The following is a 72,089-nucleotide window of genomic DNA, read 5'->3' as shown; positions in this document are numbered from 1 at the left end:
CCAAAGAAGCACTAGGTTGATTAGAAAAGGAACGAGTGTTTTCCAGAATTATGCAAACAGTTCATTAAGCAAAGCAGCTGGACGCCCAGAAAATTTCTGCGCTCCAGTTCTTGTAACAAAGGATTTCTTGTGTTCAAGAGGTGTCTGGAGAGGCAGAAAAGCTCAAATTGCCTCATTCTTAACTACCTACAAGCTGGAGAATTCCCCGTTAAGCTCTGTGAAGGTCTTAGTTAGCAAGGTTACGCAGCTGACACATAGCTTTGATTTATGGTGTCAGGAGTTAACCTGGCATTACTCAGATAATTTGCATCACTTGAATTAGTTAGTTTGCTAAGACCAATACTCAAAATTCCCTTTGTTTTAAAGGCAGTTGGTGACCTTTACTTTTCTACAGACTGGCATCAAATACAACACTTTTGTACTGCACTTCTGAGTATGAGCCTATCATTTGCCTTACTTCAAACCTGATGCCCTAGAACTAGCCTAACAGTTTTGAAACTGAGGTGACTGATGACAGGAAATGACAGAGAGATGTGGCAATGACTGAAAGCATTTGACTTCTTATTGTGATAGACACTCAGCTGTAGCCTTGGCAATGGTGCTGATTTGTAACATCTAAGAAAAACTTTAAATTTTCTAGTGGAAAGGCCTACAATTTGCTGCATGCTGGACCCAGTACTTCAATCTCACTAGACTCATCAATTCAGTTATTATTAGTTATGATGAAATAATGCACTAAAATGACTGTTCCCATCTAATTACCCTTTCCAAAACACTCTCCTGAAAAACAGGTTCTTACTCTAGCAGCCAGATCCAAACAGCAGCTCCTCCCACTTGATAAAAAACAGAACAGAGCAACTGCCCTGTAAACATACAGGAGTGGTATAACATTGTAAGCTTGTCTGCAGTATTTGCAGCAGCTCATTTGCAATGTATTCCCTTAGCTGGACTTCAATCTAGACCTTCTGATTGTAATTCCACTATCCTCTTGAATATAGCCACTGGAAAAAGCAAAGAAATTATCATAGATTACCCAGAAAATCCTCATAAAGGAAGCAGGGCAAAGTTCCCCAACAAAAGTACAATTGTTAATATATTTATCACCGAGGTCAGTTTAACCTTTTTACTAACCTATTTGCATTTCTGAGAATAAATTCATGTTTCTCTGCCTAGTGGCTGCTGTTGCTTATAGTGGTCATATGGCAGCCCAATGGGGAAAAGTATCCTCTGAAATTCATGTTCCTGTGGTAGGGGCTTCCCCTCTGGAGAAGCCGAGGGGTGCTGCAGCCACAGCACTGAGGAAGGGAAGTCTGACAGCACTCAGCTACTTCTGCTCCCGTACCCTTACCACTTCTGCATTAGGGGTGCCCCAAAAGCCACAAGCCAGGAGACCACCTCTTGTGCCCAGCTCCTCTGCTCCTGGCTTCCTACCTCCTTCCAGCTGAGGTTCGGAGGAGAAGTCCTGCGGCAGCTGACCACCTCTTGGCTTCCCCTCCCTCCTCAGGGAAGTCAGGCTGCCCCTGTGCCCCAGCCTGCTCCCCACTGTGGGTGTGGATGGAGGAAGTCCCTTTGAAAGGAGTTCCCAGGAACTCCCTTCCTGTTGTAAAGAGCTGGAGTCATAGCTATATTATTAAATTCAATGCCGTTACGTTAGCAGCTTAAAAATGCAATGAAATCATCTAGGCCATTGTCTTTTCCCCAAACCAATGAAAAAGGAAAGGAGTGGCATAAATAATGCCAAGAAATTAGCATGCTAATATTCTTTCTTATTAATAACCTAAAATTAATATAGGTAGATGGAATATTAAAAAAAAGCCATATTGGAATTCAGCAGCATCCTTTAAAACAGGATATCATCACCCAGTCTTGCTATAGGCTCTCCTGCTGGCAAGCAGAACAGCAGGAACATTCCTTGGTGGAGAGTTGGTTTATGGACTTGAGACAGGTAATCCTAAAGCAGAAAGCTTGTTAGGGATCAAAAGGCCAGTTTAGAGGCTTTGATTATATCATTTTGGATTTTGTGATTTTTAGATGCTCATTTATAATATAAGGAAACCAAAGAGAATTTTTTTAAAAGGATAAGCAACCAGTAACAGGACTTAGTTTCCCACATGGCACTTCTGCAATACCATTTTCTTTCATAATTATTCCCTTTTCCTTTTGTTCAAATACAAGCCATTGCAGATGAAACTGTATGTCTGTCTTCTGCAGTTAAACCTTTGTTTGTGCACTAATGAATCTAACTAGGTGTCATAGCAGACTCTAATGAGCATCACTTGCTTTCATTTAACTCTACAGCTTGCCATTATACATTTTAGAAGATCTGTTGGTTTATTCACAGCAATCACTAGATATTCTTTTTCATTAGATAGATACTAGTTTTCCCTGTTGTGTCTTTCATTATTAAGGGAACTATGAAATGTTAATACTGGCCTCAAAACCCAGAGCAAAAATGCCCCCAATCGTATTTGAAATGCAATTGCTCGTATTGTAAATGATCTTAAAGATCTGAGCACAAACAGGTTGAAATTTTCTTAATTTATTTATGAAAGAATGAGAGAAAGAAATAAAAATCAAGAAGGCAGCTCTGTATAACTTACTTGTCCAATTTACCTTATTAATCAAATTTCTTGTAGTTAATTTAAGTAGCTGGACTGCAATTTTAAAAGCATCCATAAACAACTATTAAGAACTGCCATATTCCCACCCAGGTTCTTAGCTCAGATTTTAAACCCAGAAATGCTTAACGCTGCAGATCTTACCCCTGAATCAGTTTTGAGAGGGTTTTGCCTCACCAAGCTGTCTTTGTAAATTCCTGACTGATAACTGGAATATTGCAAAGCAGCCCACATGAACCATAATTTGAAGAATTTATTGCTACCATTGATAGTCAGCCCAGATATTATAAGGTTCAAAATACACTTCACAGGGATAAGTCCTGAAAAGAGACAAACTCCTTTTTGTGCTAATGATATCAGTCAGAAGTTTTTCTTAATTTTGTATGATGTTTTGATATCTTCTAGGTTTAGAATTTTTAAAGAATGGATGAAATATTAAATTTAAATTAATTTAGGATTTTTAATTAAAAATTTTTCCATGCTAATAATTTCTTCACCTTTCTTCCCTAAAATTGTAAATTTGACAAATTTTTAAATTGCTTCTATTAGACTTGATATAATGTTATTTTTTTAAATTTTATATTCAACTGTGTGCTATCTACTCAACTCTAGGTTTAGTAGAAATGTTTAGCTCCTGTTCTGATCAAATACATAACTAATATTTAGATAAGTACTCCTTCAGACAAAAAACCTCCAACTTTCCAGAGTTTAGGGATCAACTATTTTTACAAACCAAGTGCCAGTTTTTGTACTGTTTTCTCTCATACCTGTGCCTGATTTAGGGTGACCAACCTCTAAATTAAGATAAATGTAGCCATTATTTGTATTTAAATGTCATTATATTGTCACACACACTGAAGATGATGCATTTAATTTACTTGACATTACACTCATGTCATCCTTGTACATAATCTGCCACAGATACTGTATCCTAGAACATGTCCTAGAGCATTAATCCACCGCAACTAATTAATGTTACTTTCTAGATTCCCCGCAATAAATGTTTGGCTAAACACTGTGTGTACGAGTACAGTGCTGTAGTTCTACTACATAGCCATGCTCCAAGTACAAAAAAGACTCTGAAAAGCACAAAAACCATTTTTTTTTCTATAACAGTAGAGAATCTAAAGAGTAATAATGGAGATTATCTTCAATTCTGTTTTAAATTATTTATTTTATTTTTTCAGCTTTTTTGCTGTTTTAGGTAAATTCTAAGACTTACATGCCTTATTAGGTCATTATCTATAAATATTTGGTCAAATCCTTAACAAATAAATCAAAATACAACATGGTCAATTTATCTTATACACATCCTCCAAGTGCTATGACAGTAAGACCAGTCTCTGCTTCTGGCAAATTTCATCCTCATTTCTATGTTAACATCTAATGACATAGCAGCATCAGCAAGATGTTTGGATTATATGCATTTAATGTGTGTATAAGAGCATGTATCAAGAATTCTAATGCAAAACCATCATTCTTATCTTAAGAATTTACCTTGGTGGGCAAAGGTTTTATATAAACCAGGATAAAAATCTTTCCTTTAAATGCAGTTGTGTTTCCTTAACTGGATTATTTTCATCAAAAAAGCTAAATTTCTAAGCAAATAATAAAAATGCATAGATAATTTGTCTTAAAAAATCCTGGGCTGATCATGCCATTATTCTTTATCAAACTTTTTTCCTTATGCAGTAAACATTCTGAAAAGGACCACGTCAAGAACACCTGTGTAGCTTTAAAAAAAAAATCTAAAACTTTAGGATTCAATATCAATTCTGTATTAATAATTAAAACATTTTTCCTCCCCAGTTAAACAGTATATTTGGATTTTAATTAAAATATTTGATACTTATGCGTATGCGTTAACATTCAGTCAAGTACATTTATTATATTATAGTATGAGAATTGAAAAACAGAAGCCATTATAACTCGGGCCCCTGGCCACTGTATTTGCTATATGGATAGGGCATAAGGAACAAATACTCTGACTTAAAGAATTTGCAGAGTTAAACACAACTCTTAAAGAATTAATAAATTCTTCCTGTCCCTGACTAATTAAGAGAGACAATCTCTCATTCCACTTCCAGCCATGTGTTCTTATTGGTATAGGCAACCATAATTATTCCTGAAGCTTTTTCCCCTCCTGTGCCTGCCTGGGTGAATATGAACATAAAAAATACTGAGTATCAGTGCCCTATAGATAATTACTTGGAATTAACAACCAATTTCTATCTGCTGATGGGAGCTACACCAAGATTAATGGCTCAAGAAGAGGTGTAATTCTTGAAGAACCCTATATATCTGATAAACTGTTGACATTCTAGATAGTCACAGCTGTAAAGTACGTTATCAGTTTCTCACAGTGGAAATGCACAACGGGGAAGGAAATGCTTGTTGGAGACATCAGTTCCTGATACTTTGGATACAAGAAATGGAAGACATATCTATAAAACATTCACAGAAATACTTTTAAAAATTTACTCCTTCATCTGTGCATGCATGTGCAACAACAGATTGGTGGAACTTCGGATGAGGCATTGCCTGGACAATTCACTCTCCTTTCAGGGTTTAAAAATAGCTGGTTTCTCAGGTGTGCTAAAGAATTGAAGAGATCATTGGTGAAAGCCTCTCTCCCATTTGAGTTGCACATAAAATGTTCTTTTCTGTTTTGACATCAATATCTGATCTAAGATTACCTTTCATTCAGACCAGTGTTCAGTTCTTAAGAGTTCTTAAGATTTCTTATCTTGTATAAGTAAAAATCACTTTGGTGGAAAAAGCCTCATACCATAAGAGCACCTGTTAACATGAGGTTTGATCGGCCTTTTGCCAAAAGGCATCATGAATATCTCTGGAAAGCTTCCCTTTACAGCCTCCCTTCAAGTCTTCTCTTCCTCTTTTTAAGCCTGATTGCCATTCTATTCAAAATTTGTTAGCTCGTAAACCTCATATGTAATCAAAAAACTAATTTCAGTTCAGAGTAAACAAAAAAGACTAAATGTGTTACAGACTAGGGAGAAATCAGGAAGGAAGATACACTTGTCTGATGAAGCCTTGGTTATTTACATACTCTTTCACAGGTAGTCTGTGATACTCTGAATCAAGCTATGAGACATCCAAGCCTGAAGAAACTAAGAAGTCTCTTTCAGTGTTTTGATTTTTTTTTTCAACCTGAAGGAAGCTTCAGAATTAGAAGGCAACTTGGCAATTTCTATACTTCCATCTTGTCTACCACTGTACAGTAAGAACTTATTTCTTCCATACAATAGTTCTGAGAATCAGAAGAATCTATTTCTTTCACTGAGTTTTCTATTACCTCCTGTCATGGTTTAATCACAGCCAGCAGCTCAGCCCCACGCAGATGCTCACTTGCTCCCCCGCAGTGGGATGCGGGAGAGAATTGGAAGAGTAAAAGTGAAAACTCATGCACTGAGATAAAGACAGTTTAATAGGTAAAGCAAAAGCTGCACATGCAAGCCAAGTAAAACAAGGAATTCATTCACCACTCCCCATCAGCAGGCAGGTGTTCAACCATCTCCAGGAGAGCAGGGCTCCATCACATGTAACAGTTACTTGGGAAGACAAATGTCATCCCTCCAAATGTCCCTACCTTCTTTCTTTCCTCAGCTTTTATTACTGACCATGACATCATATGATATGGGATATTCCTTTGGTCAGTTGGTAACAGATGTCCTAGCTGTGTCCCCTCCCAATTTTGTGTGCACCCCCAGCCTGCTTGCTGGTGGGGTGGTGTGAGAAGCAGAAAAGGCCTCTACTCTGTAAGCACTGCTCAGCAGTCGCTAAACCATCCCTGTGTTACCAACACTGCTTTCAGCAAGAATCCAAAACATAGCCCCATACTAGGTACTTGAAGAAAATTAACTCTATCCCAGCCAAAACCAGTACACCTGCATATAACTTTCCCTGTATTTTCTTCCGCCCCACCCAATAGTATTTATGCTAACGATTTTTTTCTGATAGCTTGGTTAGAAGTTCAGAAATTTTTTCAATTATTAAAAAAAAAAAATCCCCAGAACATTCCTTTCATATTGTCTATGTGCATATTTTGTTAGCAAAGCCATACGGCAAGAAAGTATTACGGAATTTTGTGAATTGTTCTCAGGGTAGTTTACCTTTTCAGGAAGTAGAGGGACTATCACATCTTTCCTGTGATCAATTACAAAGCAAAACTAAAAGAACTATAAAGAAAGCTGAAGAACAAATACCAAAAGCAATCCACATGGTATCACCTTGCTGAGAGCACAAGTGGTTTTGAAAAACTTCAGCAGCATAATTTCAAATATTGAACAAAGTTGTAAATGTTAAATCATCTTAATTATTCCAGAAATTTATCAATTTCTAATTTACATTAGCATGCAAATAAATCAAGACTTTTTTTCCCCCCAGCAATCCTTTTCACATGTTAATTGCTAGTTTGCCCTTGAGCTACTTTGCTTTAGGAGGGATTAGAGTCCTGAATTTTATTTTAAATCCAGAATACCAATATTAAAGTATCTTATCCATCTAATTGCAGTGGGTGCTTGAATTTACAGGCAGGAGAAATATACCATGTTCTATATAATAAATGTATCATCTTGTAAGAAAATATTTTTGAAGGGTTTTTTTTAAACAACAAAGAATTCTGAAAATATTTTAAATAAATTTATGTATTCCCTATTTCCCACCACACTCTTCTCATCCATGCCCTCTTATGCTATTTCACAGAATCACAGAATCATCAAGGTTGGAAAAGACCTTGAATATCACCTAGTCCAACCATTAACCTAATACTGACCATTCTCAACTACACCATATCCCTAAGCGCTAAGTCGATCTGACTCTTAAACACCTCCAGGGATGGGGACTCCACCACTGCCCTGAGCAGCCCATTCCAACGCCTAACAACCCCTTCTGGAAAGAAATGCTTCCTAGTATCCAGTCTAAACCTTCCCTGGCACAACTTGAGGCCATTATCTTACCCCTGTACTCGGCACTGGTGAGGCCGCACCTCGATTCCTGTGTTCAGTTTTGGGCCCCTCACTACAAAAAGGACATTGAATTACTCGAGCGTGTCCAGAGAAGGGCAACGAAGCTGGTGAAGGGTCTGGAGCACATGTCGTACGAGGAGCGGCTGAGGGAACTGGGGTTGTTTAGTCTGGAGAAGAGGAGGCTGAGGGGAGACCTCATCGCCCTCTACAACTACCTGAAAAGAGGTTGCAGAGAGATGGGGATGAGTCTCTTTAACCAAGTAACAAGTGATAGGACAAGAGGTAATGGCCTCAAGTTGTGCCAGGGAAGGTTTAGACTAGATATTAGGAAGTATTTCTTTACAGAACAGGCTGTTAGGTGTTGGAACGGGCTGCCCAGGGCAGTGGTGGAGTCCCCATCCCTGGAGGTGTTCAGGAGGTGGGTTGACATAGCGCTTCGGGATATGGTGTAGTTGAGAACTGTCAGTGCTGGGTTAACGGTTGGACTAGATGATCTTCAAGGTCCTTTCCAACCTAGATGATTCTGTGAAATTACCTCTTGTCCTATCGCTTGTTACTGTCAGTCAAGCTGACAGGCCTGTAATTTCCCAAATCATCTTTCCAATCCTTCTTATATATGGGCATCACATTGGCCAATTTCCAATCTGTCGGGACCTCCCCGGTCAGCCAGGACTGCTGGTAAATGATGGAAAGCGGCGTGGCGAGCACCCCAGCCAGCTCCTTCAGCACCCTCGGGTGTATCCCATCTCGTCCCATAGACCTGTGTATGTCTGTGTGATGCAGTAGGTCACTGACTGTCTCCTCCTGGATTGCTGAGGGATCGTTCTCCCAGTGTCTGTCTTCTGGCTGAGGAGGCTGGATTCCCTCAGTACAACTAGTCTTGTTATTAAAGACTGAGGCAAAGAAGGCATTAAGCACCTCTGCCTTTTCCTCATCACTTGTTACCATGTTTTTCTCCTACATAAAGAGGGAAAGAGATTAGTAGATCTACACAAAATAGCAGAAAAGTGCTCTTAGTGAGTTAAGACAGTTGTGCTATAACCACTCTTACTTTAAAATGAAGCTGGGATTTTGAACGTGATAGCTTGGCTACTCCTCCCTAAATATGTTGGATAGGTCTAACAGAACTGCAAAACTGCTGCCATTAAAAGAAAGCACCCCTACAGACAGCACTGTGCAAGCGCCAACAAACCAGTCTTTGTCGTCACACATCTGCTTTACTGTCACCCACCTTAACAGGCAGAATCCATCACAGCTCAGGAGCTAGAAATCCAGCAGCATTTAAAGGTAAAATAACCAGTCTGGTAAGGGGAGGAGTGGGAGAGGAGAGATAAATCACCAGGCTTACACCTGTGATCTAAGCTCTCTTCTGCAGAGAGTGTTGTACCTGAGAGGGTTAACAACTAATTGGGCTCTCTGCTTATTTAGTGAGGGGGTTCTAGTGAAACAAGATTTGCTAATTTAGCTAAATTACACTTTTAAAATATTAGGTCTTCTCAATGGAATAAATTAGAGACTAAAAGGTCACTTATTAGACCTTCAAAAAGGAAAAGCCACACACGTGAAAAATGGCCCTTTAGTTCTGACATCTGTTATACTTCACATGTGAAGAAGATTGGTCTAACATAAGAGAACCTGAAAACCTCCTTCAGAACTGTGAGGAAGCTATGACATTAAAAAAGATACACTAACTCAGTGAATAAGACTGTGAAAATATTCAAATATTCACTTAGTTCAATTATCTTTACTATATGTTTCATGATAATGTATAATAAAGGAATAGTAGTTATAGCATGACTTCCAATTGAATTTTTAAAAAAATTTATAAAAAATATAGATATTAGTATATCAAATATTTTCAAAGAGAAATGGGCCCATTAGGAAGCCAAATCTCATTTCATCATTTCCATTTCAGTTCAGACTAGGGTAAACTATAGTTAACATGAAATGTTACTCACTGACCAATGTAAAATGAGTTGTTGGTCTCAGGCCAGGTCCTAACAGACAGATATGTACCACACAAAACCATCTGTAGTAATTGCTCCCCTGAGCCTTGATCTTGCAGATGTCTGCACAGTTTTATGCACATAAGCAGCATCACTGACTCAAAGACTTTCTGGTTTTGGCCTTGTATTCAAAGGAACATCTCAAATTCATGCAGATCAGTACATGTGTAAGCATTTGCAGTGTCAGAATACAGACTGACAGCTGTGGCAGAATTGTCAGAAATTGAAGGAAGTTGAACTATCCATTTGCCTATTTATGTGGGACATCTAATTCTTAATGGAGAAGCACTGATGAGTCTGTGTCTGGCTGCGTGTCAGCAGCCTGTCAGTGCAGTGTCCCAGTTCTGTGGATGAAATCTGGATGTCATGGATGTCAATTCTTATTTTTATAAAAAAGAGAATTCTTATTTTTATAAAAAAGAAAAATGTAAAAACTATAAATAATTTTATTAGAAAGGCTACATTTTAAAAAGTGAATTGTTCAATGTAAGTTTCAATTGTTCATCTCACCATACTTTGTTGTTTTCCTTTCCAAGACATGTGACAGAAGTATTTACCATTTCATTAAGTCATGGAGACTGTAATAATGATGCCTCTTATCAAAGTCAGGCTGACCAATAAACAAAAACTCTACCCATATGTATGAATAATGATTAATGTCCATTATAGCAATAAACAGATTGCATTGCTCTGTGCAAGCCGCAGGAGCAAAAGGACCATTTTGTCACCATATCTGTGTGTACATGAACAGATAAAATGATCCTCAGGAGACTACAGCATATTTTACTACAACCGCTCTGTTTCTGTAGTTAAAGAAGTCAGCTAGATCATACCTATTAAAACTTATGGGCAAACCAGAGATGATTGTCCCTTGCTAGTGCTAAAGCAACGCTGTTACTGCCAGATTTTATTTTTTGTTCTTTCCTTCTGCATACGGACATCTCTTAGACAAATTACAATAATGTACTCAAAAAATGAAAGAATTATTTTAAAAAAGAACCTCACCTCTTACACAGCCCTCAATAAGGTGTAAAGCCGTAAATTTTTCATGGATACATTTCTTACAAGTCATACACATTTACATTAAAAGTTTGTTATATTGCTTGTTAGATTCTCATCTCCTACTACAGAGACAAACCCATCTTTTTGAAGACTATCCAGCAGAGAATAAAAACTTTATTTTCTTAAAATTTTAGCTTTAAGAAAGAAGAATTTGCATCTAAAAATCTATAGCAATGATTTTCTCAGAGTAATTTCTACTCTGTGATGAAATACCTTTCTATTTGTTTTGAGTTTGTCACTTGATAATTTCATTTCCTAGTTATATTGAATAATCATTACTTCCCTATTTATCATTACCATGTTACTCCTAATTTATATACCTCTATTACCCAGCTGTCTTCTCTTTCTGAGGCTGAGTCCTATCCTGCTTAGTTGTTTCTCATATATCTTTCAACACCCTCATTGCTCTTCTCTTCACCCTTTCTAGTTAATATATTAATGTGTTAAATGTGGTTTTTAGTTGGTGGCACATTAGTGATTTTAATTATTGATTAATTTTATCTACGATTTTTTCCTTTGAATTTTCTTTACTTCTTAGATAGAGAAGCAATATTACATTTAATGTTTATATATTCAGAGTAGGATGAGTAAAAAACTCAAGAATTTGTAACATCAGGAGCAAAAAAGCAAAACTCGCAGAGGTGAACTCAGATGAACTGTGTAGCATGAGTCATGCTACAATGAAAAAAGATCAGATGATGCATGTGTTTCTTTCCTAAATGCAAAAATAAGTCTCATGTCTTAATCATATGATAATTTATGATTCAGTTTTGAGTGGAAGCCTGTGGTTTTCTTCTTCCATGCTTTGTACATTTTCATAGCATTTTGCTGATTGTATCAGAAAATACTGTTACCCCTTGTGAGGCAGACGCATTACACAAACCATCAACTGAAGAACCACATCATTTGGTTTAGCTTCCCTTTTGATTGAATTTAGAGAAATAATTTGTTATTTTGAGGACTCAGCTGTCTGACTGATCTTCATCATTACTGACTCTTAAATGTGCTGTGCCTTGGAACCTGGCCAGCAGGGTCCAGCGTCGCAGTAACAAAGCACGAAATAGCACAATACAGTAATGCATTAACAGAAGTACAGAACATAGCATTTGCATGGCACATTCGCAGACACAATGTTTCAAGTTTTCTGATATATCAAGTATCTAACATGTCTGGTAAAACAAGTGTTTTTTGCCCCTGTGATGGCAATATATTTAAAGAAAAATCATAAACCCATGAATATTACAAGTAATAAAAATAGCAATAAGAATAATGATATCACTAATTATGAACATCTTTATTGGAAGAAGTAATTTAAGAAAAGCAAGGCATGGGGAAGGACAATGTTAACAAGAGAAAAAATAGAACATTTGAAATTACTGAAAAAAAGTCACCAGAAACTGGTGAATCTCTGTCTATTGGAGATTGGCCATTGGCTTGCACATGGCCAGGAATTCATCCAGTGAAACTTAGAAAAACTTGAGAAATGCATAAATCATCCATTCCATTGCATGAGAGCTTTGGAATTTCAGAGTTTATCCTCCTTCAAGCTGTTCCAGTTTTATGCCCTCAGGGACAGACGGGTTACAGTGATCTAAGATGGTGTTTGCAATATCAAAGTCATTTATTCTAGTAAGAAACCTTTAGAAGTACATTAGTACAAAATTTCATAGCCTTTAGTTTGAGTTACAGCTTCATCTAAATAAAATATCAAATAAAATCCACAGAAACAGGATAAAACCGAACCTGAAACTAACCATTTTCTGTTTACTGAATATAAAAAAAGGCACACATGTTTAGCAGGAGGTTCACACAAAGTGCAACCACTGTTCATGTGCTTTCAATATATTACTTTCTTATAATGCCCCTTTAGCAATGCAAACACACACTTGTAAATGTCTTTTTTTGACAATGGCTCTTTCATGTAAGCAGCCTCTCATTATTTGCAAAGTTACTATCAGCAAACTTGAACTGTATTTTACCAACACCTTTATTGCTTGCCATAATTAGGCTTGGCAGTGTGATATCTTGTTGTCTCATCCCCTACCAACCAAAATTAAAAAGATCTCTGGTGGCAATTGCCTCGTGGAGCTTGTTTAATCTCTCTGTTCTCTGTCTCTCATCTCCTAAAGTATTTTCTTCAGCAGAAGACTGATTTGCCAGCTAGTAGCATAATCACAGTACAAATGAATATTTGATGCCAAGCATTAATTTGGGACATCATTAGTAGAAACTGCAAATAGTAGTGAAACCAAGCAACTGGATGTCCTGGGAAATAACAAGTAATATTAGACAGAAACAGAACTTAAATAGTTAAGATACAATTTCTTCCACATATGGGAAAAATTGTCAAGGGTTACACTTGGAAACTATATTTTCATCAAAAGCTTTGGACATGTTCTTACCATCTGTAACTACAATATACATATTACTAGGAGAAACCAAATAGAAAAAAAACGACAGTATTTTCTCTTTTTCATGTTTATCTGTTTTGTACCCTTTGCAATACAGTGTGCAATACAGTGTGAAAGAGTTGGCAGATGTGCTTGCCAAGACGCTTTCCATGATTTACCTGAAATCATGGCTGACTGGGGAGGTCCCATTGGACTGGAGGGTGGCAAATGTGACACCCATCTACAAGAAAGGCAGAAAGGACAATCCAGGAAACTATAGATCTGTCAGTCTAACCTCGGTGCCAGGGAAGGTCACAGAGCAGGTCATCTTGAGTGCCATTAAAAGTCATATAATGGACAACCAGGGGATCAGGCCTAGTCAGCATGGGTTTATGAAAGGCAGGTCCTGCCTGACACACCCGATCTCCTTCTAATGACAAGATGACCCGACTATTGGGACAAGGGAAAAGCTGTGGATATTATCTACCTGGATTTTCGAAAAGCATTTAACACAGTTCCCCATAAGATTCTCATAGAAAAACTGGCTGCCCATGGCCTGGATGAGCGAACGGTCTGCTGGGTCAAGCACTGGCTGGATGGAGGGTCCCAGAGAGTGGTGGTCAATGGAGCTAAATCCAGCTGGAGGCCAGTCACAAGTGGTGTTCCTCAGGGCTTGGTGTTGGGACCATTTCTGTTCAACATCTTTATTGATGATCTTGATAAGGACATAGAGTGCATTATCACTAAATTCGCAGATGACACCAAGTTAAGCGGGAGATAGGGAGGCACTGCAGAGAGACTTGGATAGGTTGGATCAGTGGGCCAACGTTAACAGGATGAGCTTCAACAAGGCCAAGTGCCAGGTCCTGCACTTGGGCCACAATGACCCCATGCATTACTACAGTCTTGGGGAGGTGTGGCTGGAGAGCTGTCTGGAAGAGAAGGATCTGGGGCTTCTAACTGACAAGCAACTGAACACGAGCCGGCAGTGTGCCCAGGTGGCCAAGAAAGCCAACGGCATCCTGGCTTGTATTAGAAATAGTGTGACCAGCAGAAGTAGGGAGGTGATAGTCCCCCTGTACTCTGCACTGGTGAGGCCACACCTGGAGTATTGTGTCCAGTTTTGGGCACCTCAATACGAGAGAGATATTGAGGTGCTGGAGTGAGTGCAGAGGAGGGCAATGAAGCTGGTGAAGGGCCTGGAGAACAAATCCTATGAGGAGAGATTGAAGGAGCTGGGACTGTTTAGTTTAGAGAAGAGAAGGCTGAGGGGAGACCTCATCACTCTCTACAGCTACCTGAAAGGACATTGTAGAGAGGTTGGTGCTGGTCTCTTCTCACAGGTGATTAGTGACAGAACAAGAGGGAACAGCTTTAAACTCCAACAGGGCAGGTTTAGACTGGACATTAGGAAAAAAATTTTCACAGAAAGAGTGGTCAGACAGTGGAATAGGCTGCCCAAGGAGGTGGTGGAGTCACCATCCCTGGATGTGTTTAAGGGTTGTTTAGATGAGATGCTGGGGGATATGGTGTAGGGGAGAACTTTGTAGAGTAGGGCTGATGGTTGGACTCAATGATCCCAAGGGTCTTTTCCAACCTGAATGATTCTGTGATTCTATAAACTACCTCTGTACAGTTTTGCTGATGGCTAACCATATTTTCTGTATAAACATTTGACTAACAGCATCAGTTCATTAGGAACTAAATAATTTACTATTTTATTTAGGATAGAGCCTAAAAATCCTCATTGAGGCTTGGTCCCCTCTGTTCTAATCATTGTATCTTAACTCATACAGAGCTCAAAAAATGTATGTACACGATCTTTCCCAGGTTCTGAATGAGACCATTTATAAGTAATGGAAACTGATGTGTTACATAGCATTTTATCTCTATTTTACCTTTCATTATAATAAGGCCTTTGTAACAAATTGTAAACAACATTTCCATAATCCCATGCATTTATGCTCAGGCTCAGCTTTGTTATATCTGATCTACTGAACTGTTCAAGAATTGCTGAGCAAGGGCTTTAATATCAGATCATGATTTGTGTGTTTTCTGCATTCATGGTACATGGCCATAAGTAAAAGGTAACCTATGTGCCTGATGCTTTTATACTCTCAGTCTGGAGATAAACTGATGCAGATTAAGTCACTTTATAGGGCTTTAAATTATAAACAAATATAGAGTAAGATATGGCACTAATCTAGCAGGAAAGCAAAATGAGGAGGCAAAAAAATTTAGCAGGAGGACCTTCCCCTAAAAGACTGAATGTTGATTGCTGCTGTATCTCTTTTATTCCTCTTTTATTGCACTTAGGTAAAGTAAGAGCACTGAGTAATACATGGGTTAGTATGAGTTGGAATCATAGAGTTAAGCAACAGGGAGATACACAGTGTAACACAGGGGAGCAGTGTGTGAGCGAGTGCTAACTGTGCACCCCGACCTGGAATACAGAATAGCTTCCTTTCTGTAGCACTATAGTTGGGTTGCAATTAACTAGTCCAAAGACAGGAGTAAAGCCATCCTACTGATGATCCCGATGCATTCCAGCAGAATTTACTAGATGTGAGAGACAAGAAACCAGGTCTGTGAGAAACTAAGAACAGCCTGAGAAAGCGAAAGTTGAGGCTGATCAAAGAAATGCCTCAAACACTCGCAAGACAAAACTATGAGTCACAGGGTGGATAGTGTGGAGGTCGAAGCTGATAAGGCTGCCCGAATAACACAAGATGCAGCTGGAGGGGGGAGCCCTGTGGAGACAGGACGGCTCTGCTCTGGGGCACCCGGACAAATTTCAAGGGCCATCTGTCCAGTGAATGACCTTTGCTTCATTATCCATGAAATGCATATTAAAGTTAACACCCCTCAATATGCTAATGAAGGCTAACATGATCATGCTAATTACATCATCCCATGAAACACCTTACCCCTCCCCATACATGGGATACGTAGGTATGTGGGTCGACCTAGGGGACGGACCCAAGGAAAGTGGGTATAAATCAAGAGGAGGAAAGAAAGAGGGGGGGGCGGGGGCTGGGGAGTGCAGTGAGGCAAAGAAGACAGATGCCTCCTGGAACCCTCGCTGGTGGGATTGACGCAGAAACCCAGACCAGTGATCTGTATTTCCCTATTCCCTCTATCTCCCTCTTTTCCTTTTCCCATTAAGAAATGTAAGGCATATTGTATTGTTTGCCACAACTTGCTATATACTTAGCCAATTATCATGTGTTCAATTAGTACATTGTGGGTAGTTAATAAATGTTTGGACTTGGAGACTTGTCTCACCGTTGTCCCACCGTTGGGGATTTGCGAATCTGAGTCACTTGTCTCCCTCATCTGAGCGGGACGTGACACTAGATCAGGCACAGTACGATACGAACCTGGCTATGTGATCCACTGAGGATCACTTATAGATGTGCTGGGACTCCCTCGGAGCCCCCTTTCTAAGGGAATACATGAGTTCAGCAGCAAAGCAGGCCAGAGCTGGTTTTACACCCGGTCAATAAACCTACTGGAACCAAACACATTGGGAAGAGCACTGCAGAACTCCCTGACAATGCCTCACCAGAACTGATGAACCCTGATAAACTGGGTCTTAGGCGTACCTGGAGTGCAAGCATTAAACCCAACAGCCCATCTAAGTTTTTGCATACTCTGGGACATTATATACTTTTATTTCTTCAGCTAATGAAAGCTGACTGCTAGCCATACCTGTCTGGAGGTAAAAACATTATCCCTAAGCATGCAGAGTTATGCTATGTGCTCTCTGCATCACTGATTAGTTATGCTCTTTGTAGTCCTAATCAATAACGTAATTTGATCTGTGATGAAACTTATCTGTGTTAAATTGATCTTTTTATATTGGAATTGAATATCAACAACAGAAAAGGTATTTGTTAATGAAGAGGCAGAAAGCAAGAGGAAAGAGCTATTTGTTTCAAGAGCTATCCACTCTTGTCCAGGAATTAAGAGAGTTTTTGAAGAATGTATGTTAAAAATATTGCCCATCCTGATATATTTGGGCATATTAAGCTTAGGCAAAGCTACTAAATAAAGGAAAGAGCAGTAGTGGTGAGATTACAAAACCTGATGATACACCTTACAGTGCTTCATGAATCAGAGGCACTGTGTCTTGGGACTGTGATCACTGCCTAAGCACCTGGTTACGCACAGTGCAATTCCCATTTGTTAAGGATAACTTTGAGGACATTTCCCCACGGTACAGAGCAACCTGTATGACAAATGCACTTTGTAGAATTGTCTGAGGAAGTAAAACTTATCAATTACAGGAATCAAAACTACAGTGGTTAAACACGAGCAAGACACTGTTTCTGTTTTGTCACTTTTCAGTCTATTCTTTCTCTAGGCACATTCCAACAGCTGAAACCAAACACAGCAGCTATGTATCCAACACCCAGCAAAAATAAACCCTCAAGCCCCCAAAATAACCTCTTCCTCCACATACAGACAATCTGAATTTTACCATTCTTCTCCTCTAAAAAATCTCATCTCAAGGTGGCAGGTCTCTGAGCATATCCCTTACCCTGGGGCTTGGCTGCCCAGACTCAGGACCAACTTAGAAACAGTGCTGCTGGTGGCCATGAAGAGAGCCCTTCCAGACAGGCTGTGGGGACGTCTCCAACCTACCAGCTGGCATGCCAGCCTGGCCTTGGCCCATCTGTATCCCCATAGCCCTGCCTGGCCATCCTGAGGCTGTGGCTGACCTTGTTTACTGTCTCCAGACCTCCTTCTGGCTTTAAATATTTTTTGCTCTGAAAGGACTATTATTGCAAGCACGATGGAATTACTTCATTTGAACAAATGAACAGAACCAGAGTTTGTAAAAGTGGGGAAAAACAGAGGGTGAATATTAAAAGATTAGGGCAATTGTGTCTAGTGATGGAGGATAGTGGAGCCAAAGCTGTTGTCCTAGCACAGGGGCAGAGGAAGGGTGAGGACCCTAACCAATTCAGTGCTAGATGTCAGTCTGGGGCACCAGAACTGGCAGTCACCTACTAAGCTTGGAAGACTTACAAGTCTACAATAAAAATACATTTAACAGCATAGAAGATGGTTGAGTGATTCAGGTTTTAAGCAATTAAGTGACTGGACCTTTTTTCCCATCAGGAAAAAGATTTCAGGTGCACTGGCCATTGGATGAACAAGGAAAATCTGCTTCAAACATCTTAAAAGCATAAGTGGAAAGAGTGCTTCTAGTGTATGAGCCAAAGTTCCCATCACACATTTTAACTTAACCATGAAAACATCACAGAGATGGTACCTTCCTGTAAGTATGCAATCATCTAGAGAATTGTTTGAAATAAAGCAAAATCTTGAAATGATCACATTATTGTAGATAAATGGGTGCTAAGTTAGTCACTTACTAGGAATAACAATTTATACAGGCAATACAGATGCACCAGCAGATAATGAGTTCAGGCAGTATTGATTCCCCATTTGCTCCTAAGGGGAAATAGTGCTGGTCTTGACAGCTCTGTACATTCATTGCCTTCTTGGAGCGTAGGATCACAGGTAGAGCTGAAATCAAGCCAGAGGAAACCTAGTCACGCAACTGGTAAGGGTTAAGAAAGAAGGGGCTATATCTTCTGTAAGGCTGAGGAAAACCATAGCTGTACACTATTTTCAGTATTTTGAAGTGAGACCCCTTGTTTTTTCATTCACTGGTGTTTCTGAACTGTTCTGAGCTGTGGAGGCCCCTATAATGCCCCTTAATGTTCCCTGAAGCATAGCTTTGGTACAACTTCTGACAAGAAACTACTATTATCCAGATATCCTCAGGAGGCAAATACCATTATGTCCAGTCTGTGAGAGTTTCAGTTGATATTTAGCTCATCTAAGTCCATTACCTAAGTAGCTTCTGTTCCAGTAGGTGCTTTCAATCTCTCTCAAGGAATGAATCTCTAGTTCAATCAATAGGATCATTACATTTGCATCATTCTTCATTGTTAGGTTCATGATGCTTGTAGTTGTTAAAAGGTGAAATAACTGGTAGCAGCCAAACCTGAGTAAATACATACAGAACAAATTCAAACTGGCAGCCACATGTACATTTAATTGACATGTATTGATTTACAATTGCTAGTAGGCTTTAAAATGTTGTCCAAAGCTATAACCAGGCTGTGAAGAAAAGTATTATCTCTACACGTTACATAGTTTACTTTACTGGAGCTTTTTGTTACCTGAAAGCAAATGTAATCAAGTTTAAACAATTTATGCCTAGATTGTTGAAGAATACATTGTTTATTTATCCTTAAAAGCTTGAAGAAATAAAGAATAAATGAAAGATCAGTCATCCATGTAAGTTCAGTCTGAGGTATTAGTAACTAGAAGCCATCAAAACGCTGAGCTGGAAGAAAGATTCACAAGTGCAAACTGATACCACCGATGGGATACTCAGACACAACACTGCTTGAGGATTCTCCATCTGAAGTTGCCCTAACCCCAGGCAGCAAGTACTATTGTTTAGCCTGCACTTATAGAGGGCAGGTGGCAGAGTCAGTGAATGCAAAGGTGAAGGACCAGATTGTTTTAAAAATATAAGCCTATATACAAGCTTGAAAGATAGAAAAAGCTGACTCGGCCTTATATCCTGCATTAATATCTCTAAGTTTAAAAAACAAACTTCAAATTGTGATGTGAATCTCCCCCTGGTCGCTTAGCTTCTCTTCAGATCTTTAAAGCAAAGTTAAACTTTGAATTTAGAAAGTGCCTAAAATATCAGGAAGGTCCAAAAGAAGACTTAGTCTTCATAATGCACCTTATGTACAGAGCTATGAAGGCCTCCTGAGCAGCACCTGCTACAGCTCTGAGGGATGTCTCATGCTCACCAGACACCAGTCACTGTGGTTCTACATGAACTCCAAACTACCCTTCTTGGGAGTTCAGCATCCACCCTTCTTTGTAAGCCTTAGTGAAACCTAGAGGTTCAACAAAATAACTTAAACTTCAACCTAACAACAGGTGTATGCACAGCACAGCTGGCACTCAGCTGCAGAGCTGAATCTTTCAGAAAATACTGTAGTAGTTGCTTTATTTTTAAAACATGGTTGTAAAATAGTATTCTTCACGCTGCTAGGTACTAAGCTTCAGTGAGACAGATACCATTCCAATGGGATCATAAAACATCACAGTTTTCTGACCTAAACCCATGTGAGCCAAATAATACTGCTTCTCTTTGGTAGGTCAAAATGGAAAATAGCTGTCCTACTGAACTGAAGCAAGACTTTTCCTGACACTGTGGTTGGTTTTGATTCCTGTTTAAACACTCTTAAATGAAACAAACCATTTAGTGTATCTTAACATCTCTTTCTGTTGAAACTTGTTTATTGATCTGTTTTGGGGAGTAATGGCATATGGTCTCTTTCCTCTGATCCCTGACACATGGGGCAGCTAATTACCAGAAGTGGGGTTAATGTCCAGATGGAGATCTGTGACGAGTGGTGTCCCTCAGGGGTCTGTACTGGGACAAGTACTGTATAATATTTTCATCAATGACATAGTGGGATCAAGTGCACCCTCAGCAAGTTTGCAGATGACACCAAACTGAGTGGTGCAGTTGACATGCTTGAGGGAAGGGATGCCATCCAGAGGGACCTGGACAAGCTTGAGAAGTGGGCCCATGTGAACCTCATGAGGTTCAACAAGACCAAGTGCAAGGTCCTGCACATGTGTTGGAGCAACCCCCAGTATCAATACAGACTGGGGATGACGGGATAAAGAGCAGCCCCATGAAGAAGGACTTGAGGGTACTGGTGGATGAAAAGCTGGACATGAGCCAGCATTGTGTGCTCAGCCCAGAAAGCCAACCGTATCCTGGGCTGCATCAAGAGAAGTGTGACCAGCAGGGCAAGGGAGGTGATTCTGCCCCTCTACTCTGCTCTCGTGAGACCCCACCTGCAGTACTGTGTCCAGCTCTGGGGCCCCCAGTATAAGAAGGACATGGACCTGCTCGAGCAAGTCCAGAGGGGGCCACAAAAATAATCAGGGGGCTGGAGCACCTCTCCTGTGAGGACAGGCTGAGAGTTGGGGTTGTTCAGCCTGGAGAAGAGAAGGCTCCAGGGAGACCTTATCACAGTCTCTCAGTATTTAAAGGGGGCTTAGAAGAAAGATGGGGACAAACTTTTTAGTAGGGCCTGTTGCAATAGGACAAGGGGTAACGGCTTTAAACTAAAAGAGGGTAAATATAGACTAGATATAAGGAAGACATTTTTTACAATGAGGGTGGTGAAACACTGGAACAGGTTGCCCAGAGAGATGGTTGATGCCCCACCCCTGGAAACATTCAAGGTCAGGCTGCATGGGTCTCTGAGCAACCTGACCTAGTGGAAGATGTCCCAGCTCACTGCTGGGGGTTGGACTGGATGACCTTTAAAGGTCCCTTCCAACCCAAACTGTTTTATGATTCTACGAAATTTGGCTTCTTTGGAAGGCAGGCTTGCTGACTTTCTGACGCGAAAAATCCTTTCAGTGTGTGGGAATCGTTTTCACACATTATGACAAATTTCCTACTTCAAGGAGGTTGAAATAGCCTTTCCCATACACTCAGATTTCACTCTCCAAACTGTGAATTTGGCTACTCTCAAAACACATTTAGCAGATCACATATTGATGCCTGAAATTCTGTTTTTTCTTTTAAGCCTCATACTCCTCTGTATGTTTTTACTGGCCATCAGTTACACATTATCTACAACCTCTGTTCCATCTTTTATTAGAGGAAGGCAGTCCATTCTCATCCAAACTCCAGACTGACCACTACTAGAGCAGTTAAAACCATTATCTATATATGCTCACACATAGTAGTGGCATTATGCCTTTCCAAACCTTCAAAGTCACCTTCTGTATTTTTTAAGATACACAAAACATGTTTTTTTGTCACCAGGAAAGCTACAGACTTACAGCAAATTAATTTTAAACAGACATGTTTAGTATAGTAACTCAGGGTGTAGCGACTTCTGTTCTCCTCCTTCCTAAACAGACGGGTAAATTCTACTTTCATTTCAATTATCATTTTCAAAGTAAATACAGGAAACAAAGGCTATCTTTGTAGCTTAGTTGCCACTTCTTCTTGTGCAGTACTGAACAATCCAGAAGCCTGCTGGGAAAGACTTTGACTCTTTCCTCCTTGTGTCTTTCCCTTTCCCTTTTCTTTCCTTTCCTTGGCAATAGGGACACAGGAGTGGATATGAAATACAGGAATATAATTCTGGTTTCTTATCCTTGAAAAGAAAGGAAAAGAGACAAAAAATACATATCAGGTAGTTTAAAAGCTTAACTTCCTCTGAGTCAAAACTCAAGTAATTTTCCACTTCATTTTAGTACTTTTTTCTGTATAACACTGTACACATGCTGATGATTTTCACATTTGATGTCAGAGAGTATTGTATGTTTGAGAGATTATAGCTAGCTCATTCTGTCTGGCCTGTGCTGCTTAACTCTTGAGCTATATATCAGTGTTGATGTGTCAGCTATTACAAATCAAGTGTCAAAAGTGTACATTTGGGAATAAAAATGAAGATAGAAAAGCAACTTTTCAGCCTGATCATATTGATGGCAAAAGCTATGTCATTCCCAGAGATCCACGAGGTGGACTTGAAATAAGATATTAAATCAATGTGCTACTGTAATATATGAACAGGGCTCCTACAGACACACCTACATGTCAGATAGACATTTCTGAATTCTCTGCTGCTGCATTTGCACATTAGCTTCAGTTATCCTCTAGAAAGTTTTCAAATCCTGGGGCATATGTATGTTTACAAAATCATACCACCACCTCTGAGAATGTACTAAAAAGCAATGCCATAAATTACTGACATACAAACTTCTTCATACAGACAACTGCTTCCTGCGGTTGCCAACACCCAGCTCTTATGTTTGTACACAGCATAGACATGGTGAAGATACACCATGCTGTTAAAAAGCAGACTGTCATGGTTTAACCCCAGTCAGAAACTAAGTACCACGCAGCCGCTCCCTCACTCTTCCCTCCTTCCCAGTGGGATGGGGGGGAACTGAAAAAAAAAAGTAAAATTCGTGGGTTGAGATAAGAATGGTTTAATAATTAAAATATAATAGTAATGATAATAAAAACAGAATAATAATGATAATTATAATGAAAAGGAATATAATAAAAAAGAGAGAGAGAAATAAAAACCAAGAAAAGCCAAGTGATGCACAGTGCAATTGCTCACCACTCGTTGACCAATGCCCGAGCAGCAATCCCCACCCAGCCAACTCCCCCCAGTTCCTATACTGATCATGACGTTCTATGGTACGGAATATCCCTTGGGCTAGTTTGGGTCAGCTGTCCTGGCTATTCGCCCTCCCAGCTTCTTGTGCACCTGTTTGCTACAGAGCATGAGAAACTGAAAAGTTCCTAAATTAGGATAAGTGCTACTTAGCAACAAATAAAACGTCAGTGTGTTATCAACATTAATCTCAAACTAAATCCAAAACACAGCACTATACCAGCTACTAGGAAGAAAATTAACTCTTTCCCAGCTGAAACCAGAACACAGACATAAGGCAATGAAGCTGGCTGTTAAGGTAAGCTAAGTCTGGTGGGCTGTTAGGCCACAGAGCTTTTTCTTGTTGCGGCATATGCTGCTGTTGCCATTCCCAGGTCCAGCCAGCAGTCTGGCCAGGCAGGTGGCCCAAGGATGCTCACGCACACATCTGGCAGCACAGAGCGACCCAGGGAGAGGACAGTACCTTCACCAGCACCTGCACACCCACAGGTTTACACCAAAAGCACTCACATAAACATGAACAGTACTGGTGGCCTGATCATGCTCTTACTTGCCAACTAATCAGGCTTAAAGCTTGCTAGCACGCACACATATGGGGCTCTCTGGATGCTTGTCCAGATCTGTGGTCCCTCCAGTAGCAGATTGTCAGACCCCTGCCCCTCCACTATCAAGCTCACAGTCCTCTTACCGAACTCACCAGCTACTCCAGCTGTGCTGCTGTCACACACGCATACAAACGGGCCCCTCTGGCAGCTGAGCCATCTCTCCAGTCACTGGCCCCTAGACCTATGGGCCCCTTTGACCCGTGGCCTCTTGCATACAGGTGCTGGCACCCTGACCTCTCGTCCCAGCCACCAATCTGTTGTGAAGCTCACTGTTGCTCAGGCATATCCACATGGGAAAATAGTTGGGAAGAACAGGGTTTAATAGCAAGATGGGTTACACTGAGGCAATCAAGCCCAAGGCTTAGCCAAAGAAGCACAGCAGCTTGTTTCACACATGACCGACCCCTTTTTTCTCCTCTCCATTTTCCCACTCATTCCTCTCTGATCTATCTCCATCTCTTTCTTTGCCTGCATTTGGCCCCTTTTCTAAATGTGCCATAATAAATTTTGTTCATTCCCATGATCCCTCCAAAAAAGACCCCAATAAGTTTTATAGAACCTCCCAAGTCCCCTCAAATATCCCCTTAGAAGTTTGCACCTTCCCATGAGATCTATGATAATCTTGTTTCTCTCTTTCTTATCAGTGCCAAAGTTCTGGTTGAACCTCTTCAAGGCCATGCTTCAGAGGTTTCTTCAGTGGTCCATCAATCAGCATCCTAAGGATACCCATATTTGTTACTGTCTTGTTATCTCCTGTTCCTTAGTGTTTGCAGTGTGTTTGTTACTTCTCTTGCCTCTTGTCCTCGTTTTTTAAGGTGACTAGCTGTTTGCCAGATATCCTCTCAAACCAGATATCCTTACATTCCACCCACCCTCATGTTGGCAGCATGTCCTCCCTGGAGAACAACACTCTTCTCACAGAACATGAAATTAAATGAAATTAAATCTAATTGTCACTCTGGGAAGATGTAACCCAGGCTTTTCCATATGTTTAATTCCAATTGAGACATAAAATATTCTTGCTTTTCACACCTGCTCACAGAAATGTCCAAATACTCTACATTGCACATAAACATTCCCAGAAACACAGACTTCAAAGACTGTGTTTCATCAGTGAAATGTTCATGCTTTCAAAACAAGCTGTGTCTCCTCAATTAAAAAAATCTGTCCTTCGAGCATTTCTTTTTCCCCATTATTCAAGCAGCCTAAGCAGTAGTTTTATATGGTTTTGAACGTGTTGATCTCTAAGTTTTATTTTCTCAAGATCTAACTTAGGGCAACTGATGTCATCCACTCCACTGTTTGCCTTGTGCATGAGCATAAATGTGGTTGTCCATTTTCTTTGAATGTTCAGGCTACCTGCAAGATAAAATGGGAATCCTGTAAAGTAATCTATTTAGCAATAAGTGCATATTATTTCTGGTATCCACCATTCAAAGAAGGGAAGGAAAATCTAGAGGTTAATTTTGAAATCTAAAGCCATAGCAGCAGAGCAATCTATTATGAATGAATAACAGACTCTATTAGGAATCAGAGACCTGTGAGCACTATGTATCTTTTGAAATAAGTATGGTTCATTGAAAAAAATGTTAGTCTTCAAGCAGCTAAGTCTGCATTTTAAAATCTCTACAGTGCATTCAACAACAGAAGTTCTCTCCTGTATTATAGAACAAAGAATACAAGGATAATTTTATATGATATCATCCTGTTTAAAGATGTTGCAATGGAATTCTCTACTTCCTTTAAAAAGAATAAAATTATGTTGTATATTACAGGAATGAATGCATTGTCATTGTGTACTGACTAGAAACACTATTCTGTAGGAACACTATTCTGTAGGACTTCTAAAAAGTCTATCCAGGCCAAACTACTTTTGCAATAAGAAACTAGACAATAATAGGTTGATTGAATTTTCAATAAAATATTTTGATGCAGTTGTCATGACAATAATGAAAAACATTTTAATAGGATCTTATTTCAAAGAAGTGCAAAAGTAGACAAAAAATCAGACATAACAGATTATACTCATTAAGGTAATTGCAATGCAATTATATGATAATCTTTTCCATGACAAATTATTTTTCTGATGGTGGTAAGTTAAAATACTAATTTCTAATTCCATATCTTCTATACATATTCGCTAGACTTCTACATAACATATTACAACAGAAACATAAACACTATCTCTGGAAGCACTTTTGCACAGCAAACATCCCAACTAAAAATTATTATTATTTTTCTGAAGAAAGAAAATGTACTTAAAAGTATAACCTTTGTCTGAATAGTTACTTAAAACAGATTTTTTTATTTTCATTTGCCTTCATAAACTATGCTGCTGTTTTTTATAATAAAAAAGGTTTTCTAATATAAAACCTGTAAGAGATGGACATAGAAAAAAAAAGAAAGCTTTTGTTTATTAAATAAACTATTAAAGCTAAAGAGCCAGCTGAGCAGGTAAGAATGAAAAATAACCATCGCCATTACATGGAAGACCCTGTTGAAAGGTGAGGGAATTCAGGGTGTTCCATTTCTAGGACATTTACCAATTTCTAGGTCCTTTACAAAGCTTCTGACTCTGGTCTAGTCAGTAATAAGTAAAAACTGTAATCACTTGAAAGCTAAAACTCTCAAAACTTAAGTAACCTCTGTGAACTGGTTGTCTCTTATCTATTTTCCAAAAAATAAAAAATTACATTCTCTGGCACCTTCACCTGGCAAACTTTTAGAAGAGGCTGAGTGTGGCTAGACATGACTAGAAAGATGAGAGCATTAAACTGCTAATGTTTTAAATAGTAGTCCCAGAATACATATATATTTGCAAGTAGGTTATCTGGCAAGCTAACACAAAGTTATTTTAAATGTTGGTCAAACCATCTATAATTTTGCTACAGGAGGTAGGTTATCAAAGATGTCTTGACATATGCTATGGATGAATATGGTATTTACCGTTGCAATACATACAATAAAAAACATTTAAGCTAAAAAGCCATGAACAAGCTGGCTTTAGGCTCTCTCTATGTGAAATAATTTCCTCAATGTTATCTGTTCACACTGTTGCATCTGATGCTGCATCTTCTGTTATCTCTTACTTTATCTGTTATGGGTACCATTTCTCATACTTTAATATTGTCAATAGTGTCTCAAAAAAGTACTTTATGCATCTGTTAGATGCATATAGATCAATTTCTATATACAAATGATGTGATAAACTGTGCAGAAGGTTGCACAGATTGACTCCTGAGCTTTAAACCAGGTGGGAGAGTCCTAAAGGAAAGATAGAGGACTTCATACCAGATTTCTCTGATGATGTTTTAGAAAAAGAATATGGGAACCTTTTAAGGTACAAGTGGATTTTCTTGGTGCTGATCAAGTTACATAAAAATAAATGAAGTGCTAAGGCTTGGACAACCGGCCCAAGTCAGAGTTGACCTACAGATGAATCCTGTATATTTTATAACTGGTAACCATTATTCTAGTAGGTATTATACTAAGTTATAACAAAACACCTATTCTGATGTGTGCTGAAGCCTGAACAACAGGCCCTGAGCCGAAGCTGCTAACTCAGTATGTAATCATTAATGAAATATGCATGGAAGATGTAGGTATCTTGAATGTATCTTTTCCTTTCTTTGTGTGTGGATAAAATAACAGGGTCATGGAGGCAGTTGTCTGTCACTGAGGCCTGATGTGAGACCTTGCACATAATCCAATTAGATAAACAGAGGAACTCCCTTAGCTTCTCCCTTGAGCCCTGGCCAGGCTCTGGGGGAATCTAATGTGAGAATTTAAACCAGATATTTCTGCTTAAAACAAAGGTGCCAGCTATTCTGGCTTGCTGATTTTTGGGTATATAAGGCTGGACCCTCTCACAGCGACTTTGGATGCCTCACCTATGGGTGGACGCACTGCACAGGATTTCCCACTTGTCAGGACAGGCTCTGCAAATCCTCGCTGTAACCGGGGCTGCCCAGCGCCTGCGGATCTGGATGATGGTAAAGTGTGCAAGTGGTGATGTATCTTTCTTAATCACTATTCTCTCTTTCAGGTAGTAATGATTTGATGCATTACCCTGTATTTTCCTATTTGTTTGAGGGCACTATTTTGTCTTTTCTTACTGTATGTTTTCTGTATTACTCTGTTACATTATTTAGTTATTTCTAGTAAAATACGCCTGCTCTTTTCACTCTGGTGTCTGAGTTTAATTGATATCCCTAATCAGCAAAACAATAAAACAATAGCAAAAACTATTTATTTATTGTATTGTGACATACTAATTCTGTTGTGCTAGCAAAGTCAGTGAGAGACTGAGTCATCATCACTCACACAACTTTCCAAATGCAGGAAACTAGATCTTCTCAGAGGTTTGTTTAACTTATACATGTCATTACTTTTCCCAAATGTACGTAAAAATGTATTATTTTTTAAAGTCAAATAAATTTGAATGCTTAAAGGCCAGATATTCCATTGGTTGTTCAAGTGTCCTCCTGCAGAGATATGCAAGTCAAAAGGCTCTCAATAATAGGTTTAATTCTGCACACAGCCCATTTGATTAAAGCCAGTCAAGCCACATGTTAGAAATAATAAAGCTAGAATCTCCTTGCTTGTATTTATCAGAAATTGTAGCACATATCATATGTAAAGTAGATGAGTCTAAGATCAATAGGGCTGCTCAATAAGTATTTTTCTATATTCCTATGCATGGCGGAAGGCAGCCACAGCTGCTGCCTGATGCCGCTCCTCTAAGGTAAAGACAAATTGTTCTGCACATGACTTGTAAAAACCTCGTTCTGAAAGAAGCTATTCAAAAGCATTAAAGTATAATCACTAGGTCATTCGCCCAATCGATCAGAAGATTTATTGTTCTTTGCTTAGATCTGCGGATTGTCGTCCATTTTGTTTTTTCATCAATATTCAGCTATATGCTTTTTTCAAAAGGAAGGTGAGAATATGTAAACAGGAGAAGTAGAGGCGCTTTTCCCCAGAAGTATTGGAAGCATGCATTGCAGCGAGCGAGCCGCAGTTCTTATACAGCATGGGAATTGTGGAGGAATGGGCAAAAATGATGTTCTTACAGAATATAATCATCTCATTCATTTGTCAACTAATGCAGAATTTAAGGTTTGTGCACATGTATTGAACAAAGATAAAGTATACAGTATACACTGCAGAAGACCGTGAAGTGTTGCAAGATTGACGGTTAGCAGCAGCTGTGCAATATATCAGAAGCACATCAGTTATAAAAGACTGTTTATGTTTTATTCATCCAAAATAACTCAGTGCACAGGCCCTACCATCAGAAAATACATAGCAATGAAAGTATCTGTGACAATTTATATTCAAGTATTAAATGTGTCTAAAAATATTTACTATAGAATACCATTAAGATCAGCAATTCTGAAATAGAGAATACTTCACAGGGGGAAAAAAGGATGTTTCAAAACTGAACTTCTTTAAAAATCCAAACAGAACAAATTAATACAATGCATTTTTTTAATATATATTTTCAATTCTTTACATTTAGTGCAGCCACTCTTCAAAGCAGCACTAGGACATAGGATAAAACATCAAAAGTGACTGGTATGTTCCTGTTCAAATAATAGGCTGGGTCTTACTGTCCTATGCCTGGAGTAAGGTTGCCTCAGATTACATACACCTAAATTGGAAATGCCCTGCAGAATTCCCTCTTTTTCTATAATTAATAATTTTTCTTAATTTTTGGCCCGAGTGTGACTTTAGCTACCGTTCAATGATGAGACCTGGCACAAGTCATCATTGCAACCACCATACAGTTCAGTATAGTGCATCCTGGGACTAGGATGACTCGCAAAATAACAGGACTGTTGTAATTTTGTTGAATCAAGGGCAAAATTGCTAAAAATTAGGATTGTTTTCATTTTTATCAGGTTAACTTGTATCTCTTTTCTGAAGTTCCTCAAGAAGAAAACCATGGTATAGGGAATCAACATTTTCTTTTGAGTATTCTCATGAACCAGTGATAGAGAGAAATTTAGAAAAGAAATGATCTTTACAACTTGGCAGCATAACTATTCCCTGGGTTACTTAAGGTGAAGAAGGAGCATAATCCACACAGACAACTGTAATAGTTCTGCAAAGCCTGCTTCTCCTTATATACAAAAACCCCAGTGTAATGATGAACCTAAAGTAATTACAGGATTTCTTAAGTATCTTCCCTCGCATCAGCAACAGGTTAAGTGGAGACAATCCCCCACACTGCTACTTTAGATAAAATGGGGATTGTAGTTTTCACATTCTTTTTGTTTGATTTTGTTGGGGGTTTTGTTGTTGTTGGTTTGGTTGGTTTTTGGGCTTGGAGACAGCTTGGAGATAAAAATGGGTTCTGCACCTAGCTCAGCATTCAGACAGCGTGCCATCCATTTTTAGCCTAGTAGGCTATATCAAAACAAGGTTTATGCAATCGCCCCGTCTCTCTGTCTGTGTCCCAAGTTCTGATAACTTTGAAGGTGTTAGCCAGTTTCAGCAGAGTTTGAGAGATAACGTTTATACAAATTTCATAAAAATAGATAACCAGAGGAGACATTAGGGATTGCACATTTAAGAGTTAACACCTAACAACCTTCTATCCAGTCAGCAAATTTCTACAGATTTCCACTTCTGAATGTGGCACCCAGCATGTTGCTGCCAAAATGCTCCACAGGAGAAGATGCTAGGTATATGCGGTCGTAACAGAAAATATTATTATAATTCAGGTAGTCAGCCAACTGAGAGGCAAATCCATAGGAAACCAGGCTTCATTACCTTCAACATTCACAGAACCAGTAGCTTATATTTCTGAAGGATGAAATAAATGTGGGCAGTCTGAAGTTTCTTCAGATAACCAATGCTAGTGGACTGTTATTCATCATAGGGGGAAATTAGAAGTAAATATAATTTCCCATTGGTACTTCTAAGGTCTATGTCTCTCGCAGTGCTCACAGGACCTGGGAGGCTGCACACTGGCACAATCGGCTGCTAGAGGGATTGCTAACTCCAGCCCTTTCAAGGACCTGACTCACTTATCCCAGCTACCAAACTCAGCTTGAAACCAGATTCATCATTTGGATTTCTTTACTGATGTACTATCGGAAGTATAAACTGCACCCGTTTAGTGATCTGTGAGAACTAAGAGCTCGTATTACTTGCAGCTGTCCCATAACTCAGTCAAAAGGTGATGATCTCAGTTTCTCTCTTCAGGCCATCTGAGTGTTTCCATTTCATATCCCTCCTGCTAGAACTAGTATTGCATACCACCCCTCTACCCTACATTTCTGAACTGATTCATTTCTGTGTCTGTGTTTAAGCATGCAGTCCTCATCTAGACATCTATTCAGTTCATGAATCAGCAATATTGGATGTTGTGCAGTCTGTACTTCCTTACTGCAAAATACCCTTTCCATAATCACAGGAATCCTGTCTTGATTAGCCCAAAATCAGTGGCCCATTTTGGTAACACTTTTAAGCACATCATCGCATATTTAAGCACTTCTAATGTGTATGTCTTGTTATCACATATTTTTCATGTTTTTAAACCTACACAGTGGGTGTGACACTTCACCTTTATATTATTGTTTATTCTCAGTTTTCTTTGCATTACTTTAGTCTATAGCAAATAAATTATATTTAAAGGGAGGTTGAGGATTTATGGATGAGCTTGAGGCCACTAATGGGTGAATCAGATCCTTTCAGTGTTTCAGTTGCTCTTTCTAAAGTATCTTTAACATGTACTTTCTAAGTGAAAATAACACAAAGCAAACAGATATGCAGAATATGTTCCCTTTTGTCATGCCAGCTTTAAAGAGGAAAATAAAACCAAACCATTCTGTTTGTGTCAAAGCTACAGAGGAAAGGCTATGGCAAGTAGTGAGAAGTCTTGAACAGGAAACATCTCTATTGATTACAGTAACAGAGAACTATCTCTAAAGCCCATGATGATTTCAACTGTTGATTCTATCAGAGCAAGGGAAACTCTCTCTTGGGTAACCTTGTAACATCCTTACCTGCATGGGGCCTTATAGATTAGTTTGGGGGCTGGAAGTAGTGGATAAAACTGCTGCAATCTAAGATGCAAAATTCTGATTTGATCAAAATCTCCATGTTAATTACAATTTGCTAGCAATGTTTATCTTGAATAAATTTGTATTGAGAGAATTTGTCAGACTGAATAACTTTGAGTTGCCAGAACTCAGCATGACCTCCAAAAACTTTCCAAAAACCTTTTTACTAGACCTTTTCTGGCATGTCCCCTGTTGTGTCATGATTCAGGACAATGTGCCTGGCTGCTGCTATTATTTAAAACAATGTAAAAGGCAAAGGCTTGGTGTTCTCACCTTCTGTTTGGAGAGCTGAAAGCTATGACTATTTTTTTCACCATGCTTTGTGCTCCTTGGATCAATATAAAGTTGAGCCAGAACCAAAAGCCAATCGGCAGTGAAACTAATAGCCAGGCCTGAGCCTACCAAATTCACATCATTTGGCATTTGCTGGTGCTCTAAAGCAAGACACAAACTCCATATAGGTCCTGAGCATGCCAGGAATCTGTTCAAGGTATCTTACATACACCATTTTATAGTTAGAAACCCACAAAGTACCACGGTCAATCTTGCTGCACAGAGCACTTTGTATGGCACCTCAGGAGCCTTGAACAGTGATGGGCCAAAGACTCAGATGAAGGTCTACCAGAGGGACAAGCGACATGCCAGATTTTGCCAATACTGTCAGGAGCTTGACCATGCCTGACTAGAGGAGTCAAGCCACCAGCAAGCAGCATGCAGGACTCTCCTTTACTTGAACTGGATAATGAAGGCTAGAGACTATTGCTAGCCAGGACCTCTTAAACTCCCAGAAAACACCAGGAAGTTCCAAGGATAAAGGGAAGAAATGGGCTGGCATTGGTCCACATAAAAGATATATGCAGACTTTTTTTTTCTCTGAGCACATTTTGGGGTGGGGGAAGGTTATTTTCTGTGCTGATCATTTCCTGGACCTGTAGCCAGGTGCCAGGCACGGGCAGGGCTGTACTGCGGGTGGCCTCACACCTGCACCAGCTCTGGGTGGCTGCTGGAGGCCTCTGGAGCAGCCCGACACCCTGTCCCAGCCTCGTGATCACCCCAAGCTGTAGTAAGGTCCTCGCTTCCTTGTCCTCTCCCTCGAGCCCTGCCCCTATGCTTGCCCTTGAACTTTGTTACGTGGTGTGAATCACGGGTTTTCCTCTAGCCTGATTCATTCCTGCAGCTGGGACAAGGCTACCAAACCGGACAGAGCTCCTCCCCAGTCCTCAGGCTCCTTCATCCTGAGCTGTGTCCCCTCTGTGCAGTCCCTTTGGTGCCCCCACACCCCCACACAGGAGTGGTCTCCCGTGTTGCCACAGACGCTGGGTAGTGGTTTTCATGGAACCATGGGCAGGCACATGAAGAGCAACAATCACAAGTTATTCCCTTCCAACGTACTTCATTTTCCTCTGGCAAATAGCTCGGAGAACATCTCACTGCGCATGACCTGAAGAAACATCAGCTGTACAAGCAACCTTGTATAGCGTGACACGAGTTATAACACTGAAGTGCCGTGGTAGTGCGTCTCGTTTCCCACACACACCTTTTCTGCTCACCTGCCGTAGCTTTCCTTGCTCGAGCATCTCGTTTCCCCCGGCGCACCGGGTGCAGAGTTCCTTCTACCGGAGCTATCAAACAGGGAACAGAAAATAACGATGGTGGCTGTGAACGTACCGCGAAGTAAACCCAGCTGCGGAAACAAAAACCCCCACTTTCCTCCTGCGAGTAACGCAACGCAGAGTTTATGTGAGGAGGGGAGCACACAACTGCCGGCAGAGCAGCGCACGACTGCTGAGGGGGGCTCAGGGAGGAAACCCGCTCTGCCCTCCGTCCCCTCGCTGCCGAGAGGGGCTGCCTCACCTCCCGATTTCCTTCTCCCTCCCTTCCACCCCTACCCTGGGGCCGGGGGCGCGGGAGCACCGCGCACCCCTCTACTCGGGCACCGCCTCACGCTCAGGACGGCGGTTTCTGCGCCGCTTCCCCGGCAGCCGCCCGCCGGGGAGACAGGCGCGGCCCGGCCAGACAGCAGCCGCCGCGCCCAGCGGAACGGCGAGCACCCCCCGCGTCACGGCCCCTGGGGGGAACCGGGCCCAGCCCCCCCCCGCAGCCGGACCGGCACCGGCAACGGCACCGGCACCGGGACGGACGCGGCGCCGCCCCCCGCCGCCCCGCGCCTGCGCACGCCCCGGATCCGGGGCTTAACACCGGGACAGCTGCGTCGCATCTGGAGTCTCCGGTCTCACCACCCCCAGTACAGCCCCACCCGGCCTGGCCTGGCCCGGCCCGGCGAGCCCGCGCCGCAGGTGGGGAGGGCCGCTCCAGAGGCGGAGGGGAGCCGGGGGGCGGCGGTGGGCCTGGGGCGGGAGCCGGGCCGAGCGCGGCCTGTGGCTGCGAGGCGCCGGCGGAGCGGGGCGGGGGGCTGCGGCGGTGGTTCGTGGGCTTCAGCGAGGCCTGGGCAGGCCGGCGGCGCGGCCTTGCTTACCTCTAGGCGGCCGGGGCGGCGGCCCGTGCCCCTCCGCGCCGCGACCCCCGCCGGCCGGCCGGGTGCGGGTGCGGGGCCCGCCTGGGGCAGCCCGGCAGCGGCCGAGCTCGCCGGGCCTCGGTCCGCGCTTGCCGGCTGCAAACTTCGCCATGTTGCGAGAGCAGCTGCCGCTCCGGCTTGACGGGCGAGAAAATCCGTCAGTCTCGGGGAGGTTGTTGACTCTTGCGTTTTTGGCAGCGCCAGCCTCACCGAGCGGGCGGTGGCCGAGGTGGGTCTCCAAAAGGGTCGTGAAAGGCAGCGGTGATGGTGCCTGCCCATGCTGAGGGAGTTTGTGACGGCCAAGTCATCACCTTGTCTTACAGCTTCCTCTGTTTTGGAGGAGCTTGCGATGCTTGTGATTAAGCTACAAATGATAGGACAGAAGATGATTGCACACAAAAATCTTTTGCCGTTTTGAAAAAGAAGTAGGCTTGTAACCTGAAGCTTGTATGTTTGCATATAAGGGGTAAGAACGCTACCTTAACTCTTTGGAGAAGTAGAACAATGTAGTTTAACTCTACAAAGTTTCACCGCGTTCATAAACAAACAGTTTTTTCCCCAAGGCTTGCATGTAACTCGGGATCTGGTGGTTCTGAATGTCTGGGACATGGTTTGGGTTTTGTCTGTGTGCTATCATGCTGCAGTGTCATAGCAAGCTGAAGCGCACAGTCTTAAACAGAAGACACTATTACAACATTTTTTAGTTTATCAAACTCTTTCTAACAGACTGTGAAATCAAGGAAACTCCCGACAAGTCCAAGGAGACTGGAGTGTATACATCAGTTAAGAGGGAGAGACTGAGTCAAAACACAGCTGTTAAGGAAGTAGGGTTTGTGACTTCGACAGTATAGAAGCTGTTGCATATGAAGATTATATTTTCTCTGCTGTTCAGCATAAAAGTGCTGGATAAAGGAACAAAGCATTCTTGAGTCTTGCTCAGCTGTAATAAGGTTCAGCACTTGGTTGGGAGGGGAAGGCATGTTGGAGTAACGCGTTTCACTTGAAGGTGGCAGCTGTCTGTCTTCTTGTCTGTGAACTAAGACATGTCTATCCTAAGTCTCTGGCAGTAGAACAACACTATTACATTCTAATTATTGAAGCTGAAGTACAGTTGGCATTGGAGGATACATCTGCATTAATGTTTTAATTCAAATAAGGAGTATTCTCTTGAAATGAGTTTCCAGTCATCTTTGCTCGCTGCGCTTTGGTTCATGTCGCAGTGTAATCTGGGAGTTGTGGGAACTCTCTTCCTTTTGGAAGAAGCTAAAACTAGAAGGTGCGCTCCAGTTGTGAGTGGGTGTTTCGGTCTGGACAAGTGCTAGTATGAAATAAACACATAAAACCATGTATAGTGTGGATGCTGGCTCCTCAAAAATTGTTTATTTCTACAGAGTTGCTGTTCCGTATTTATTTGTTAATGTAGACATAGCCTGAGCCTACCATCAGTAGAGCAGGTAAGTTGAATACATTTGCAACACAACAGCACCAGGGATTGATTGCTAAGCTTTCAGACCTGTAACTGACAGCTATTGCCTAAGCTGCAAGACTCAAGTTTCATAGCTTAAAGGCTGTAGGTCAGCTACAAGGAGAACAGTAAGCAAAAACCTCACATGGAATAAGAGTCAACATTGTCAACAGCTTTTTCAGAAAAACTTTTTCAATAGCTCAATAGTTGTACTTATCAATTCAACAATTGCCATTATTGAATGGCTCCCAAACTTAGAATGTTTAAAAAGTGCTGTAGCAGTATAAGGATAAATAGTTTTCCTTCTTTAAAGGGTTTAATGTCTTATATGAATAAAATAATGCTGCATATTTGTGGGAATGGTAATGGGGACTTGTTGGCATTTGTTGAATTACTTTTCCCCTCCTACATTGAGCTAGCCTTTGTGGCAATATAATGAATTAACGTTGTGCTCATGTTACTGTTACTGTATTTGAGATCTTTCTGTTCTGTCTTAAGTGGTTGGTTTAAAATATTGTGACTTGGTTTGCTCTCTTAATCTTCCTCTTAGGGCTTCCTTTCTCAGTGAACCAGCATGATAATTGCTAGCAGCTGCTTTAAAAATGCCACTTACAATGGAAAAACTAAGTTTTGCATACTCTTTTGAAATCATCCTGTTCCCCAAGACACTGGTGAATGGAGTGGCTGGTGTTTCTGTGTATTAAGTAACTCAAATGTGTTATGTTAGGATAAGCTGGACAACTGATTGCATTGCTGTATAGTTTTTTTTTTTAACTTTGAGTTTGTTTTCCACCTGTTGCAAATTAGGAAGGTTTCCACTTGTACCACTTCTTTACAGTCTTCAGTTTCAAGTGTTCTGTGTTGATTCCAGGTGGTTTCAGTGTAATGGCTGAAAAGCTACAGTAATGAAAAAATTTGCATAGGTAGCAAAAATGCTTTTGTGATTAATACTTTCTTTTTAACAAGCCTTTATAAAGGCTACGTTTTGCCAGCAGCTGTGTTAAAGTAACTCCCATTTTTTCCTTGACCTTACTGTGAATCAGTGCCCTTTTGGATTTAAACACCTGGAGATCTGTATTTCTAGCTTGGAAACTGGTACCTGATCCCATGTTCTCAGAACAAGTCCAGCTTTAAAAGCTTATTAGAATTGGGTCTGTAGGGTGTGTAGAATCCACTGGAAATTACAAACTTGCTTTCTAGAGTCCAGTCTTGAATTTTTTTTTTACAAAGATTAATGTGTTGTGCAAAAGATTGTACAATAACAATTCCTTTAAAAGCACTGCTAGGCTGTTGCAACCTTTTGCCAGCAGTTGTACTGTTCTAACTTAAAAGCCTCTCATTGATCCCCCTTCAGCCTGTGCATATTTGAGGACCTCAACAATGCTCCCAGTTAGTTCAGGTTCTTAGAGCTTGGGGTTGACTCCAGCTTGATGGGGTCTTAGCGCTTTGCTGGTCTTAAGGGATCTGAATAGAGGTCAACAGGAGTCTTGTCAGAGTAATGACAACAGACTAACAGTTACCTGATGCGGAGGAATAAATGCAAGCCACGTTTGAATTGTTCTCCCTGAAAACTTTCTTCTGACTTCTATTTTAGACATGGGAAAATCACTTTCTCACCTGCCTATGCATACGTGCAAGGAAGATGGCTATGATGGAGGCACAGTGTCTGATAATATGAGGAACAGGTTAGTTCACTCAGAATCACACAACGAAGATGGCAGATGTGGAGATGTATCGCAGTTTCCTTACGTGGAATTTACGGGAAGAGACAGCGTTACCTGCCCGACTTGCCAGGGAACAGGAAGAATTCCACGAGGTAAGGTTTTGGTTTTTTTTAAATCTATAAATTTACCTCACAGCCATGTGCGATTGTAATTGTAATAATCCATAAGAATAGCTCTCCTAGTCAAGATGAAGTTTTTTCATCTTTTTGACTTTTTAGCACTAACCATTTTGTTACAATTACACGGGATGAAGAGAGAAACTGAGTCAGTTTTGGCTCTGTTGGGTCTTCCTTTGGCCGTACAATGCCAGTGTTCCTTGCTTCTCGGCATTAAATTCACACGTAACCCTAGCTCTTGCAAGTTGAATTTGCAAACCTTTATTTTTGTGACATTTTATTGCATTTTTTTACCTACGTTAAACTATTTGAATCAATATATAACTCTGCAAGAATAGCTGCAAATAGAGTGAAAAGTAGACCTGTTCTATAACACCTTTTCCTTGATCATCTATAGTGAATCTTCTTGCCCTCCCTGCTGCCAGTGCCCCTCAATTTCCTTTATCCTCCCTCTGACCCATCTGTCCCTGCTAGGCAGAGGACCCTAGCTGGGAACTGAAAATTTGTAGGATCTCTGTTTGCGTTGGGAAGGATTAAGCTGCACAGCATTAGTCTTCATGCCTAACAGTTTTGTTTGCTTGCTGCCCTCATCCTTTGCTTTTCCTTTTAATAAAACGTTCTGCTTTATTGCACTTCTCTCCTATATGATAAGCCATCTGAATAGCTATTTACGAAAAGACCTTTGAAAGGAGAATGCAGGATACCTGAAACTGGGCAAAAGGAGAGTGGCAAATGCAGTGTTCCAAGGCACAGTCTTCTGCTTCAGCTGTAAGATCTTTCCTCTGACGTGGGGGGAGGAACTGATGAGAAGGTTTCACGTTTGGGACTGCTTTGCTTTTGCTAGAACTCTTGTCTGAAATAGATTATTGGGCGTAAAAGCTCTTGGAACTGATTTTTTTAACCAGCAGCTTGGGAAGATTGACAGATGTCTGTGCCATGTTGTCCTTCTACATGTGCTTCAGTCAGATTAGATTTTGGTATAGCTCACAAATACTTGTCTCACCTGCAATAAGTGGCAGGGGCACAGGATATTTAAGTGGTTGCAAATATCGTAAGAGATCTGTGTTTTAGCTATTAAACTTCATACTACAGTGTACTTTGAGTAACTCTGAATTCAGCAAATTTGAAGTGTGGAAAAGCTATGCATCTAAAAATTAACTGAAAGACTATAGAGAAGGAGGTTTGTTCTGTTAGCTTGCTATTGATATTATCAAGTGTTTCAAGTTAGCAAGTTTTACTCAAAATAATGCTAGCTGAAATACAGTAATAGCAGGATTCCTATGTTCAAAAGCTTATTTCTTTGACTACAGAATTCTTGGATGTAATGTTTAAACAAATGAGTTAATTTATTAAACATTTTTCAGTAACGGTTAAAAATGCATGTTGTCCATACATTCTAATGAAATAGTGTGATTAAAGCTAGAACTTCTAAATGAGTTATCAGAACAAGAATGGCTGTGTTTTTAATTATTCCTCAGTACTTAAGAAAAATCATTTGGGGTTTTTTGAGGGGAGGGGGGAAAATTAAGTGTTCACAGAATGACTGCATGACTAGTAGGGAAGATTAACACGTGATAGGATGGCTAAACTGTATAATAAACACATTGTGTTTTGTTATTGGACAACTTTAGGCTTTCAGTATGATAAAGTATGAAAGTAGGACTGCGCTGTTTTGTTCAAAGGTTGAAGATGTTTCATTGATACTGAGATTATGATCTGTTTCAAATTGGTAGAGGTTTTCTAGAAGGTTGATGCTTTTCTCAACGTAGTGATTCAGCATGGAATCACTTCAAAGTGGTTGATCAGTTAAGTGATAATGCTGGTCAAATTCTGCATTTGGCTCAAAAAATGAAAATCTGACTTGGTCTTGAGGCCTCTCTGTTTTCATACAGATAAATCACAGTTCTGTTTTCTTGTACAGCAAATAGCAAAAGCTATATAGGCGGATGTAGTCCATCTATTGTCGACAACTTACCTGTGCTTGTGTTCTTTACTTCTACTGTTAAGATATCATCCCTTCTCAAAATACTGTCTAGTGAACTAACTCATTACTTGAAGAATTTCCAGTAGATAGGTTTTTTGACTTCCAGGGTGCTACTGCTCAGTCCCATGAGAAACGGTTGCATACACCAGTGATTTCCAGGATGCAAGCTATGTAACTTCTGTTGCCAAAGCCACCCAAATTGATACATATTTCATTGTTTTTTTTTTTTTAAACAAACCTGACTTCTGCTTTTCATAAGAGTACATACGGAATGCCTTCTGGATCGGTTCTTACTGCCTGAGCTTCTGAATGTTTTGTTCTATGACTTTATAAGGACAGGCACAGAGAGCTGGAAGCTGTTATACCTCTGTTTCTCTCAAGGAAATGGTGCCAGAGGCATGCTGCCTCCTGTGCGTGAATGCAGCACAGAGGCAGAATTTGTTGCTGTTTTGGTCTTTGTAGGCTTGATGTCTTTTTTCCTCTGCATGTTGTGTAAGCCATGCTCTATTTCAGAAAGTGAGGGAAGCTACAGTAGTGTTGTATGTGGGGAGTTATATGGAATTTAAATGTTTATCTTTAGTGTTTATTTTCTGGTGCCATGAAGTTATAAGGGGCACTCTTTGTTTGAAGTAACTGCAACAATACTTATTCCTTTTTTGTTTAAATCTGAAAGGGTGTTTTTGTTTCCAGGGCAAGAAAATCAGCTGGTAGCATTAATTCCATACAGTGATCAGAGACTGAGGCCAAGAAGAACGTAAGTTAATAGTTGTGATCCATGAATCTACAGTTAATTCTTCTAGTTAAAATTCAGCAGTTTAAAGGAGCTAGTGTTAAGAAGAATCAAGCAAAAATCACGGGAATATCATCTTGCATTCAGTATTGAAAGAACCCTGCTCGTGAGCAATATCAGCCTAAACCTCTAATTCTTGGAGAGTAATTTATTAACAGGTGTGCATGCTCCTGTCACAGCTGGTTTTATGAAACTAAGTAATACTGTATGGTCTCTTCATGTACATATTTATCTGAATGTCTACAGAATGCAAGTATTTATCAATCTCTGTAGCAGCCTAGTTCATCTAAGCAAATATCTCCTCACTGTTAAAGTCTGAGTAAAGTCATAGCTTCTTTGGTCTGCTACTACAAAATAAGTCACCTAGAAATTAATTTTTTAAGCTCTGAGCAGCTAGCAAAATCAACAAGTTCATCATTCTGATATAGTATGTTTAATTTTTTTCTCTGGAATCTACTTAAAGGTTTAATTACAGTGCTCAGGGCTGCTTATTCTGACACTTTTTGTTGTTTGGGTGGTTTTTTTTTCCCTTAATGTTTGGATGTTTCCATAATGAACAAAAATGAGTGCCAGGCAAAAAATATAGTAACTTCATATAATGCTATCCTGGATCATATATCTGATATAATAGTAGTATAAATTTGAAACTTACTGCTTTAGTGTTTTAATTTTTAGAGAATGGGAACTGCAGTAGAGCCTTTTATTTGTGTATTTTTTTATTATTGTACACACACCTTCCCCTTTTATATTAGGCTAATTGTGAGTTTCTTGTTCCTTCACACAAGTCTAACACTTGCCCTGAAAGTCTTTTATGACAATCCCCGTGTAAGGCATGTAAGAGCTTTATTCTTCTTTCTGGGTGTGTGTGCAAGAGTCATGCAGAATGACAGAAGTTTTGCTGTAGTAAATTTTAAGAGGAAGTGTTTGTTTCAAAGCACATAAATATTTACCTCTTCCATGTTGCTCTTGAAGTTACAAATTTTGGGATAACCACGTTTTGAAACTTAATTTCTGATGTATATACAAGAGTAACATCTCTGAGACATAAATGTGAAGTGCAGCATAGCTTTTTTTTTCCCCTTTGGAAGCTAATGAAAGCTAGAAATAGACTGAGCTAGTTGTATTTACTAGTCATGCTCCTTATTGGTTAAAAGAAGGTAACATGCCACTATTGTTTAACATGCTTTTGACTCTGAAATGTGCTCTTTTTTCCCTCCAGAAAGCTCTACGTGACTGCTTCTGTAATTGTATGTTTACTCCTTTCTGGGCTGGCTGTATTCTTCTTGTTTCCTCGCTCAATCGATGTTGAATACATTGGTGTGAAGTCGGTATATGTCACTTATGAACAGGGTAGACATATAATATATCTAAATATTACGGTAAGTCTAGCTATCTGTTTGTTTGTAATGGATAAATGCAGCAGGAGATACTACTGTGACAGTTTAATATACATAAAAATTGTGGTCTAACTGATAAGCTTAGTGCCTTAAACACAAGCAGATACAATGACCATTTTGAGAAATGTAACTGGACCTGCTGTGGCTGGTTCCTGTAGCTATAGCTAATAGAGGTGTAGTTGCAAGCTACCACTGGGTCTTCAGTTTTCAGGGGAATAGTGACTTTGGAGTTCTCTGCATTATTTTTGGAATATGAGTGAAATGTGTGTATGTAGAAATGTTATTAAATGCAGCTCTGGTATCATGCATTTGTCAAAATTGGTTTTGAGGAAAAATGGTATCCACCTTAAAACTTAAAGGAGTTCTTTCTACATACCTTTTAACTTCTTGTTAATGCAGTCAATACAGGACTGCCTAAAGACTTTAGAGTTTCTCATTTTCAATAAAGCAAAGCAGCCATGGGAGAAAAGGGCCCTGTGATAGCTAAATTTCTTGGAGGAATAATGGAGGATAGGAAGACAGGGGTGAAGTGATGGTGCCTTGCCTGCCTAGACCCCCCACCCCCCTCCAAGTCCAAGAAGGCAGGAAAATATACTTGCATAATTTCAGGTCTTAGTGTCTAGGGCACAAATTTCAGAACATACGCTCATCAAGATACACAGAATGGATAGATGTTAGTGTTTTGTGTGTGTGTTTTTTTTTTCAGAACACACTAAATATAACAAACAACAACTATTATTCTGTTGAAGTGGCAAATATCACAGCCCAAGTTCAGTTTTCAAAAACAGTTATTGGAAAAGCACGTCTAAACAACATCACCAACATTGGTCCTCTGGATATGAAACAGGTAAATAGGATAGGTTTTCAAAGTGGAGTACATTTAATCTCCATATATAAATCTACTCATTTGTGTTTTCATTGCTTTTTTTTTAGATTGACTATATGGTGCCCACAGTCATACAAGATGAAATGAGCTATATGTTGTAAGTGTACTCACCTCTAAATATCACATGGGTCTTATTAAAAATTATAATGGTGCTAAAAATGACTTTTTTCAGAGTCAGCAGAAATGTATTTGTAAAGGAGATGTGGCATTTTTTGTGTGAGTTTAACAATACTGAAAAATAGTGAAATCACAGTTGTTTCAGTAGTTTCGTATAGTGGCTTGCTGTACCTGGCGCTCAGCACTTCAGGTGGTATCCTATCGCACTGTTTTAGGCCTTGGCAATAGCTAGGACGTGCTGTTTTGGGGGGTGAAAGTGCAGATGTGTTCCCCTAATAAGTTCTCTAGTAACTTTCCCACAAATTTCTCTGGTGGTAGAGGGAATTTGTATTCTATACAAATTAGAGGCTAATTTGCCTACAAGCTGGTGACTAACCTTAAAAAAACCTGGATGACTTTGGATGTGTAGAGAGATGTGGACAGGCAAAAGCTGCTCTACCTGTGGCCTGAACAGGGTGGATTTTGGGCTCTTCCACTTGATAGCAGCAGCCTTGGCGATGGCATGGAACAATGATGCGCTCACTGGTCCAGCTCGGAGGTGGATTGTGCAGTCTTGGAGTAGAGGCAGAGAAGCTGTCATGTGTCAGTGCCAGTAGTCTGTAATGTGGACTTGTTCTCCTTCAGGACAGCAAGTGTTTGTGAACATTACTAGAAGAACAGACTAATAGGTGACTTGTACACATGTGAAAATATTCGGTTCTTCAGCACAGTGATGCTAAGCATGGGTTATAACTGGTAACCACAGACCCATAACTATAGAAGTTTGTCTGTTAGAGATTAAGTTCTTGTACAGGCTGATACAGCAAGGTCCTAGTGCTTGTGAGTAGCACTCACTAGTAGTGTTGTGATCTGTTTTAAAATGTCCTAAACAGAATTTGAGCCATACACAAAACTATGGTTGTTCATTTTCTCCGGATTTTCTGTTACAGAGTTGGTGTTAGTCAGCCTCCCTGACTGGTTGACAGTTATTGTTGTTGATGGGTTTCTGCTTTTTCACTTGAGTCTGTGTGAGTCTTGAAAGCCTGGGTTTGCTGTATGGAGCAACCCTGAAGACAGCAAGTGAGCTTCCTTAGTTTGAACACCCAGCCAGGGTAACTTCAACTATTCTCAGTGGGGTTTTATATTTCTTACTGTGTTTGGGTTTTTTCTCCACACATAAATATTTACCTTTTCAGTGAAGGCCCTGGGATAATCTTTGTAATACAGATAGTGTTGTGGGTTATAGCATTGGGGGTTGCACAGTGGATCACATTTCAGTGTTTCCCTAGCCAGTCAGTTTAGGTCTTATGTTAGTCATAACTAGCTAGTTGTTTGGATCCTGGAGAGTATGTGTCCTGTGAAATCGGCTTAGGTTGAATATGTGAGATCGTGGAGACCTGACATGTCTGTATACAATTGATCTGGATTCAGCAGACCTGTATGATGAAATCGACATCATACAGGGCATTTCCACACACTTATTTTAGAGAGCTGGCTCAATGTGGAGTTCACCTTCATTTTAGTTTTCTAGCTACAGTGAAGTGTGTTTGGGTTTTGGTGAATTTTTTTTTTTTTTTATTTTGGCTGGTTGGTTTGTGTAGTTTTTTTAAAACAGATTTATTTCCAGATGGACTTTAAAAAAAACCCAGTATGTTGGTATTTTACCTCTGCTTGTCAGCCAGTATGTGCTGTTGGATATGAGCTGGCTATGTATTATGTTATAGGTAGTCTACATTTTGGATTAGAAAACTACAGTAACTGAGAATAACCGGCATTATGGCCTAACTAACTGTTTTAAGTCTAGCAGGAGAAAAATCAAAGTATTTGTCATTACTACAGCTACCAGTATAAAACAACTTTACAAATAAAACAGTTTGGTTTTAATTTTCATACAATTTGAATCACCTGTGTTCACTGTTTAATACTTCATCATGTGTTTGGTGCTGGTGACAATGGCATGCAAATACTGTGGATGGGTGCCATGTGATCTTATAGCACTGATCATAGGCATTTCACTTCAGAACTGATAAATTTGTGACCAAGAGCAATTGATTGGAAGAGGGGCGAGAAAAAGTATACAGTTACGTGGTGCTCTGTATAACTGTTATGTAGGTACATGTCAGATGTAAATCTGCAAAAGGTACCTCACAGAGAACAGTAACTTGGACTTCAAAGTGTCTGCAGATTGGTTAAAGGTTACTTTGCATAATACAGAAGTGGATGAGTGCAAAAAAAAAAAATGGGACTTTCCTAAGTTCTTGATATTTTCTGATCAAGAATAGCAAGCTTTCGGGACTTCTTTTTATAGAAATTGCTGCTTTTATGTGAAAAGATGCTGAAGTTGTGTAAAGAAGCTGGCATAACATTGATCTTTTGTTGTAAATTTTCCTTTCTATATATAAATTCCACATGAAATGAAGTCATGTCTGTATATATCTTCATAGTAAAAGCCTTCATCAGTGACAAAGTGATACTGACCTGCTTTAATGTAGTTGTTCATGTGAAAGCAAGGCTACGTATATAAAAGTAGATGTAGTTGAATATATAGTCACTGGCAGTGGTTTTCAACAAGTGTTTTAAGTTGCTATTGCTAACAACTCTATAGTCTCTATATACACAGACAGCAAAATTTCCAGCTGAAACCACAATTCCTGGTTTTTAGATAATTACCTGTAAAAGCTTGATGCAAATCTAATGATTGTTTTTCTTTTTTGCAGTGACTTCTGTACTTTAGCATCTATTAAAGTGCATAACATTGTAGTGATGATGCAGTAAGTATGGAAACTTCCTATTTGTTGGAAACAACTTTAAAAGCCATGTAATTCTTATTGAAATATTACTCAGAAGTACTTAATCCTGGAGTATGTGCATCATAGAAAGCAAGTTGATTTCATTTTATCTAGTGTAGTAGTTTCATAGTTCTTGAAACTGAACTGTGTCTGATGACAGGTTCTGGTGGTATACAGGTGCTTGAACAGGTGGAACTGTTATTACTGTATCTGCTCTGCAGTTGGCCTGCAGCCATGGAGCTACTAAGGTCTCAAATACTTTGAAATGAGTTTATATTCAGCTGCTGTTCAAAACTTCCCAAGATCTTCATGATCTTGCAGCAGTTACAGGGTTTAGTACTCTGCACTAATCCACTTTTCATGACTGATTGCGTAAATAACAGCATGGTGGGGTCTCTTTTTTTTTTGGGGGGGGGGGGGGGGGGGGGAGGTGTACACCAACCATGGCTGTATCTTCTCTAATCATTTGCTTTCTCCTTGCAAAGCAAGGTATGGATGAGTAAACCTCAGCTTTACCCCTATCTTTAGAAATAAGTCTCTGTTCAAGGAACCAAATATCTTTCATGGAGAGAACCTATAGTGGTAAACTAGTATTGTTTTTAACTTTAAAACTTATTTTGTTCCAAAACTTTTTTCCTTAAAAACCCTAATAACATAAAAACACTGATGTTTAGAATAGAAAACTCAAGTCTCCTACAAAAAGAATATTTCTTCTGTTTTGTCTTTTATTTAAGAGTCACAGTGACAACCTCTTACTTCGGCCACTCTGAGCAAATATCCCAGGAGAGATACCAGTATGTGGACTGTGGAGGAAACACAACCTACCAGCTGGGCCAGTCAGAATATTTAAATGTACTTCAACCTCCGCAATAAAAGCACCTGTTGGTTAGTGTGGAATGACTGCTGTTGATGCTTGCAGAGATCCTTTGAATAGGACTGGTACTATGTGAAGGGGAGAGTATGTGCATGTAAAGCATAGGATCATGGTGACCTGTTCACTTTAGATGCAAGGAGGGAAGAGGTGCAAAATGTATATAGGTGCACTTGTTAAATGTTGTGTTTTCCCCTTCTGTTTGCTTTTTATTGCTGTAAGCACTTCTGTCAAGTTGTGTGGTGGGAGGGAGAGGGGGAATATCAGATTCTTGAACTGAATTGGGACCTTTCCTTACAGTGTGGTACATCAACTTAGAGTAACTGTGTGTATGTCTGTGTTTAGGTGAAATGTGTCACTAATAAGCACTTTAGAGAAATTGATACTTATAAATTTTAAGTTTATACTTCAGTTCTTGATATTTGGCTATTGAAACTGGCAGTATTACTACTTAAGTAACAAGATTACTTTGAGATATATGGGTGTGAAACTTTTATTAGCAAGCCAGTAGCAGTAGTTCTTTATTTTGGGATTCTACTTTTAATTTGCTAGACATGATTAGGGGTGACATGCAGTCTGGGAAAGCCAGGAAAAGTCTCTTGGATGACACTATACTTGAATGTGCAACGTCTAGGTTCTGGCATCTTTTCATTCATACTCCCTCCTGCTACCTCTGGGATGTTATAAGGAGAATGTGTGTTGTTAGATTTAAAGTTGGGTTTAAAAACAAAACAAAAAACAACCCCCAGAATCATTACTGACAAAGGAAAAAATCAAGACTGTATGAAATAAATGGGTAGGAACTTTGACAGTGTCTCTTTACTTTATTCTTGAGTACAGCTATTAAAATCAAGATTGTGCAGTTGGAACTAGGTGGGAGACTGAGCATGGGTCTGGGCAGCTTGATGTAAATTTTCATCATTTTTATTGTTTTAATATGCTGTGTATCTAAGCTACTTGTAAGTGTTAATATGTTAGGGTGTGTATATTTAGTGCGCAGACTCGATAAGCAATGCAGTAGTTACCTGAATCTCCAGAGCACTCACAGTTCACATCAGAGTTGTGTAGGAGAATAAAACAACTCTTGCTCCAAGAGTAAATGCTGATGTGATCATGAGACTGACCTATAACGAAGCTGTTAAATAGTTTTAGTAGGAGAGTTTGCATAGTGAGAATTTCTGGATTTATCAAATATGCGACTGTAAATTTCGGGTCCAAATTTGCTTGACTTGTGAAGGCTGACTGTTCTGAGGGTTAGGTACAAAACTGTTTCATTAACTAGATCAGGATTGTTTTATTTCTGAATTAAGATGCAACTGTAAGAAGGTACTATTGAGACTGTTACGTTGTAATGAATAATTTTTAAAATAGATGTTATGGTTTTTATGCTGCCCATCTCCTGGAAATAAGCTATATAAAATGAAATAGCAATAAACACTATGGAAGAAGGCTGCTGAATAACTTCTTGCAACTAACAATCTCTTATGCTCCAGTACTTCAGTGAAGGTACATGTCTATATTACTCTTTTTCTTTTTCGGCCTTTCTTAGGTGGACCTGACTGCATGGGTGGGGGAAAGAATATCGATGATGTAAGACTGCTTTAAAAGAAATTTAAGTAACCATACGAAAAAGCCCACCTCTGTTTGAATTGCTATGAGCACTTATTCTGAATGCCTGTGAAAAATTTCAGAACCTGAACTGTCAGTTTCATATAGTTGTTAAGATGAAGATATCAGCTTTTGGCTTTGGAGAACTTCTGGAACTGGAATAGTCTTTTCTGATGACTTACTGTAGTTACATTCTGAAAATTATTTGTGAATCTGGGCACTTAAAACTAAACATTCTTTATTATAGCTTATAATCATAAGGGAAACTAGTTCACAGTTGACTCTAATCTTCCTAGAGCGTAGATGGCGCTCAGTCCTGTGGCTTATGAAATGCATGCGGAGGCTTGTCTGATAGTCTGAGAAGACCATGATAGTGGAGAGCTGGCTAGAAGCAGAGAGGTGAACTCTTCGCTGTTATCTGTTGTAGTAAGATTTGTTTATATTGGAGAACAGGGAGAAAATTCTGGTTTAAATCATGTCAGATCTGAAGTCAAGCAGCAAGTGATACGGGTTTTCTCTTCTAGGCCTAAGTGTTTACACCTAGAGTGTTGGTTTTGTTTGAGATTTTTTGTTTGTTTTAAAGTAGAAAAAGAAGAAAACAGCTCTAGGCAAATATTTATATCAACTTAAATTTTTCTTCAAAGGATAAAGGTAATTAGAATAACTGGAATGGCACAATGATAAAATTATTTGGTGACAGTAGCGAATGCTGCTTGAACAAGCATGGCAGGGGAGATTACACTGTTGCACAGTGAGGCTCAGACTGACCTTTGAAAGTTTGGCAGACATGCTGAGCAAAATACATAAATCTGTGGATTTTAAGTTGCATGGAATGCTTGGTATTGGCTAACTTAAAGAATTACAAGTGGAATTATTCTCTCCATGTATGTGGCAGAAGAGGGAAGATACAACTCCTAATCTCTGTCATCTGGGTTATCTAATGGCTGTAAACTTTAACACCATCAATTTGTAGTAGACTTACTGAAAGACTGAGAGTTCTCATTTAAAAAAAAAAAGGTAGAATAAAGACCCTATTGGTGAATCCTCACCTTAAGTCAGTTACATGAGAATCAAAGGCTTAAGGTTCTGCAGGTGCTAGTATGTCCTTGCAAAACTGTCAGCATATTGCTAACCAAACAAAGCAAGTATTTGAATTTAACTACTAAATTTAATATAACATCTTGTCAGATAAGCAGGTAAGCATCTGTTTGGATACTTAACTTAGACTTCATTTCTGTGGCTGAGCTTGGAAACATGCTAAGGGAGGAAGTCAGTATTAACTTGTATGACTTTGTAAAACTGTGAGAGTAGATCCAAGTGATAGACCTGTAATTATTTCACATTTATTTATCTAGATTGTAAAATAAAAAAAGGCAAGCTCTTCAGTTCACTGTAAATCAATAAGTGCAAATTCTTTCCAGAAGGCCAGCTTGAATTGTAAATTTTTTTCTGGTTTGTTTTCCTGGTTGTAAGATGGTTTCTGAATGACTTCTGAGTGATTCATATTTCAGTTGTAACTTCCCCATAATCTTCAAATACTATCAAATACATATATACTGGCATTATATTGTTGTTTTTCAAGGGATTTATTTCTAGTATAATTCTTTTCATTTGAATTCTTTGTAGCAATTCCTGTACCAAAATTTCTTGCACTTCAAAATGGAAGCTCCGTTAGTTATCTCTTAAAACAGTGGCCCAGGTGTTGCACTGTGATGGCATAATTGGAAAACATAATGTATTCTGCACAGAATAACTGTAAAACTTCAGAATTATAACAAGGTAAACTAATAAGGAATGTGTAAAAAATGTCGGCTATTTGGCCATTCTGACATGGAGAACAAACTAATTTAAATGTGATGCTCTAAAAATAAATAAATTAATAAAGCCACCAAACAAACTCAAAGATCTAACCATCAAATAAGGGAAGCACTCTTACTAAAAGGTGTAGTACCTGACACTCTTGAATTCCTGGTGTGGGGAAAAGCCTGTGGAATCTCATTTGTAATGTGTTTACTGATCTTGATATTTAGGGGATAGTTGCTTAATTCTTAATCTTTTGTGAAAACAAACATAACTATCCTGTGTGGTATAGCTTTGAAGTTCTTAGTGTGCTTCTGATGTATGCATGATCATACTAACATTGTGGTGTTTATATTTTGCAGCCTTATGTTGGCAGACTTAAGTACATGCCTTAGTTGATTTTGCTCCAGATTGTCCTTGAAGTTCTGCAAGTGAATAAATTTTTTCATAGTAATACATTGCAAACATGACTGGGCTTTTTAGTGTGTGGTGCCAACCAGTTAAGCACTGAGTCTCTAAGGCTTGGATTGAACTGTTAAGGTCTTTAACCATCTGACTGAAGTGTTGTGCCCTCGTGGGAAGGATAGTGCTCAGAGTAGTATGAGAACGATTCCTAGATTCAGAAAATGTTAAGTGTTATTTCCTATTCAGCGTTTAAGGCTTCCTTTTTCTGTGGTGGTGATGGGGTGGTTGGTTGTGGTTTTGCTTTTCTTCCCACCCTTCCAAATCTGTAATGGGACATCAGTCTGTTCCCAGAGACAGCATCTTCTGAAATGGGTGACTTGTTTCAGAATTGGACAGCTATGTGAAGCTTAACATCAATTGGACTGGACTTCAAGAGTTATGAGATAAGTAAGGCTAGCATCAATACCTCTAAGAACTAAATTTTTTTACTTGCCTGCTAACAAAATGCCACAACACTAGCAATGCTTCCAGGCTTACTGTTACTTCTGAAAGTAATGAAGTGCAACCAGTGTACGTCAGTAATGGACTACAGCAACCAGCAAAACACTTGCTAGTGTTGGCCCTGATTACACCAAAAAAATCTAGGTTGTTTTTTTGGCCTTGGAGGGAGTGGGAAGGGGAGAGGAATAAAACCCAAGCCAAAACCCATTGAAAACAATAATTTGGGGTCTGGCAAAAACATCCACTGTTGTCTACTTGAGAAGTCACCCTCCTGTTTTAACTGGGGAATTCTGGTCACTACCTGAGGGGTAGCTTGTTCTGCTGCCCTACAGCTTGGCATGTAAACCTGTTTTTCAGCCTGTAGGCAGGCCTGTTGGACAGGAACAGTTGTCTGCAAGGAGTTGGTACAATTAAAGTTAGTGTCGGGTCCTGCAGTGTAATGTGAGACTGTTTGGCAGTAACATACTGATCCTTGTACTGTCTGCTTTCACCAACCATCCTGAGGGTCTTACAACCTGGATGTGTATGTCTCTTGGGTGCTGAAACTGCTTTTGCTTTGTATGGGCAGGGATACTTAGTGCCAGACATGCAAGTACGTTATGGTGCCTGAATATTTTGGGTCCGACTGTCAGTGATTTAGTTCTTTTCTTGTTTTGTTTAAGGAAGCAAACTTGACCACTGTTAACATCCACTGTACAGAGTGTGCATATAATAGCTTGAGATATGTATAGAAATACTAATGAGTGATAACTATTTTTGTAACTTAAGAATTGTAGACTGTTGTTCTTGTAACTGTGTAACAAACAATCTATCAACTTAAGCATGACAAACACTATAAGTCAAGGGGTATTTGGGAATGACTTGTAGGACACAGAAGTAATGTTAATGTAAGTTAACTGGGGCATGGGATCTTGTTATTTAGAGGTTCAAAATGTGGAGTTAACTTCATTATGAACATGTTTCTAGACAGAATTGTTTGCCTCAAAGAATGATATTAAATTTTCTATTAAAAAAACCTTGGGTCATGTATCTTTTTTTAACTGACTTAATATTTTTCTGTCCTCTTTCCCTATCTTACTACAAGGGAAGTATTTTTCCCTCAAGCTTTCATACATTTTCAAGGGTATGATTACATATTGTAACTGTTGGCATTCCGTGATATAAAGACTTTGCAATCTACGTTTTTTTGGATATTTTAGGTCTGTAATAAACTGGAGTATCTGACAGCTAAGCACCATCTGTGAATGAGTTCCCATTGTCTGACTGAACTACTAAAGTAACTGAGTTAAAAACCCAGGCTCTCTTGGTGGGTTGACCCTAGCCAGCAGGTCAGCCTCCACCCGGTTGTTCACACTTTTTCCCCTAGTGGGGTGGTGGAGAGAATCAGAAGGACAAAAGCAAGAAAACTCATGGATCAAGATAAAGACAGTTTAATAGGGAAGCAAAGCTGTGTACATGAGCAAAGCAAAATAAGGACTTTATTTCCCTCATCAGGCAGGTGTTTAGAAGGGGAAGACAAACACCATAACCCCAAGTGTCCCTTCTTCCTTCTCCTTTTCCTGAGCTCTTATTGCTGACCATGATCTCATATGGAATATCCCTTTGGTCAGCTGGGGGCATCTGTCCTGGTTCTGTCCCCTCCAAGTTCTTGACTACCCCCAGCCTGGTCACTGCAGGGTTGGACAGAAGTGGAGGGGGGGCAGGGGGGAAGAGGAAGAGGCAATGAAAAAGGGAACCTCTGTGCTGTATGAGCATTGCTCAGCGTTAACCAAGACACTGGTGTGTTATCAGTACTGTTTTAGCTGCAAACCCAAAACATAGCACTGTATGGGCTGCTATGAAGAACACTAACTCTCTCCTAGCCAGACCCAGTACAGCTACTTACAAAGTTATTTTAAAGAGCTGTTACTGCCTAAAAGCTTTAATCTTTAGGAGCTGGACTACAAAGAACGTGGCTTTATTTGAAGCATTCAGAACATTTGTAATGTTCAAATGTTACAGGTAGTCTGTCACATGTCTTGGAACACCTTAGTGGGGTTTTTCAAGCTTTCTTCTGGAGAAACCTCTTGTATAATCATGATGTATACATTGGTTTTCTGGTATGACTTCTAATGGATAACTAATGGGGGTTTAGGGTGTTGGGGTGTTGAGGTTTTGTTTCAGCTTGTGGATCTCTTTAGAAATGCTTATTTTTTTAAAAAGTGTTTGGAGAGGAAAATCAGTCATGCTTGCTGTTTTCTTTCTCATATGGTCCTTTTTCCTTCCCGGAGTTGTTATAACTGTTGCCCAAACTTTCCTGTGTGGACAGGCCCTTTACTGAACACTGTAAACTGGAGAACCGTAACCTTTAGCCAGTGTTTCACTACATGTAAATAAGAGCTTGAAGACATGAAGAATTGCTTCTCTCTTGTTTTACCTGTCCCCAGACAGGTAGGTGAAAGTATGTCTTCAGCAGCGAGCAGTTATAGTTTGAAGTATTTGGATCAAATAAATGATTTGGATTCCTCTCCTGTTTTTTCCATCTGGAGCAGGTAGGGGAGTACAAAGGTGGTGAGTTCCTACCAGGCAAATTTCAAACATCACCTTGTCTGTCTGGAGGGTGTGAAAAGGATTGAAAGGGAATACACTGACAGATGGGAATATGTAAACAAATGTGAGTTCGGATGGGTTTAAGGACTAAAAATTGCTATTCCAGAACACCCAAAGGAGGTGGTTTTGAGCTAACTACTGAAAGATCTGGCATCTATAAATGGCCTAGTTTCAAAGACCCAACAATGACAGAAACTTCTGAAAGGCTTTGGAGGTTTCCCTGTATGGCTGTAGGTTGCTTTCCTTTTACTTCTCAGAATTTCATACAGCTTTCTATATAACTGTGTAACTGAGCACATACCTGGGATATGTTACTGTGCTAATACATTCATCTCAGGACTTTGGGTACACTTGTGATGAATGACACTAATTGCCTTCCAGGGTGAAGATGATGTCTATCTAGCAACTTAAAGAATGCCAGATCACACATTTAATTTTGCTCAAAATATCTTTGTCAGATGAGGTAAAGATCCCTCTACATTTTTGTTTTGATTTTTTTTTTCCATTTATTTTTCTTCTCCAGGAATCCCTGCCTCTTAAGCCTGAAGAGCCAAGATGCTGCACTTGTGTTTCCTGTGTATGGGTAGCAGGTGCCACACAGTTTAATGAGCTGTTATGGGTGCTGTGGAGCTGACACCACTCCATAATGGAGCTGCTTTTTCATGAGCCAGTGAATCAACTAATACAGTAAAACTAGAACTTGATTAAGGAGCTGCGACATCACTGTAATGTAACATTTCACTGACTACAGTTATGGGTATCTGAAAGATAACGATGTATATCATTCTTGAGAGGTTTTTAGGAAGTAACACTTCTAGCAGACATAGAAATATAGTTGAGGTTGAGAAATGAACATAATTTGCCTATGTCTGACTTTTCCTCTGACAATCATAATGCAAGGCTGCTGTTCTGATACTGGTCAGAGGAGTGATAGAAGAGTTACCTCAATAAATGGTAATGTAGACTAAGTAAAACCGTATGTTCAGGTTAATGCCTAAGCTATAGTGACACTTTAATTTAGGGTTGAATGTACTGCACTGGTCTTCTTACTGAGGACCACTAAACACTGACTCTATTGTGTAAGTCTGATACTTTGTATAAACAATGCAGGCCTTGCTAATGGCTATACCCTGGAAGAGGAACTAAAAGACTGTTAAGAGGGGAGCATCCTGCCCCAGAAGGTGCCAAAGGCTGAATGGTTGCCTGAGAAGCATGAAGTCAGTGAAAACTGGCAGTAAGTGGGAGAAAGGTAAATGTGGCAGGCGTAGACTATGACCACTGACTCAATTTAAGACCAATAAGATGTGCCCTGCCTCACCCTTGAATTTTCACAGATTAGAAGACACTGTAACTTTAAATTGAGATGAGGCTTGTTTTTAACCAATGATGGACAAAGTGGTAAGAAACTAACCAATGGTCATTACAGTAAACATGTATTTGTGTAGTTTGAAGTGTATAAATACACTGAAGTTCTTTTGTGTGGTGTGCTAGCTTTGTGGAATTACCACCTAGGACCCCTCTTTGCACAGACGTGGAATAAATAAATGTCTCTGTGTATAAGATTGGCTTGTTGCACACTGGGTACCAAACCCTGTTTGAGGGACAATAGTAATATCTAGAAAAACAACAGGTAAAGACCTACTGCCTGTTTTCCATGAGTTTTGGAGGCTTATACTACTGGGATATATGTATTATATCTTAAATGTCAAGTTTGTCTTAAATAGCTTAGGTTTGGGGAATGTTAGTGGCTGTCTGCATGGGGATCCATTTAAGTGGTTGAATTCACCCGTCATAAACTTGTGACCAAATTTTACATTCAATGTGTTTAAACTTGTAGATGTTAGCAGTGCAACTGTTTCACTTTCCACACTGACACTAAATTGGTGAACTTTTCATCAAATATGCAAAGAAATGTTAAATAAGCTGTAGAAGCCCAAAACTGTAAAGTATAGATTCTAAACCTCACACTGTCTACAACCACTTTTGCTTGCTGCCAATCTAGAAATGGGGCAGAGTTGCTACTTCCATGCCACTTTTAACCTACTCTGTGACCTGACATGCCTGACTTCCCTCTAAATGATTTATGATCGGGGAGGATACTGGCTTCCTTGACATCTCTGCCGCCCTGTGTGGCATGCCAGGATCCAGCTCTTCAGTACTGGTAAATATTCTCAGGGGTCAGGACTGGAGTGTTGCCTTGTAGAATTTAGGAGAGCCAACAGTGTTCATGGAGGGACCTAGCAGAGTTAAGCCACTCCTCGATTTCTGGAAGCAAATTAAGCTGTTGTGTAAGACATACCTGGTGTCTCGCTCCTGCAGATGGCTACCAAGCTTGCCTTTGGTTTGCTCTCACTAAAAATGCAAAGTAGTAGGACAGAAGGAAGCTGAGAATAAAAAATAAAATGTGCTAATCTTATGTTGCATGCTGACAACTACACTGTTTGATATGCTAATACTTGAAAAACCCTATTTAAACTGGAAGATGGGTTTCTCAAACATGGGAGGGATTCAATTTCCTTCTCAAAAGAGCTGTATGAATGCTGAATACAACTCAAGGTTACTTAGTAACCTTGATGAGACCAGCTAAACCCAAGGGAAGGAGTTTGCAGGGTCCTTTATTTAAAATATAGAAAGAACCCCTATTAACAAAGTTTAAAAAACCAAACAAAACACCGAAAACCAAAAAAAGCCAAAACACCACCATTATTATTGCCAGTTTATTCCTCTATATAACAGATTGTTATTCACAGTGCAGTCTGAGGCACCCTAGTTTATATTCTGGTTCTATTTAATTTTTTTTTGTATATTGAAAACTACCCTGCCGAGGTGGGTGTGCACTGCTGCCTCCCCTCAATAGGTGGTGCCCAGAGCCTGCGGCATGGGCAGGCGGCAGCAGCCTCCTTAGCCAGGTGGGTGTATGCAGTTCAGGTGATGCTTGAGGAGCTGAAGAGTGCTCCCTGAGGAGGGGAAACTGGTTAAAAGTGTGTTTCTACTTCCCAGCCCTTCACTGCCCACCCCACCCCAGCATTTAAGTGCAACCAGAAGCAAAAATAACATTCCAGAAAAGAGCAGAGCTGTCCCAGTTGAACTGTTCAGATGGAACAGTTTCAATCTAACAAATCCAGTATATGAATTTAATTCTGAATGTGTGAAATATTCCTATTCAGAGGTCTATTTTGGATTTTAAAATGTAAAAGACCTGAGTATATATTAACTGAGTAGCAGTGAGAATACAGTGTTGATGCTGAGAAGTTGAATTCAATGAAAGACCTTGAGCAACCCCTGTTTGTTTGTGTAGCTAGATAAGGCTTACCAAACTCAAAATCTGTTTTCCCTCCTCTTGTGTTTCCTGTGATGGCCTGGTAACCATAGCCTACTTTGACATGAGGCTCATCCTCGGCGCTCTCTCTCCCAGCACCCCAGACCCTCTTCAGCAGAACTGTTCCCAAGCCCCACAGTGCCTAGGCTGTCTCATTGCTGAGGTTATTCCTTCCTAGGTGCAGGGCTTTGCATTTGTCCTTGTCAAATTTTGTTAGACCCCTGTGGTCCATCCCTCCAGCCTGTCCAGATCTGTCTGAATGGTAGCCTTCCCCTTGAGCATATCAGCTGGTCCCCTCAGTTTGGTGTCATCTGCAAACTTGATGAGGGTGCACTCTGTCACCTTCTTAAGGTCACTGATACAGTTTTAAACAGGTCCTAGGACAGACCCCTGTCCCCAGTGAGAGTAGTGCCTGTTAACCACTACCCTCTGAGCCCAATCATCCAGCCAATTTTTAAACTGATTTATCTGTCCACCTATCCAGAACATAATGTCCTTGCTTGGATACAAGAATATTGTAGGAGATGGTCTTAAAAGTCAAGCTAAAGTGGAGATAAATGACATCTGCTGCTCTCCCTTCATCCCCAAATCCAGTCATGGTGGTCTTGATATCCCCTTCATAAACCTGCTCTGACTGCTCCAAGTCCACCCTCTCCTCCTTCCCAGAAGTGTCATCTGGGAGGACTTGCTTTGTGATTTTCCCAGTGAGGCTGAACTGGTACATAGTTCTTGGATTTGCCTTTTGGCCCTTTCTGAATGTGAGGGCAGCATTTGCCTTTCTCCAGTTGTTTTGGACCTCTCTGGATCTCCATAGTCTATCAAAGATGGCAGAGAGTGGCCTTGCAAGGGCATCAGACACTTTTCCCAGTACCCCTGGATGCAGGAATGGGGAAGGTAAGCCCATGCCTCTGGAACGGCAGTAAGGGGCCATGCACATGGGGAAGCAAGTGGTGGGTTAGAGGACCCAGGAGGAAGGAAAGCTTTTGTAGAAGCTCTCCTACCACCAGGAAGGGATTTTCAAACCCTTTCAAGAAGATGCAGTAGGACAGGCTGTCAGGATCTGAGACCTTCTAGTAACTGCTGTAAATACTTTTCAGCCTTTTCCCCGTCTCTAGCTGTGTCTTAGGTGTGGGACTCCAGAGTTTGCTTGGGAAGTCTGGAAGAGAGATCTGAGCTGGCTGGGAGCCGGGCATGTCTGTGCAGATATATGCAATTCATACTCGCTCAGCACATGCTTCTACCAGTTTAACCTTGGATCTCATAGCTGTTAGACCTGTCTGTATTGAAATGTATTCTCCGCTTGTGCTCTCTACCTTTCCCATCTAAAAACAGTCTCTGACAAGGAAAGAGTCCCAGTACTCCTTCAGGCTCATGAAAGAAGTACACATTTGAGAAAAGGGAAGATTTGAGTTTGGGAATAGTTGGGATAGTCAAAATTAATTGCCAAAGCACACACTTGCTTTCAGGCAGAAATGTTTGAATTATACAATTATCAATTTCAAAATGACTCTAGAAAATACTGATGTAATATTTTAATTCCCTGTAAATTAGCATTATCTTTCATCCTGCTGAAGCAGGGACCCTTGACTGCCTCTGAATTCAGTAGGTTTGGGTCATTCCTAAACCTAGGCCTGTGCAAGGTCACTATAAATCCATGGGAGGGGGTGCTCCCAGCACAGCGATTAATATCACTACCATTATATTAACATAAACACTGGTAGAATCAGATAAATGTGTGTTAGACACAGAGGGATTCATGTGAGATACTCTGTTCAGATTTCTGGACTAAAAAAAGCATTGTTAAGATTTGTTCTTGATTAAAACCAGTAGCTATGGACATTGTCCCAGGGGCACCTCTGCTACTACTGAGTCAGCTCCAAGACCTCATCGCTATGCATATTTCCCTTAACATGTCAGAGTGATGGCTTTAAATACATATTGTGTTATAGAGTACTAGTATGGAAAGACACTTTTTTTGTCTTGTGCAAATGTACCCATCTTGGTATCAATTTCTGACCCTGTTCTCCACTAGATGTCTTTATTGATATTTTAAAGTACATAAAATTATAAGTAAACTTTTAAAGGTACTTTGTGCTGCTACATAGGAAATGAAATACAGAAGGTGCCTGTTCAGACTTTTGAGTTTTACCATATGATCATCCTTAGATAGTGAGTTGTGAATAGCATAGTGAAAAACCTCTCCCAAATTCAGTCTCTAACACATGCCTGGGAAACTCTTATTTTTCAGACATGCCTCCCCGTTTTTAGTGCACTCACATGGTAGACTTGAAGTCTGTATCTAGTAATTTATTTAAAATCAGATGTATTGCTTAATGGCTTGGACCCAGCGTTCAAAACCAAAACATTGCCGAGTTCATTCCCAGCTCTCCAATTGTGACCTTTAAAGAGCAAACTGCCTTACTTATTTTGAAAATGTGGTTATTCTTACCCCTTTGCTACAGAGAGAGTTATTAGGATATAATATCATCAGATAGGTATGTTAATCATCACTGCAAATAAGATTTTGAAAAGCAATTTTCTCATGGTATGAACAAGAGTATGTCTGAGGGTTACATGTACCAGTGTATCTGGAGTTGCATCTATTTTTTGTAGACACTTAACTTTGTAGTAAATGGATATCAATTAAAATAGCCTGGAGTGACTGAGCTATTTCTTAATAGCTGGGGGAGGGGAAATTCACTGGGAGGATGCAAATGTTTAATATAACAACAAATGCAGTGAGCAGATTTCTTAGTGTTTCACATCCATGCTCCTCCATAGTTTTTATGTCTGTAAGGCATTGAAGAACATCTCTGAGGTTGCAGGAGATATTTGCACTGGCCATACAACAGACAAACAGGTCTGGGCTTTTAGGTTGATAACGATGGTGTTTTGCTTGAATTTTTTTCTGTTCTTAGTTTCCTGAGCTGTTAGTAGTATTACCTTATAGGATAATCAGTATAGCCTTGATCTGACAATAATGCGGTGATGAGCTTCACTAAATACATTCCTGGATCTTAATTTATCTATTTTACTTTATTTTGTGAAAGTTATCTGGGCAGCCTTTGCATGCTACTAATATTGTGATACTGAACCATGAGTGGGTAGAATCTCATGCATTACTACTCTGGATAGTTATTCAATACCTGAAGTCCAAGCATGTACAATTATCTATTTCCAGCAATCCGGAGTCTCTTTGCCATTATGCCTTCAAGAAAATTGAAATATAGGTTCGCAGCTGCTATTGTGAGACTAGCAGATGCGATCATACTGCCAGACACTGTGGCCATGACCTCTGATGAATTGCTATAGTGCAGCAATGCAGTGGTTTTTTGCTGGTTTTGTTTCCCAAGCCTGATCTGATCATTTGAACTAATTACCAAAGAGACTTACAAATGAATGTACCCAGGTTCCTGGGGTCTGGGTTCCTGCAGGAGATCAGGCTGCAAATAGTGCCGTTGCCTTGCAGCAGCAGTGGTCACTCCATTAGGATGGCTGATTGATAGTGGGAGGTGTGCGAAGCACGGAGGTGTGCAAGTAACTGCCAGGAGACATCAGTTGGAGCTGTACAGAATCTGACCCAAGTCTCATCTGAAGTGTCAAGAAGACCAATGACTTTATTATGGAGGTTTATGAGATGATTGGTGATTCAGCCTCTGTGTGTGTGTTCACAAGCCTTCACACATGCACGTATTTTCCCATGTGGGCTACTGATCCATTGCATTTGCAGTCTCCCCTTTAAGCCTGTGAATACTATGCTGGAAACACATGGTAACAAAATTTATCGTTAGCATAACACTGTTCAAAAAAGGATGGTTTGGGGTTAGTCATTTGAAGGTAAAATACTACTTTTCATTTTTCTCTTTGACTATTTTTTAGCTGAAGTAAACAAATTCTGCTCTGAAAAAAATCCATTCAAATTGCATGAATGCTAAATGATGATGTCATCAGGGGGGTTTAGAGCTGACTTTACAACTGATGATGGTATAGAAGTCACAAAAGATCTTTATTTCTACTCATTGTCACTGGTCATGCAGTGCTGCAAGATCAGTGAGCACTTTCATTGGATAGCATCAACATCCCTGGAAAAAAAAACATAAAAATTTACAAATATTGAATCTTTGTCTAACTAGCAAAGTATATCCATAATTCATGAAATACCTGAATATATAAGTACATACAATGTCACTGAAATGTTGAGCTTTTATAAATGAAAATTAATCTGTCTCTCAAAGGGAAAACTAACTCCCTCAGAGTTGATGTGATATATTTCTTAATAAGTGCTTTGGTGAATCCTTTTAAAAAACAAAATACCAGTTGTTAAAAAACAAATAATACTATAGAGATATATATATGAAGTATATATACACATATGTATTTTTATATGTATAAGTATGTAATATATGTATACACTCATACAAAATATATACGTGTGTGTGTGTGTATATGTGTGCGTATATATATCCAATATCCCAGTAGAAACTACCAGGAAGGAAGAACAGATGTGTTACTTCTGCTAGTACTGTACACTGAAATGCTGTCTGTATATTTGGTATATTGATAAAGTGGACCATTTTTTAAATATCCCCTGGAAAGCTAATGAGATTTGCATCTGTGTACTGCTTTCTGAAATCAAGCCATTCATTTAAAAGATGAATGAGTAGATGTCTGATCCAAATTCTGGCTTCTGTGCTTTATTCTTGGGCAAGAATATTACTTAACAGATTTAAATTCTCTACCTCTCCATTTGGAAGGTGGTGATAGAGAACAATGCACCCTGGAGAAATTATATTGTGCAAAGAATCACTGCCAATGAACTGACTAAAAAAAAACCTCAAAAGTAAAATGAGCTCCTGCATAACAGTACTATCAGCATGTAGGTGTCAGAGGGAGGAATGGTAAATTAGATTTAAAAATCAACTTTATAGCATTGTTTAGCAAAACAACTCATCTAATTCTCAGCTCATCTTCTCAATTTATTTTTTTATTTTTTCCATAGAAAGAAGAATCATGCAGTAGCTTATTTTTTTTGTCTGTTACAATATCTTGATGTTTTCCTTTGTCAACTTAATCATTAAATTAGAAGTATAAAACAAATTAAGTAATTTTGAAAAATTGCTGGCCCTGCTAATGAAATATTAAATGTTCCATGCATACGAAAAGCAGTCATTCAAATGCAGCAGGAAGTAGCATGTAATTAAGGTAACTTTAGTAGAATTTCAAGTAGTTGGATAGAAAGATACACAGCTCTTCCATGGTGGGGTGAAAGGATGGTTTATCCCTTGCATCCCTATTTCTATTGAAAAGTAATATAAAATAATCAGGATACCAAGGAAGCAGTATCACCTAACTTGAAAATGCATTTTGGACAGTTCAAATCTCAAAGCACTCTCAAATTGTTATGATTTTATCTGAAAATTGCTTGATTTTTTTTTTTTAACTGAATTCTTCCAAATACATCAAGCACTGCTTTATTAGTATAGTACAAAACTCAAAGTCCAAAATAATTTTCCAGAGACCTATCTGGTTTTGTTGTCATTGTAATATCTTGATCTTTCTTTTATAGGTTTATTTACCCTTTATTTTTCCTTCTGTAGACATTTACAGATTACTACTCAAATGCCTAAGTCAGCATTAAATTATCTGTGCTGGCTGAAATTTTGTAGTCATGGAAAGATTTATATTTTATTTCAGATCGGAAGAAAATTAGGAATTTTCCAGGAAATAATATTCTGATTAAAATATAATTTGTAAACTTAAACTATGAGTATGTTATCAGGTAATGCATTTTACTCTGCTGTAGGAGCCGGGTCCCATAGGCAGCTTCAGTCCCTGTCATGGTTTGTGGGCGGGGGATCTGCCATACAGAAACCAGAGTTTCTATGGAATCTTTTAGACATAGCTGAACCCAGGATTTTGTGGACCTAAAATTGGTTAAATCAAGATGAGAGGCATTCAAATTCGATAAAGGCTTCAATATGAGACCGATCAGTATGATTGGTTTGTCTACTAGAAAAAAAGACAAAAACTATGAGACTGCACATTAAACCTCTGCATGGGAAGAGCAATGGTACTGGTACTACTGATATTCTGACAGCCTTCACCCGTAAAGTTTGTTTCCCTACAGTGAGTAAAGTGCATTATAATTTTGACCTCCAGAGCATGAAAAAGTGTGTATATGTGTATGTATAGATATATATGAACATGCATTTGAGTTATTAAGCACTGAAAGCCCATGATGGAAGATATAAACGTTGATGATATCAATGAAGCTAAGGATTATTCTGTTTTTTGCTGATGAATAGGCTATTAGGCTTTAATGTTGCCTTGTTTAAACTATATTTTTGCAGAAGTATTATTACATGACTGTCTGTGCCTTCTTTGTAATATATTGATGGTCTTGACATGTGGGACTTATTTATTAACAGTCCCAGGAGGGATGTCATGATGATAAATAATGACTGTATCATCCAGTGTTGTCTCTAGAGCAACATTCCCTCCGGAACAGGGTGACTGGGGAAAAAATGGCTAATGGCCCAAACTGAATTGACATACAGACTGGAGTTTTCATATGACAGTATATCAAGCCATGGGCAGGTTCTGCATATTGATATACATCACCTTTCCTCAGTGTGTTGGTATCCAAATAATTTCCAGATATCATTTATTCAGCCTTTTCCACTTTCCTCTGACCTTATTCCTGGCTACAAATGGTGCAGTATCCACTCATAACATGTATGATGGAAATGTCTGGCTTGTGAGCTGTATCTGAAAGCATAGAAAGGAAAAATACAATAATACCTGGAGGCCATAACCCTGGATACGTTCAGTGAACAATGCTGGAAATATAGTTTCTAGTTTAGCTGTCATCTGAGACGCGTTGAAAGTGAATAGTAAAGTTAATGTTTATGTAAGTAACCCATGTGTTTTCTTGGGATATGCAGAACAAAACTTTCCATATGTCCATGTATGAAATGTGTCTTACAGCCTCGCAGGCCTTACACTGTCGTATGTATGTAGACTTTGTCTGCCTAACTCACAAAGATGAAGGACCTAATAGTTTCAGATGATCAGCAATGGCTGCCGAGGCAGGCAGCTGGAGTAGGACTGTGAAGGAGGAAGGAACAAACATTAAAAAATTCTTGGTTCTGAGAATTAATTACTTGATGCTCACAAAACTTGAAGGAAAAAATGAAATTAAGAGATATTCCTCCTTACAGATTTCTAACCTCCTGGTTTACCTCTGTGCTGGGGTGTTTTCCAACAGAGCAGACACATGATTAGTTTTCTTACATTAAATTTCTGTCATTTCCAGGGAAGATAATTATACATTTTGCTGGCAGGAGATTGCTTAAAGCATTGTTTTCTATATTGTTTGTTTCCATTTATTCTTGGGAATATACATGTCTGGGCACATACTCAGAATACACAATTCATACAAAAGATTGTGGAGGGTTCTGCAGCAACAAACACAAATAACAATACAAAGTCAATAATATTAATTTAAAAATTGTTAGCAAAACTTATTCCTGCACCTCTGGCAAACCTACAGTATTCAGTCAGAAACATCTTTTTGTGTCACATTCTGCAAACACCAAGTTAAACAGTGAATAGATGAAAAAATTGTTCATTGCTGTACTAGAAACCAGCTATGGACTAGGTGCAAGCCTCAGTATAGTCAGTAGAGGAATCCCACTGAACTGGGATTTTGGAGCAGACTTTACCTGAATTTTTAGGAAATTAGGTTTTGTTACATTTTTTTCATTTGTTTGTTACAATTTTAAAGATAACTTTTATTAAACTAAGAGTTTTATGAGGTTTATGAATTTTTTTTGAGATCTTTGGTTCAAAGTTCTGTAAAACTTTTACTGAAATATTTTTATATAGTTCAAATAGGGAAAAAAATTTGCTTTTTTCTTTTGAAGCCAAAATGAATATTGTAGATTAGATAAATATGTTCACTTAGATTTTGGGGGGGACAATCATCATTCTGCCAATGGTGTAAATGTGATCTGGAAAGGCTGGCATCTCTAAAGCTGTGATGACATTTGCTTTCTGCTCAGAAGCAGCACAGAGCTGGAACTGTGGAGCTGGGAAACAGGAGATGCTCCTTGATCCAAATAATACCCAGGGGTTGTAATGTAATGTGACGTACTGTCCGGATGCTGACCCATTCCGTTTGGTCACATACTGGATGTGACAGTCCTGTTGGACAACTGGAAAATAGCCCTTAGCTTTGCGGTTGTTGGAAGGACCTTCAAGGCTGCTGATCTGGTGAACTTGTCAGTCAAGTTCACCATTGGAAGTGCAGGGACTGAAGGACAGGGCAGCATTGCAGACACATTTCAGAGTGTCCATTCAGTTTCAGGTGCACTCAGCACCCATGGGGGCATGTGTTAAGATGCATCTTGCCCTACTTTGTGCCTTCTCCCTGAGTGCCTGTGGCTTTTTGCACGCTCCTGTCTTTTCCCAGCAGGTGCTCTGAATGTGCCTGCAGATGCTCCACAGACGTAGGGTGGCAGGAGAGATGTGCTCTCTTACATGCCTTGTGCGCATCCTGCAGCAAAATCCCTCGAGCCTTTCCTCAGGAGACTGCTATACTCAGCGTGACAAACCCCACTTGTCAGGCCCCATCAGTTTGGGGATTTGATGTCCATAGACAGAAGTTATTTGTCTATTTAATCTTAATTCCATGGCTGCATTCAAGGCAGTGACTTTGCACATGTGTTTACTTGCTCTTATATGCACGCTCACATCCTTGTACCCTTGGGTCATTGTATGTTAAGCTGGAAAAATACATGTATGTGTAATATGCTGTTAATATTTAATCAAACTCCCTAGTAAGATTTCCACCAAGCTAATGTTCAGAAAACTGAATAAATAAAAAAAAAAAGACAAGCATCATAAATGGGGTTGTTTTGTGAAGTTTCAAGTGAATTACATTTCTGCACTGTTAGATATGATGGAGAAAATACTGCAGAGAATATATTCTTTACCACATATCTGCATTTTCATAAATGACAAAGTTGTGGGGTCTCATATTGTGGATACAATTCCCACTCTGTTTTATATTGTTAAGCAACATATGGCTTGGATGAGTTAGTGTCCTATCATAAATTCAAGCCTTCAAGCAAATTCTGACAAATTGTAAATGTAATTTAATTACATTAAGGGGAAGAAACAAAGACATTTCTTAGGCTAAGAGCTTGCAGAGAGATGTAGGTTCCACCCTTGATTGGGCTAGCTTCGTGCAATGCTCTGACTGAAGACAGCTTAACTGAACCAAGTGTTAGAGTTGTTTGTGTATATATATGTCAATGGGCTTTTCCCCCATGTCTTTTGCTGGAAAAGTTGCTTTTCTTACTGTTATGCTTCCAACACCATGATTGAACTGTAAATTAGCATTGAAAAAGACTATCTATAGTCTCTGGATCCTGACTGTACAGGTACTGTTTACACAAAGTCTCCTCTGAACTGTTGAACTGTGAAAGAGCATGTTAAATCTATCCAGCACCCAGACAAAAAAAAAAGTTGCTATTTTTAATTTTTGTGTGAACAAACATTTTAAAGCACTTCAGTACAGCTGACAGATGGCAAAAATGAGAGGGGAAGATTTTCTCATGTAAACAAGTTTACATGTCATGAGAGTGACAACATTGACACAACTTAAGATTTCCTCTTTCTTAGCCTCATCTTCAGTCTCTCAGGCCACAGATTTCTTCAGACCACCAAGTCTGTGCCCAGCTCCTGATTTCCTCCTGATGGGAAACCGTCTAGGCAATGGTGTTTATCCTTTCAGTTCCTCTGCACCCTAACGATGGTACTTCCTTCATCTTCCCCACTGCTGTGCCCCGGAATACTATATATTCTAATGGCTAAAACAGGTCATTGCAATGCTGGTTTTAGTGTTTGTACTTCAGATTAGAAGATGTGGTTTTGACAAGACATATGCTGAGCAAACCACTTTTATTTTTCCTTAATCAGCATGCTGTGCCCCTATCCTCTTAACTCTTCTAACTCTCAAGGCAAAAATAATTGAGCCTGCAATCTCAGAAGCATAGGCTTTTATGGGATTATTTATGGCACTGACTAATTTGGAATTTATTTCTTAGAAGGGTGCTGGTTTGGGAAATCTAGGCACTTCTAATTTTCCTTCCCTTAAAACTTCTGTAACACTGTTGGGAACTTTCTCTTTCCTATTTTTTTTTTTTTTAAGCAGTAATTACTCTATCAGATAAATCAGCAAATCCTTTAGATTAGATATTTAGCAATGGAACCATTTCTATGTGGATTCTTCAGTGTCCCATAAAAGGTGTATCCTTCCTACAGTAGGGGTATTTTTCACATCTGTCTTTTACACAAACATCAATTTTTGCAGCCCTTGCAAGCACCTGATATCTCAACTGCTTTCATTTCTATGTTCAATTGGTGGTGTTTAATGGGTTCAAAGGCAATAGGTAGGTTGGGGTCAGACCAAGTGTATTCTTAAGCTTTGTTTCTTTAGAACCAAGCTAAAAGCCTATAGTACCTGTTTGATTAAGACTGTACTTACTAGCTGCTTCACCCACAAATTTGTTTCACATGATTTTGATTCAGAGAGGCCTTGCAAAGCTCCTTTGTAAATGGGGCTCTGCATGATGAAGGAGTCAAATAAATGAGTGCCATGTGTGAAACCTGAAAATCTCTCTGCGCTGTGCCCTGCAGATGCAGGACATGGTAATGAAGGGAGCGTGAATGAACAAGCTTATTCATTAGATACACAGGCATCTTTCATTAGAGTTTGTGCGACTTTGATGAACCGGATTTGGATCTGGCTTCTGAAACTGGTTTCACTGCTGAGTCACTGTGTGTTGGTGGCAGAGGATGGTATGAATAAGTCTTAGCACTAGGGATCTCTGTCCTGCCTCACTGGTGACTCAAGACTAACCTCAACAGTCATTTGCATTCTCTATATTGTAGTCTTCCCACACCTGAAAAAGGGAAGGGTGAAGATGAACCCACTTTTTCTGGTGTGTGGACACTTGGGAAGAGCCTCATGTAAATGCAATGTATGACATCTTTCTTCTCCAATGTCCCGATCAACTTGTCTCTTATGGGAACTGCTGAAACTTCTGTTCTCTTGGTGACTTTTTGGAGCTACAGAGCCCAGGTGTTGTTGCTGACATCATACAGGCAAGCAGACAGTCACACAAATAAGCAAAATTAAAGGTAACTTCATCTGTGTTTGTCACTGCAGTGTGCAAGTATCCATGTGTTGCACCAATTTTAGCTCTTAGATGAGGAGAAGGCAGCTGGTGTTTTGCCAGCCTGGGGGAGGAAGGTGGAAGGCAGAGGGTCGACAACTGGCAGGAACTTGAATCTCTGCCTTTGAGATGTGTTATCAGCTGTGGAGAGGAGGGAGAAATGGCGATGGTGCCAGGAGCATAGTTGCTGCCCTTAACAACATATTTCTTTGGGGATTGTTGCACTCCCGGTTGGTTTCAGAAAAGCAGAGCTCCCTGACCTGCTGCGCATACCCACTGAGGCAGGGTGGCTGCTGGGGCAGAGCACCCAGCTCGCTGGCACACAGCACCAGGCATCTCAGCAGAGCCTCACTGCGATGCCCTCTCCTTTTCCCTTCTTTTCCCAGCTCAGTTTCCATTAAATATATGTCAACGCTGGCCAGTGCTGCAGCAGTTGAAGACTCCTCTTCCATCTTCATCATATGAAGTGGAAGTCATGCTGGTCCTGGCATGCTCATCTCTTCTGGCTGTTGTGACTGCTCAGTTTATGGTGTAACTCTGTAAATGTGAATTGGAGCTGTAGGCACTTTGTCAGCGTTTGGCTTCACCTGTCTTCCCAGCCCTGGGGCTATCGCCTTCCCAAGGATGGGAAGGAAAAGTATGTACCTGGCCACTTTTCCGTATTCTGCAAAAGAATTAAAGGTTGGGAGAGAGAAGAAACAAATGGTCCTCAACTTCTGAATTGCTCTTACTTACCCCTCAGAAATACTCTCATGAAATGCTCAAGATGAAAAGCTTTTGTCTACATTTTTTATCATTTAGCCAGACATGCAACTGCTGTGGAGAGGCTTCATTTATTACATTCCTTAAGTGTGGAGTCCTAATTTCTGGTTTCATCTGAAGACCATTTCAGACTTGGGCTTTTTGGGAAAAGGAAATGAAAGTGGGTTCAAGAGCCCTTTGTTTCCTGAACCCCTAGTTCCAACTCAGGAAAGCGTCTTCGTGCCACAAATGGATAAAAAATACCCTTGTTCATTCAGGAATGTAACATCCATTTAATTGATCTATTCACCATCACAAAATCAAAGACAGGATTTATTAGGCTTTGACATATGGATTGAGTATGCCCCTTTTGTTTCTAGATGACGTTTTCTTCCTTTCAAACTTAGCTAAAAATGTAATAGCCTCTCAGTTCAACAGATTCACAAACCTTCTTTGTCCCTTCTTGGTCAACCATTGACTCTTTGTGAAGCCCAACAAGGAACCACAATCTCAATGGATAATCCCACTATGCTGTGGAGTAAGAAAAAAAAAAAAAAAAAAAAAAAAGCAATATCATGAATTACTTATAAAGTTCACTGAGATACAGCCACTGACAAGAAGAGTAATGACTAGCTTCTAGGCTTAACTATTCTAGGCTTTTTTTTTTTCCTTCACATACTCTCATTACTGAGCCACAAAGGTGTAAATGGGCTGAAAGTGTTCCCTGTATTCATAGTGATGGAAAAAGCTATCAAGTAATGTGGGACAGGCACATTTTTCATGGCATCATGTCTTATTTTTAAGTTCAGAAATACCAGCTGCTTTAGAACAAACCTACAATCTCACTTAAACATGAAAGATGCTGCCTACTTCGTTCTCACTGTGCAAGCCACAGCTGCTGGACCTGTTTTGAATCATTGAAATGAGGGGAAATATCCACCACAAGCAGGTCTCATCCTATTTTAGGTATAAAGAGGGGAAGCACTAACTAGATTCCTTGGGACATGTGGGTGAGATTCAAGGAAATGTGGGCGAAGGTGGCCTTAAGGCATAGCTGTGCTTTTCCAAATCTGTACTGTGCTAGGGGCTGAAGCAGTCAGCAGTCGCAGGTGGAGCATAACCAGGCTTCTAAAATATGCTCCTCTTCTGTCACTTGGACATTGCTATAGAATTATGAGGACTGTTTCTGCAGTGTCAGGAGCTGCTGGATGTGCTGGTAGCCATAAACTATATCAGCCAAACCACACAACACAAACAAAAACATTATTCATTTATTTATTTTAAATTCAACCAGAGACACAAAATCCCCCTGTTTCATCAATGTACACGTGTATAATTTTCTTGCTCATCTTTTAAGATAGCTGAGTCCCCTCAGGCTACGACAGCTGCTTGTGTGGGTTAGGTTAAGGTGCAGACCTATGGACTATAACGCTGATGAACCCTCTGCAAAACAACCTCCCACTCTGGCAGAGCACTCTTGGCAAGGACTCGGAGTGTTTCTCACCAGTTCTGCTCTCACCCCGCAGCAGCCTCATCTCCCCCAGCACTCTGCCCTAGCCTCCCGGCGAGATCATCATGTGTAACCATGTTAAAGCCTTATCAAAGCCACGGGGATGGTAAGTTAAAATGTTAGTGGAAGGCAATATAAATCCTATTCTTTTGCAGTTAATGCTGGGAAACTCGTTTCCTAATCTTGCTTTCATGTTTTCATGGCCCCTCATTATATCACCCCCAAAGAGCATTAATAAGGACAAGGTATGCACTGTGGTCTGCACCGGCTTGCCAATTGCATCGTATGATGCGTTGGGATACAAGAGCCCTCCCCTGCACAGGCAAGGAGCTGTAGCCATTTCAGAGGCACTCTCGATGTTCAGAGTTAACCTCTCAGTTTCTGCTGGCCTCCTAGACAGCAGAGAAGTGCTTTACTCATCAGTCAGGGGCAGCTCTCAGTCTTTGTGGCGTACTGAAAGGCACCTATCTCCTTCCTATTACCCTTCCCTCGCACTGGTACTGTACATCAAAAATGGTACATTTTCCTGGTTGAAACTTCACTGTATTGAAGGCTCTTTGCAACAGAGCTATGCCAAGGAGTTTAGAGCTCTTGCATTATTTCATGTTCAGCCCTAACCCTTTTGTTTAATTAACAGTGTATCTTTTAGAAACAGGAGCAATCCTTGCAGCCAGATGCCCTGACTTTAAAGGCTACATGTATAGCACCTGTGTAACTAAGTAGGGCTTTGCCTAGGACTAGTTTCAAGACCTATATCAATATAAAATCAGATTCTGTTTGGCTTTATTCTAGCTGCAAAAAGGACTTCAAAAGAGTCTTCTCACAAGAAGATATTTAAGACCCCAAAAAAATCACAGTAAAGTGCAAAGTTTTACTCATGATGTTAATTAACAGTTGAAATAATCTACCAAGATAAAAGCAGATTTTTCCATCCCTTACAGCCTTATAGAGGGAAACTTTCTAGGAAATGGGAAGACTTACCATTGTAGCTTTAAAATGATTTAACCTCTCCCCACTTTACCAGCTGATCCTCTTCACTTAACATGGCTTGTAATTAGCTCCTGCAGGCTTCAGTCAGAGGTGCTTGTTCAGAAACACTTACCAACAACTATTCCCTTCATACCGTTACATGGAAATGCTCAGAGCTCTGGGGCTTGCTTCTGGGTGTAAGTGGAGCCAAACCACCCACTTACAAATCAGGAGAGTGAATTTTGTTCTATAGTATGCATTTGCCACATGTGTTAAAAATGAAGCCAAGTTTTGCTGTGTTTGCTTCAGAGGAGTTATATGGCCTTATCCTGTAAGGAATAATGTAAGTGCTGTTGATGTGAGGTTTCCTGTTGATGAGGGTTGTTTTATGTTGTGTCAGAAGTGATACCAGGATTTATTCCTTAACGCTTAGCAGAACTGTACTCATATGAGGTCTACAACATTTTCTCTTCAGATTTTGTTGGAACAAATGAGACAACGTTTGAAAATATATCCATTTGGTTTACAGTCTACACTAAATGACAGGCTTCTAGGTAAAAGTATTAGCCTGTCTTTGTTTTCTCTGACTCATGCTGAGGTTCTCTGAGTTGTTGAGCAATAGAAAGTATAGTTAGAATTTTACATAGAAATCAATGTGAGTTGGATATACCTGTGAACACACAATTTAGAGAGATATTTACTGTCTCCAGAATGTATTCAAATTGCTTGTTCTTCCTAACTATCTCGGTTATAACCAGTTGT

At 39.9% G+C, this 72,089-nt stretch overlaps 1 protein-coding gene across 3 annotated transcripts; it reads left to right on the top strand.

Moving 5' to 3' along the window:
- Positions 1 to 34,158: 34,158 nt before the first annotated feature.
- TMEM106B (transmembrane protein 106B) lies at positions 34,159 to 50,153 on the top strand. Of its 3 annotated transcripts, XM_074863594.1 has the most exons (9): positions 34,159 to 34,306; positions 37,584 to 37,805; positions 40,504 to 40,567; positions 41,823 to 41,982; positions 42,707 to 42,847; positions 42,934 to 42,983; positions 45,700 to 45,753; positions 46,506 to 46,656; positions 48,192 to 50,153. In XM_074863594.1, the coding sequence occupies exons 2-8, from the start codon at positions 37,586 to 37,588 to the stop codon at positions 46,642 to 46,644; spliced, it is 828 nt and encodes a 275-aa protein (XP_074719695.1). In that variant the 5' UTR covers positions 34,159 to 34,306; positions 37,584 to 37,585; the 3' UTR covers positions 46,645 to 46,656; positions 48,192 to 50,153. The 3 variants fall into 3 exon arrangements, with proteins under 3 accessions (XP_074719695.1, XP_074719693.1, XP_074719694.1); XM_074863592.1 differs by having other exon boundaries at positions 34,160 to 34,306; positions 46,506 to 50,153; XM_074863593.1 differs by lacking the exon at positions 34,159 to 34,306 and adding an exon at positions 34,822 to 34,990 and having other exon boundaries at positions 46,506 to 50,153.
- Positions 50,154 to 72,089: the final 21,936 nt, after the last annotated feature.

The sequence above is a fragment of the Strix uralensis genome, chromosome 1, assembly GCF_047716275.1.
Source record: "Strix uralensis isolate ZFMK-TIS-50842 chromosome 1, bStrUra1, whole genome shotgun sequence".
NCBI lineage: Eukaryota > Metazoa > Chordata > Aves > Strigiformes > Strigidae > Strix > Strix uralensis.
The sequence above is the reverse complement of the archived record's forward strand: the minus strand, read 5'-3'. Positions and strand labels throughout refer to the sequence as shown.

What these genes read in the sequence shown, in the direction of transcription:
- TMEM106B (XM_074863594.1), top strand. Translation starts at nt 37,586, where the DNA reads ATGGGAAAATCACTTTCTCACCTGCCTATGCATACGTGCAAGGAAGAT. An exon ending in AGACTGAGGCCAAGAAGAAC is followed by an intron (nt 40,568 to 41,822) that starts GTAAGTTAATAG and finishes TTTTCCCTCCAG; the next exon opens with AAAGCTCTACGTGACTGCTT. An exon ending in GATGAAATGAGCTATATGTT is followed by an intron (nt 42,984 to 45,699) that starts GTAAGTGTACTC and finishes TCTTTTTTGCAG; the next exon opens with TGACTTCTGTACTTTAGCAT.